This window comes from Geotrypetes seraphini, chromosome 13, assembly GCF_902459505.1.
Source record: "Geotrypetes seraphini chromosome 13, aGeoSer1.1, whole genome shotgun sequence".
In the NCBI taxonomy this organism is placed as follows: Eukaryota; Metazoa; Chordata; class Amphibia; order Gymnophiona; family Dermophiidae; genus Geotrypetes; species Geotrypetes seraphini.
Window position 1 is genome coordinate 48,125,139 of NC_047096.1, and position 72,089 is coordinate 48,197,227.

Sequence of the window (72,089 nt, forward strand, 5' to 3'; positions counted from 1 at the left end):
CATAAGAATAGTCTTACTGGGTCAGACCAATGGTCCATCAAGCCCAGTAGCTCATTTTCACGGTGGCCAATCCTAGTCCCTAGTACCTGGCCAAAACCCAAGGAGTAGCAACATTCCATGTTACTGATCCAGGGCAAGTAGTGGTTTCCCCCATGTCTTTTTCAATAGCAGACTATGGATTTTTCCTCCAGAAAATTGTCCAAACCTTTCTTAAAACCAGCTACTCTATCCATTCTTACCACAACATCTGGCAATGCGTTCCAGAGCTTAACTATTCTCTGAGTGAAAAAAAAATTTCCTTCTATTGATTTTAACATCATTGAGTGTCCCCCTACTCTTTGTAATTTTTGATGGTATAAAAAAATGATCCACTTGTATCTATTCTACACAACTCAAAGCAACCTCATCTACTCTTTATCTCCTCTAGAAATTACCAGATATCTTCCTGTAAAATGTTTTTTGTAATCTGCCTTGAACTGCAAGGCAATGGCGGAATAGAAATCTCTAATGTAATGTAATGTAACTCAGGATTTTGCAGATTTCAATCATATCTCCCCTCAGCTGTCTCTTTTCCAAGCTTTTTAATCTTTCCTCATACGAGAGGAGTTCCACCCCCTTTATCATCTTGGTCGCTCTTCTTTGAACCTTTTCTAGCACTCATATCTTTCTTGAGATAAGGAGACCAGAATTGAACACAATACTCAAGATGAAGTTGCATCATGGGGCATTATAACATTCTTAGTCTTGTTAACCATCCCTTTTTAAATAATTCCTAGCATCCTGTTTGCTTTTTTGGCTGCCGCCGCACATTGGGTAGAAGGTTTCATCATACTGTCTACGATGATACCCAGATCCTTTTCTTGGGCGCTAATCTCCAAGGTGGACCCTAGCATCCAGTAACTATGATTCGGGTTATTTTTCCCAATGTGTATCCCTGTGCATTTGTCCACATTAAATTTCATCTGCCACTTGGATGCCCAGTCTTCCAATTTCTTAAAGTCTGCCTACAGTTTTTCACAATCTGCATGCATTTTATCAGCTTTGAACAGTTTAGTGTCATCTGAAAATTTAATCACCTCACTCATTCCAATTTCTAGATCATAAATAAGTTAAATAGCACCAGTCCCAGTAGAGACCCCTGCGGCACTCCACTGTTTACTCTCCTCCATTGAGAAAATTACCATTTAACCCTACCCTCTGTTTTCTATCCGATAACCAGTTGCTAATCCACAACTGAACTGCCACCTATCCCATGACTCTTTAATTTTCTCAGGAGCCTCTCATGAGGAACTTTATCAAAAGCTTTCTGAAAATCTAGATACACTACATTAACCGACTCACCTTTATCCACAGGTTTACTCACACCTTCACAGATGTCAAGCAAATGGGTGAGGCAAGATCTCCCTCAGCTGAACCCTTGCTGACTCCGCCTCATTAAATCATGTTTGTCTACATGTTCCACCATTTTATTTTTTATAATTGTTTTCACAATTTTGCCCGGCACTGAAGTCAGGCTTACTGGTCTGTAATTTCACAGATCTCACACAGTCACCGAGGTGCAAAATCTATATATACCGTGTTTCAACAAGGGATCCAAGAGGAAAAAGAACAAGGAAATGGCGTGGCTCACTAAAGGAAGTGATCAGAGACAAGAAGACTTTGTTTAAAGAATGGAAAAGGTCAAAAACGGAAGAAAATTGGAAAAAGTACATACAATATCAAAGCAGGTGCCATAAGGCGGTAAGAGGGGCCAAAAGAGACTACGAGGAAAAAATAGCCATGGAGGCAAAAAACTTCAAACTGTTCTGTCGATATATTAAAGGGAAATGATCCGCAAAGGAAGCAGTGGGACCGTTGGATGACCATGGACTAAAGGGAGTGCTAAAGGAAGACAAAGCCATCGCTGACAAACTTAACACATTTTTTGCATCTGTATTTACCGAAGAGGATATACACAACATACTGGAAGCCAACAGGCTATACGCAGGAAACAAAGACTGGAAACTGACAGGGTTGACGGTCAGTCTATAAGATGTATGCAGGCAGATTGATAGACTTAAAAATGATAAATCTCCAGGACCGGATGGCATCCATCTAAGGGTAATCAAGGAACTGAAAGGGACTATAGCTGAACTGCTTCAAGTACCGTATTTTTCACGCCATAAGATGCACCTGACCATAAGACGCACCCTAGATTTAGAGGAGGAAAACAAGAAAAAAAATATTCTGAACCAAATTTTCCCTGCCAGGCTCTCTACCCTGGTCCCCCCTCCCCCTGGTGGTCTAGTGATATGCTGGGACAGGGCACAGAGCAGGAAGGCTTAGTGGCCGGCAGGCCAGCAGGCCCCATAACCCCCAAATGCCTCCCTAGTACCTCAAATCATCATCCAGTACCTTTTTTTAATCATACCCCATACCATTCTCCTTGGACCTTTTTAATCATATTCTCCCCCCTTGTACATAGTACCTAGGCTAGTCTCAGTTAGGGAACTGGTCTTTGACCTAAGGGCCACCGCATGAATGGACTGCTGGGCACGATGGACCACTGGTCTGACCCAGCAGCGGCAATTCTTATGTTCTTATGCTCTTATGTTCCCCTGGAACCCTTTTTAAAAATCGGCGTAACATTGGCCACCCTCCAATTTTCAAGTACTACAAACTATTTTAGGGACAGGTTATAAGATCACTAACAGCAGGTAAGCAATTTCATGTTTGAGTTCTTTTAGTTTCCCTTGGATGTATACCATCTGGTCAAGGCAACTTTTTAACTTGTCAATTTGGCTTAGTACATCTTCCAGATTCAACGAGGTTTCTTTCAGTTCCTCCGCATCATCACCCTTGAAAACCATTTCCGGCTCAAGTAGATCTCTTACATCTTCTTCTGTAAAGACTGAAGCAAAGAATTCATTCAGTTTTTCTGCTATGGCCTTATCTTTCCTGACTGCTCCTTTTGCACCTTGATCATCCAACAGTCCCATGGATTCCTTCACAGGTTTTCTGCTTCTGATGCACCTAAAAAATTGTTATGAGTTTTTGCTTCTTTTGCAAGTTTCTCTTCATATTCCTTCTTAGCTGTCTTTATCAATGCTTTGCATCTAACTTGCCAGTGCTTGTGTCTTATTATTTTCTTCATTCAGATCCTTAAGAATGGAAAAAGGATCTGAATGAAAAGCATTCAGCGTGCTGGCCTGTGCTGAAAACTGCTTTTGCGGTTTTGTAAAAGGAGGGGGGATATTTATTAATGGGGGGAGGGGAGAGGAAGAAACCAAGATTGTGATGAAGAAGGAAATACAATAATTGATTGGAAGGAGGGAGGGTGAATTTTAATTTCGACTTAGCTTCAAATTTTCAGTATCGCCCTGTTTTTTGCTTTTGACCATTAAATTTTTTTTTAGGTTCTCTTCCCCCTCCTCACGTTCTATCCTTATATATAATTCTTTACTAAAAATATTGTATTTCACCCTTTTTCCCAATGTTCCAGTGTGCCCATTAGTGTCTTTGTCCTTTTTATGTTTTAGATGATTACTTGTATTCTCCTCGTTTTAATTATACATCATTTAGGGCTGCGATAGCGTTTTTAGCGCATATAGGATTTTAGCGTGCGCTAAACCCACGCTCCACGGCTAGAACTAATGCCAGTTCAATGCTGGCGTTAAGGTCTAGCACATGCGGCAATTCAGCTAAAACCACTATCGCAGCTTAGTAAAAGGAGCCCTTAGAATTTTATGCAAAATTATTAATCAAATTTTAATAAACTTGAAACTTAATAAACTTGAAACTTGAAAGGGAAGGAGGGCAATGTCAAAACAGGTTGTTCTAAAGATACTGCAGGATTAAAGGCAGGGAGGGAAAGGGCTAATTAGATGCATCATCAAAGATAGATTTTCCCCTTCCCTCATGTCCATCTCTTGACATCATTCCCTCCTTTACATCTCTCCCTCCTTCCCTCATCTGAGTCCAATATCTCTTCCAGGGTCCAAAACACATTTCTTCTGCACTTGCAGCCTCAAAAATATCTCCTTCACTATGCTGGGCTGAACCCAGCCTTCCAGCATGTACCTGTGGCCCCAAAATTACCCCTTCTTCTGCTGCACCCAACATGACCACAAAAAGCATTTTGGACACCCAGCGACCATCATGCTGGGGTCTGGTTACCATTCCGGCACTATTCTGATCCTTCACCGGGCCTTTCTTTTCCTTTTTCTGCCCCTGAGAAGTCTTCAGCGCACTCCCGCGCCTTGCTGAGGCTTGCGACCTAGTTCAGGCCTTTTCTGCGCATGCACAGAAAGCCGCACATGCGCTGATGCGTCTGTCTCCATGTTCCCCAGTGGCTGGCCACCCACCGTGGGGAACACGTACTCGCCGCACTCTTTGGTCCTGCTTCTAAGGGCTGCTCTCTCCCAGTTCAGGCTGCCAGGAGAAACATGCACAAGGGATTACTTAAAAAGTGCAGTCAGCTGACTCAGCCCCAGCTCCCAGCCACGCAAGAAGTGGGGTTTTTCCCCCCTCACTGGATCGCCCACAGAATGGGCAATTTTGGGGGAGGCCATGGCCCCTGTGCTCCCCACCTCCGTTCCAACACCTATGGGTACCAATATACATTTCTTTGTAATCCATCAGTCAAGGGTAGGGGGGGTTAGGTGAAGAAGTATGTTTTTATTGATTTCCAAAAGTTGAGGGATCCTTCAAGGGATCTGATCTGTGGGGGTAGTCGATTCCAATGGCTCGGTCTGAAGTGGGAATAGGAACATCGCTTGGTGGTTTGCAGTTGTAGGGCACAACTAGGGGGTGTTTTGAGGCATATTTCTTCCAGGGAGTGGAGGGACTGGTTCAGCATGTATGGAGGAAGCTTAACCATCACATAGCCCTGCACCATGTCGTGCAAGGATTTGCATGGTAGCATCAAGCCCTTGAAGATACAGTGTTTGGCTATGGGCAGCCAGTGAGCTGACGCTAGAGCCTGAGAGATAGGGTCACAAGCACAGAGTTTAGAAGCCTGATTGCCGTGTTTTGAACACATTGGAGACGATGTACGTTCTTCACCGTGAGACTGTTGAATAGCACATTACAGTAATCCATGTGTGAGAGTACTAAGGCATAGAGTAGTTGGGAAAAGTCAGACTCTGAAAAGTAGGTAATTCCTTTTTTCGGAGCTGTCATAGGTAGTAAAATGAGGAAGACACCATCTGAGAGATATAGTTGGAAAGCGACAGGTTGCCATCAAGGTGTATTCCTAGGCTGCGAACTTGGCCTTTTGCAGTTACAGTAGTCAAGTCCCAGCACAGTGAGGGATGGGCTGACATAGCCAGTTCAGTCAATATTCATTGGCTGGCTGGTTGGCTAAATCATAGCAAGGGACTGCTTTTTACCACATCTTCTAGTAATGAGTTCTAGAGCGTAACTAGGTGTTGAAAACAATTTTTTAATCTGTTTTAAAAATTACTATATAACTTCATAGTATGTCCCTTAGTCCTTTTATGTTTTGAAAACAAACAAGCAATTTGCATTTACCCCTTCCACTCAGGATTTTGTACTTCTCTACAGGATTTTGTACTCCGGATTTTGTATTCCTCCTTCAGCTGTATCTTCTCAAAGCTGAAGAACTCTAACTTTTTTTTAGCCTTTCCTCATATGAAAGTCATTCCATTTCCCTAATAATTTTTGGCACCCTTCTTTAAACCATTTCTAATTCTGCTACTTCTTTTTTCAAGATGTCCAACCAGAATTGCACACAGTATTCAAGGTGAAGTGGTACCAAGGAGCAATACAAAGGCATTATAATCTGTCTGTCATAGGAGAAAATACCCTTCAAGGATTCAAGACTATGTTAGACAAGTTCCTGGTGAGAAAGAGTGTGCACTGGTAGGGCTGGTCTCGCTTGGGCCGCTGGTCTTTGACCAGAGGCCGCCGCGTGAGTGGACTGCTGGGCATGATGGACCACTGGTCTGACCCAGCAGCTGCAATTCTTATGTTACTTTTCTAATAATTCCTAACATTCTGTATGCTTTCATGGGCTGCCGCCACACACTGAGCAGAAGATTTCAACATTTTGGGCCCAATATTCAAACCACAGCAGTGGAGGTAGCCCAGCTACCTCCTGCAATCAGCAGTGAACCTGGAAATTCAATGCAGGAGCCACTAGCATTGAGCCAATATTAATCAGCTGGCTGACTAAATCATAGCGGCTGAAAAGAGACCTGCTTTTTAGGGGAGTATCTAGCTGCTAGACTTAGTTTAGCAGCCAGTGAATAGTGGCACTGACTAGCTTTCTCCCAGTGGCGTACCTAGGGTATGTGGCACCCGGGGCCCATCATTTTTTGACACCCCCCCCCCCCCCCCCATGTAAAAAAATTTTTTTTTTTTTTGCAATAACCATGAAATGGAATAAATGGTCAGAATAGAAACAGGCAGTGAAAATTTTCTTTTATTGAACCTCATATATGTAACCATTATTCCAAACATAACAAAACATAAATTATGTCTAAATTGTCATGACATTAGAAGTACATATGGAGTAGTTGCAGGCAGTGGCGTACTTAGGGTATGTGGCACCCAGGGCCCATCATTTTTTGACACCCCCCCATCTATATGAAAAATATGATTTTTAGTACCAATCTACATATCGCACCACAAGAGTGTACCTAGGAAAAGGCTGCATCTTAAACACTGCAGTGAGCACTAGAACACCAACACATACATTGTAAAACTAAACAAGCCAGATCCCGCACAGTCAATTGGTCCTGTAGTCAATGCCAACTGAAAACTATGTCTTTTTCATACACACAGAACAGAGATACACCCTCGCCCAAAATGGAATAATCACAAACTAAAAATAGAAATATGTAGACAAAAGTTAAACTGATCCGCCAAGAAACCAGACCCTGGATACAATGCAACACCACAAAAAACAGTAACACATGTCCTCTAATACAGTGCAAAATATAAAGACAGTAGATGTAAATTTGAAAAAACTGATACATAACAATCACCACTTTATAAATTAACAAATAAAAATAAAACAAATAATGAGATATAAAAAAATACAATTTTATTGGACTAATCCCCGTAAGCTCGGTCCCCATCCCCGCAAACCACCTGATTCCATCCACACAAGCCTTGAATTGTTTATATTAAAGTATAAAAAGAAACAATATTCTGTACAATTGTCAATTTATAAATCAACGTCTTCTCCCCACTCTCTTCCCCATTTCCCTTCAGCATCCTCAGCCCACTCTCTCTCCACTTTCCTTCAGCGCACGCACATAAAAACAAGCAAGTAATTTTATATCATTTTCATTCTATTCATTCATAGAAATTAAAGTCTAGATAATGCCAGTCACATAACAAAACATGATTTTACAAAAATAATTCCCTGCAGTCAAGCCTGCAAGGATTATTAGATGTCTTTCAGCAGTTCCCCTCCCTCCCTCCCCCTTACCTTTGTGGCCAAGTCAAAATGATCTACCAACAATAAAATTTTAAAAACACAAAGCACGCTGTACGCAGAGAAAATGTTAATTATCATTTATATTCCGCGGGTTTTCAAAGAGGTCAAGGCAGATGACTTTATGCAATGTCACCTCAGTAACAACTATACAAAAATAGACAAATATTCCCCCTCCCTTTTTACTAAACTGCGATAGCGGTTTTTAGCGTAGGGAGCTGCGCTGAATGCCCCACGCTGCTCTCGACGCTCATAGGCTCCCTGCGCTAAAAAACTCTATTGCGGTTTAGTAAAAGGGGGCCATAGTGCAAAATATAGACAGCAGATATAAATTTTCAAAACGGACACATTTTGATCACTAAGTTGAAAATAAAATCATTTTTCCTACTTTTTTGTCTGGTGATTTCATGAGTCTCTGGTCCTTCTTCTGATCCTTCTTCTTTCTCTCTCCCCCTGGCTCCCCTCTTTATTTCTGCCTTTCTTTCTCTCTCCTCCTGGCCCCCCTCTTTCTTTCTGCCTTTCTTTCTCTCCCCCTTGACCCCCCTCTTTCTTTCTGCCTTTCTTTCTCTCCCCTTGGTCCCCCTCTTTCTTTCTGCCTTTCTTTCTCTCTCCCCCTGGCCCTCCTCTTTCTTTCTGCCTTTCTTTCTCTCCCCCTTGACCCCCTCTTTATTTTTGCCTTTCTTTCTCTCCCCTTGGTCCCCCTCTTTATTTCTGCCTTTCTTTCTCTCCCCTTGGTCCCCCTCTTTCTTTCTGCCTTTCTTTCTCTCTCCCCCTGGCCCCCCCTCTTTATTTTTTCCTTTCTTTCTCTCTCCCCCTAGCCTGCACAAAGCCATCGTGCCGATTTCTCCACTTCCACGATTCTTTCCCTACCCTCACCCCCAAGCCAGCAGCCGATTTCTCCCTGCTCCTTCCCCGATGTCCTGATGTCCTGAACTTCATCGGGCAGCAGCAGCATTCACAATTCACTGATGTTGCCCGCTTCAGGCCTTCCTCTCTGTCGGGTCCTGTCTTCATGAAAACTGGAAGTAGGCAGGACCCGGCAGAGAACAAGGCCTGAAGCCGGCAACAGCAGCGAATTGTAAACGCTGCTGCTGCCCGAAGAAGGTAATGGAGCACCGAGGCAGTCCGCTTCTCCCCCCCTCCCAGCCGAACCCCCGCTGACCCTCCTATCTCCCCCCCCCCCGTGAACCTTTCCGACCTTCCCAGCGAGAGCAGCAAACCTCCTTCGCGGCTTTCTCCTCCCTCTGCCGCGTTACTGATGACGTCATCAGTGATGCGGCAGAGGGAGGATAAAGCCGACGCTACTGGAGGGAGGTTTGCTGCTTTCGCTGGGAGGGTCAGAAAGGTTCACTTGGGGGGGGGAGAGAGATAGGATGGTCAGCGGGGTTTCGGCTGGGAGGGGGGAGAAGCGGTCTGCCTTGGTGCTCCAAGGCCTGGCGCCATTACCTTTTTCGATAATGGCGCCGATGCTGCTTTCGCTGGGAGGGTAGGAGCGCGATAGGGACCGGGCCAGCTGTGCACCCCCCCCTAAGGCGGTACCCGGGATGGACCTCCCCCTCGCCCCCCTTGGTACGCTACTGCCCTGGGGAAACAGCCTGCAACAAGATCGCGCGATGCCAGAGATCTTTGCCTGCTTCGGCTGTTTCCTCCGCCGCGGTCCCGCCCCTCCTCTGACATCAGAGGAGGGGCAGGACCGTGGCGGAGGAAACAGTCAAAGCAGGCAAAGATCTCTGGCATCGCGATCTTGCTGCAGGCTGTTTCCAGACGCGACACCCGGCGCAGGGGGGGGGGTAACTGGACCGGACCGGGAGCACCCCCTCAGGGCTTGGTACCCGGGGCGGACCTCCCCCCCCCCGCCCCCCCCCCTTGGTACGCCACTGCTTTCTCCCACTGAATATTGGCAGTTAGCCAGCTTAGCATTATTTAGTTGGCCAGGAGCTGCTCCCAGCCAGCTAAATGCCACTGGATATTGGGCAGATTGTCTGCAATGACTCTTATCTGGATGATGACTTCTAATGTGGAACCTAACATCATATAACTCTATTTTGGATTATACTGCCCAATATGCATAACTTTGCACTTATCCACATTAAATTTCATCTTCCATTTGGATGATGACTCTTCTGGTCTCATTAGGTCCTCCTGCAATTTCCCATAGTCCACATGCAATTTAACAACTTTGAATAATTTTGTGTCATCTGAAAATCTGATAACCTCACTCATTGTTTCTATTTTCAGATCATTTATAAATATTCTAAAATGCACTGGTCGCAATACAGATCCCTTATAGACTTCACTCTCCTCCGTTGAGCCAATTGTCCATTTAACCCTGCTCTCTGTTTCTACGTTTTAACCGATTCTCAATCCACAACAGAATATAGCATCCTATCCCATGACTTTTTAATTTCCTCAGGAGTCTCTTATGAAGATCTTTGCCAAAAACTTTCTGAAATATAGATACAGTGGTGCCTCGCATAACGAACGCCTCGCACAGCGAACGCTGCGCACAACGAACTTCATGTCTTGCTTCCTACAACGAACTTCGTTTCACACAACGAAGTCGCCCGGCACAACGAACTTCATGTCTTGCTTCCTACAACGAACTTCGTTTCACACAACGAAGTCGCCCGAGCTGCATCCTTCCGCGCAGGCACTGCACTTAACTGCCCTCTCTCTGCCTGGCTCCCTGTGCAGTGACGGACCATCGGCTCACAGGGGCCCGGCGCCTACTGCTGATGCGTTGGGGGGGGCGGAGCTACTCTCGCCGCTTCCCCGATGCTAGAAAAAAAAAAAAAATGAACAGTTAAGTCCCAGTTTTTGCCGCTGAGACTCTGCCCTCTCTCACTGTAAAATTAGACTCTACTTAGTCTGTCTTTAAATTTAAAAAATGTGTGTTGTTTTAAAAAACAATTATGTTTTTAGATGTATCTAAATAAAAATAATAACAAAAAATTTATCTTTTTTTATGTCATCTTAGCATATTTTATGCTACAGAACGAATTATTTTTTTTAACATGTATTGTTATGGGAAAACGCGTTTCACATAACGAACTTTTCGCATAACAAACTTGCTCCTGGAACCAATTAAGTTCGTTGTGTGAGGCACCACTGTACACAATATCAGCTGGATCACTTTTATCCACATGTTTATTCAAGCCTTCATAAAATGTAGCACATTAGTGAAGCAAGAATTATATTGTCTAAATGTATGTTGACTTTATCCCATTATAATGCTTGTTAATGTGTTCAGTGATTTTATTCTGTATTATAGTTTCTACTATTTTGCTCAACACTGGCATCAGGTTTACAAGTTTGTAGTTTTTTAGATCACCTCTGGAGCACATTTTAAAAATTAATGTTATAATGGTCATTTTCCAGTCTTCAGGTATATGGATAATTTTAATAATAGGTTTACAGAATAGTAGTGGTGGATATGTCATTTTTTCAGACCCCCCCCCCCCCCCCAATGGTTTTCTTGGAATGATACGAGTGATTTGTCATTGCCTTCTCCTGAGTCATAGAGGTTCAACTGACTTGCCCAAGGCCACAAGTAGCCTCTGTGGAATTTGAATTTGGGCCTTTCTGCTCGGAGCCCACTATTATAACCATTAGGTTACTCTTCTGTTCCCCAGGTGATTTACTGCTCTTTACACAGACCATAGAAACATGATGGCAGATAAAGGCTAAATGGCCCATCTAGTCTGCCCATCAGCAGTGACCATTATCTCTTTCTCTCTCAGAGATCCCAAGTGCCTATCTCAGGCCCTTTTGAATTCAGACACAGTCTCTGTCTCCACCACCTCTTCTGGGAGACTGTTCCATGCATCTACCACCTTTCTGTAAAAAAGTATTTCCTTAGATTACTCTGGAGCCTATCACCTCTTAACTTTATCTTATGCCCTCTCATTGCAGAGTTTCCTTTCAAATTAAAGAGACTCGACTCATGCGCATTTAAACGTCTCTATCATATCTCTCCTCTCTCGCCTTTCCTCCAAAGTATACAGATTGAGATCTTCAAGTCTGTCCCCATACGCCTTATGATGAAGACCACATACCATTTTAGTAGCCTTCATCTAGACCGACTCCATCCTTTATATATCTTTTTGAAGGTGCAGCCTCCAGAATTGTACACCATATTCTAAATGAGGTCTCACCAAAGTCTTAAACAGGGACATCAATTACTCCTTTTTTGTAATAGCCACACCTCTCCCTATGCAACCTAGCATCCTTCTAACTTTCGCCGTCACCTTTACAACCTGTTTGACCACCGTAAGATCATGTACCAATATATCTAAATTCTGTCTGACACAACACCCTTCTTATGTGATACTAATAGGGAGTAAATTCTTTCCTTTAATATTTTCTTCTTAGGGAAGGATCACCTCACGTGCTCATAGTTGTTTAACTTTAGAACATGTCTTGTCAATACAACCAATTCATGAGCTATCATAGGTCTTATAGAATCCCATTTTATTAATTATAAATTTATTGTAATATAACTTAACTTTCTTAGTTAATTATTTCTTACTTCTTTGTAATAAACTTCTTAATATAAGTATTAATAGCAGTAGATGAAGAACGGCCAAGCCATAGAAACCAGCACGGAAATTTGCTACTCCTATACTATGGACTTTTGAAAGAAAAGAATCTATAAAGAAGCCAAAAGTTGGTCGATAGACCGAGCTAACAAGTTTAATAGTGGTTAAAGAAGTGCAAAAGATTATCTCCTGAAGAAGCTCCAAAGGGAGTGAAATGGGGACGCTCCATTGAGCAATGAATAACGTCATTAACAGCTTTTTGCAGCTTAACAGCTGAGAGTAAACATCACCGGCAACCTGATACAGATAAAAGCTAAGTATCAGGCAAATGAAATATACATCTACTGCTATTAATACTTATATTAAGAAGTTTATTACAAAGAAGTAAGAAATAATTAACTAAGAAGGTTAAGTTATATTAAAATAAATTTATAATTAATAAAATGGGATTCTGAGACCTATGATAGCTAATGAATTGGTTGTATTGACAAGACATGTTCTAAAATCAAACAACTATGAGCACTTGAGGTCATCATTTCCAAAGAAGAAAATATTAAAGGAAAGAATTTACTCCCTATTAGTAGCACCTTAAGATCATCACATACAATCACACCCAAGTCCCGCTCTTCTGTCAGGCAATTAAGTTCTTCACCCCCTAAACTGTACCGTTCTTTCGGGTTTTTGCAGCCCAAATGCATGACCTTGCATTTCTTAGCATTAAATTTTAGCTGCCAAATTTCAGACCATTGTTCAAGCTTCGCCAGGTCTTTCTTCATGCTATTCACACCATCCGGCGTGTCTAGTCCATTGCAGATTTTGGCATCATCCGCAAAGAGGCAAATCTTGCCCGACAACTCTTCGGCAATATCGTTTATAAAAATGTTAAAAAGAACTTGCCAGTTTGGTTTATTGCATTTTCCAGATTCAACAAGATTTGTTTAAGTTCTTTCATATCATCAATTTTAAATACCATTTTTGGCAGAAGTAGCTCCCTTACATCATCCTCAGTAAAGACGAAAGCAAGGAATTAATTTTGTTTTTCTGCTCCCTGAATGACTGTTTTACTCCTTGATGTTCCAATGATCCAGCTGACTGCCTCATAGGCTTCCTGCTTCCAGTGCACCTGAAAATGTTTTTACTATGAGTTTTTGTCTCTATGGCAAGCTTCTTTTCAAATTCTCTTTCAGTCTTCCTTTTCAGGGCTGTAAATTTAACTTGGCAATGTTTGTGCTACATCCTGTTTTCTTCGTTTGGATGCTCTTGGCTCTAATAGTTCTTTTACCCATAACTACTCTCATTTGGCCTTCCTCCTATCTTATTAAATATTACATTACATTACATTGGTGACTTATTTTGCCATTACCTTGCGGTTCAAGGCGGATTACATAAGTGGTTATCTGGACATTTCCAGAAGAGTTACAGAGTTTAGTGAGTTACTTCAGGGAATTGAAATGCTTCCTGCGGTGTTAGTTTGTCTTGATGGATTTCTTGACTAGCAAGATTTTTATTTCTTTTCTGATAGTTTTGTAGTCTGGTGTTGTGATCAGTAGATTGGATAGTTGGTGGTCTAGTTTCGCTGTCTGCATGGCCAGTAGGCCATCGTGGAATGCATCTGCTCTAGATTCCAATAAGGTATTTTTAAACAATAAAGAAATCCACAAGGGAACACACCATAAATTACTCAAGCATAAATCAAGTGTGTTATGCAGTGGCATACCAAGGGGGGGGCATGGGGGGCGGTCCGCCCCGGGTGCCAAGCCCTGAGGGGGTGCTCCCGGTCCGGTCCGGTTCCCCCCCTCTGCGCCGGGTGTCGCATCTGGAAACAGCCTGCAGCAAGATCGCGATGCCAGCGATCTTTGCCTGCTTCGGCTGTTTCCTCCGCCACGGTCCCGCCCCTCCTCTGATGTCAGAGGAGGGGCGGGACCGTGGCGGAGGAAACAGCCGAAGCAAGCAAAGATCGCTGGCATCGCACGATCTTGCTGTAGGCTGTTTCCCCAGGGAAATGAAGCGGGGAGGCCGGGGGAATGAGCAATGCTTCATGGTAGTGGTGGTGGTGGTGGTGGTGGGGCCGAGCGGTCCTTCGAGGTAGTGGGGGGGGGCAGCAGGCTTTCAGGGTGTGGCGGGCAGGCAGACCTTGTGGAGGGCGGGGAGACAGGCCTTCAGGAGGACAGACCTTCATGGAGAACAGGCAGGCAAGCCTTCAAAAGGGGGGACAAGCCTTTGGGGGGGTGCAGGCCTTCGGGGAGGGGGACAGGCCTTCAAGGGGGCCAGGCAGGCCTTCGGGGGGGAGGGTGACAGGCTGTCGGGGGGGTGCAGGCCTTCGGGGGGGACAGGCCTTCAAGGGGGACAGGACTTCAAGGGGGGGACAGGCAGGCAGGCCTTCAAGGGGAGACAGGCCTTCAAGGGGGTGCAGGCCTTCGGGGGGGAACAGGCCTTCAAGGGGGACAGGCCTTCAAGGGATGGCACAGGCCTTCAAGGGGGGGACAGGCAGGCAGGCCTTCAAGGGGGGACAGGCCTTTGAGGGGGGTGCAGGCCTTCGGGGGGGTGCAGGCCTTCAAGGGGGGGACAGGCCTTCAGGGGGGCAGGCCTTCAAGGGGAATAGGCAGGCAAGCCTTCAAGGGGGGGACAGGCCTTTGAGGTGGTGTAGGCCTTCGGGGGGATGCAGGCCCTCGAGGGGGTGATGGCCTTCGGGGGGGTGCAGGCCTTCAAGGGGGGGACAGGCCTTCGGGGAGGCAGGCCTTCAAGGGGAACAGGAAGGCAGGCCTTCAAGGGGGGGGACAGGCCTTCGTGGGGTGCAGGCCTTCAGGGGGGTTGCAGGCCTTCAAGGGGAGACAGGCCTTCAGGGGGGGCAGGCCTTCAAGGGGAGCAGGCAGGCAGGCCTTCAAGGGGGGGGCAGGCCTTCAGGGGTGGGATGCAGACCTTTAAGGGGGGGACAGGCCTTCAGGGGAGGGGGGGCCCTGGTGTAGAAGTACACGGAGGAAAGGGGGAGGGGTTCAAAGAGACGTACATATGCCGGACTTTGGGTGGGAAGAAATAATGGGTCTGAAAATAGAGGAGAGAGAGAGAGATGATGGACCTGGGTTTTAGGGAGGGAAGGAACAGAAAGGGAGAGAAGTTGGACACAAGGGATGGTGTGGAGGGGGGGATAGAGATACTGGTTAGGAGGGTAGTTTGGAAAAGAAAGTGAGAGATGGTGGACCCTGGGGTGGTGGGGAAGGAGGGAGAGATGCTGGATGAAAGGGTAGTTAAGAAAAGGTGGATATGTGGAGGGAGACAAAAAAAGGAAAGATGCCAGACCTCCGGGGGAGAGAAGGGAAACGGAAGGGGAGGACAGAGATGGCAGATGGATGGTTAGCATGCAGAAAGAAGGAAGAAGGAGACCCTGGCAAGTAAGTTATTAGAAGACAACCAGAGCCTTGGACCAACAAGATTTGAAAAATAACCAGACAACAAAAGGTAGAAAAACTAATTTTATTTTCTGTTTTGTGATTACAATATGTCAGATTTGAAATGTGTATCCTGCCAGAGCTGGTGTTAGACCGCAAACGTGAGCTAGGATTTAACAGAGAGAGGAAAAGTCCTTTTTGTTTCTTTATTTTATTTACACCACAGCACCAGTGTGGTTAGGAGAAGCCAAAGGGGGGTGAAAAAGCTATAAAATAAATCCACCAGGATGTTTGAAAAAAACACCCAATTGGATAGGAAAATCGAATCGATAAACCAATTCAATAGGCTGAATCGAATCAAAATTTTTTTTCCTGAATCTGGCAGCACTAGTTTGCGCTACTGTCTTAGATTTTAGGACCTGGGATTGGGGATAGATGGCATCCTCAGTATTTTATAATGAAAGTGAAATGAGGATTTGGTCAGATTTTTGAAGGGTCTGTACTCTGCAGAAGAAAAATATTGTATTGGCCGGGGACATGAGACAGCAGGAAATGGGAACTTTTCTTCCTTCTATTTTTCTGAATGGAAAGGCTGAGGATGTCAGAGAGTTCAGTTAAAATATATGCTTTATAAGAAAATATAATAATGTGTTTTATAAAGTTTATAGCATTGCTGGCCTACCCGGTGAGGTGTTCATAGTGGTGGTGGCGGCAGCGTGTCAATGTGTTGAGAGGAAGAGGTGATCTGGGAAATTCTGCTGAGCAAACTCCGGGCCCATTTCCACCCCCCAGTTAGTCCACTCCACTCAACTGGTTCATACACTGAATGGGTCTTTGGGTGTTGTTCCTGGGTAGTTGTTTTGGGATCTCTTCCAGTGGTTTGTTAGTATCTCCTTCTGGTCCAAGGAAGGAAACTTTGTTAACCTTAGCACTGACCTACAGAATATGTTTGTAACAGCGCTGCTTGTGTGGCATTAGTCTATGTAGTGATCGAAAGAAAAAACCAGACCTTTGCACATTTTTGCACTATATGGTGGGTGTATGAGGAGATTCACATTTCCTGCCCAGCTAAGTCCATGTGAAGTTACCTTGTGCTGTATTTGACATCTAGCAAAGTCTCTGTTTGGAAGGAAAGATCTCAGCTTAAAAATGAAGTGGCCAGAAGTTATGGTAAAAGCAGATAGCGTAGTTGGTTTTAAGAAAGGTTTGGACAAATTCCTGTAGGAAAAGTCCATAGTCTGTTATTAAGGCATGGGGGAAACATCTGCTTGCCCTGGATCAGTTGCATGGAATGTTGCTACTTTTTGGGTTTTGACCAGGTACTAGTGACCTGGATTGGCTTCCATGAGAATGGGTTACTGGGCATGATGGACCATTGGTCTTACCCAGTTAGGCTATTCTTATGTTATGTTCTCATCTGTAGGGGCCTTTGTTTTCACTTCTTATTTTAATGTATTTTTTTTCTGAGAACTTATCAGTGTTTTTTATAATGGGAACACAAATGGAAGAGAATTAATGTGTGTGGAATGGGGAGGGGGTAACTAATTTCTTCAGCTAAATAATTCAATCCACCTCAACCAGACATACGCACCATTCACACACCCTCCAACCAAAAATGTCAAAAGAAAAAAATAGTTCGACAACCTCCTAGCCATTCGAGCTGCAACACTCGACCCCCAACTCTACAACCTATTGACCTCGACCACAAACTACAAAACCTTCAAAAAAGAAATAAAAACCCTTCTATTCAAAAAACACATAAAACTGAACTAACACAATCAGAACTGTCCCAAGCATCAACTGCAAATACTCCATATGAAATTCTGATGTCATGACAATTAAGACATAATTTATGTTATGTTATGGTATGTTTGGAATAATGGTTACATATATGAGGTTCAATAAAAGAAAATTTTCACTGCCTATTTCTATTATGACCATTTATTCAGTTTCATGGTTATTACAAAAAATATTTTTTTATATGGGGGGGTGTCAAAAAATTATGGGCCCCGGGTGCCACGTACCCTAGGTACGCCACTGGTGTTATGGTTTAGTCTACCCTGGGCCGAAAGAGAGCCTGTATTCACACCACTAATTAAACAACATTAAAAACATAGAAACATAGAAAGATGACGGCAGAAAAGGGCTATAGCCCATCAAGTCTGCCCACTCTACTGTCCCACCCACATCCCAGTCAGATCGGGCCAGCGTGGGAGCCCTGCTCCGCCCCCCCCGATCCAGCCGGAGGACAACATATTTAAAAAAGAACCAGCGCACCGCACCAGCACAACCCAGCCAGATCGGGCCGGCGTGGGAGCCCTGCTCCACCCCCCCGATCCAGCCGGAGGACAACATATTTTAAAAAGAACCAGCGCACCGCACCAGCACAACCCAGCCAGATCGGGCCGGCGTGGGAGCCCTGCTCCGCCCCCCCCGATCCAGCCGGAGGACAACATATTTAAAAAAGAACCAGCGCACCGCACCAGCACAACCCAGCCAGATCGGGCCGGCGTGGGAGCCCTGCTCCGCCCCCCCAGATCCAGTCGGAGGACACCATACTTAAAAATGACCCAGCGCCGCTCGGCGCGCCAACGAAGGTGCACGACAAAGGCGCCTGCACCTCAATGAGCGCCTTCGAGGAGCACCTGAGGGGAACACTAGATCATTGCAGACCTCCAACACAAGGTAAGGAGCGTGGGACCCCCGCTCCTCCCCCCCCAGCACGAGAAAAACATCGCTGACTGCCACCCCACACAAACCCCTCCACAGTCCTACAATAATTTACAAGTGTACTATTGACAAAGACAGAAAACCTGCGTGGACAGAAAACCAATATAAATCGACACCAGAAGGTTTTCAAAAATCAGCAAACATGAAGATCTTATTAATCCTACTAATATATCTGCTATGCAACAACGTTAAAAATGTTATATCACTCTACCCAAAGCTTCACTCCGTTCACGAACCTAATACACCCATTAGGCTCCTAACTAACCAACAGGAAGAAAGAGTAAATCACATTAAAACAATCACAAGTAATAATAGACCTCACCGTACTCTCAAAAAAAGACCAAGGGAGATAAAATTCATCAAAACCAATACACTCACCATACCCATCACAACTACCTCCATTCCCTGCGCCTATCTCAACACTAGATCAGTAAGGAACAAAGCTTTCTTAATCAAAGACTGGATCGTCTGCAAGAAGCTAGCCTGCCTCTTTCTTACAGAAACGTGGTTACTGTCAGAAGAGGATCCAATACTAAATGACCTAATACCAGAAAACTACAAAATCCACATGCTAAACCGTGAAGACCGCAGAGGGGGAGGACTAGCAGTCATTCACAAGGAAGAACTCGAACTTGAATTAATAGACACCAAGATAACCAACCAATTAGAAACGCTAGCATGCAAAATTAGCAATAAGGACCTAGAAGAGTACCTCTCCTGTATACTATTTTATGTTCCGCCAAAATGCTGGTCAAAGGCCAGAGAAGACTTCTATGAATTCATCCTACACAACTCAATCACTCCGTCTTACAATATTATAGCAGGAGACGTGAACCTACATTTAGAGAACAAGGACAATCCCGAAACAAAAGATTTCAAAAACTTCCTATCCTCACTCAACTTCATCCTCCCTTCATCCACACAAACCCATGAAAAAGGCCACCAGCTAGATTTGGTAGCTATGTCCTCAAAAGAAATCCTAAATCCCACTATTTCCATGTCGAACGGCATCTGGAACCACGACATCTGGTCCGATCATTTTACCTACTACTTTAATTTAATCTGGAACCAACCAAAAGAAAAAACTCACCCAAAGATAAAAAAAGAACATCTCACAAGGGGCCACATCAACCCAGAGGAATACTGGGCCCAATACAAAGCGCGAGAGGAGACAAACGAAGAGGGTGAATTCTGGGAACAGTGGTCAAAAACAAGCACAACCATCTTAGACAAAATAGCTCCTAAACGAAACAGAACAAACCGCTCAAACAAATATAACAACTGGTTCGACTCCGAACTACTAAAAATGAAACAATCAATACGACGACTAGAAAGGATCTGGAACAAATCAGGTGAAACATCTGACAGGAACAATTGGAGATCAAATATAAAGGAATACAAACAACTGATAAAAGAAAAAAGGAAAACATTCTACTCATCCAAAATATATATATCCAACACAAGTTCAAAAGGAATCAACACTCATGAATTGTTCAATCTTGTTAAAAATTTATTCGACACCACACGCCACAGTCAATCCACCCACGACATAAAACTTCCAACAGCAGACGATCTAGCACAACACTTTGACTCAAAAATTGGGAACCTAAGGAACAACTGCCCAACAAACAACACAGATGAACAGCAAATAGCCAACACACATGAAAATGAAACACCAGTGGACATGTTTTGGAACTCCTTTCAGGAACTAGAATGGAACAACTTCATAAAACTCTACAACAAATATACTAAATCAAACTGCATCCTAGATCCCTGTCCCCCCAACATAATGAAAACAGCCCCATTAGACTTTAAAATAACACTATGGAATCATATGTCCAATAATCTCAAAAACGGAAAATTCCTATCAAAAAATGGTCACATTATAATCACCCCAATTCCAAAAAATCGTAAACTACCCCTAACATCAGCAACCAACTATAGACCAGTAGCATCCATCCCATTTTTCGTAAAAATAATGGAAGGTCTGGTACAAACTCAATTGACGGACTACCTAGATCAGTTCTCGCTGCTACATGAAACCCAGTCTGGCTTCAGACCTCTGTTTAGTACCGAGACAGTGATTGCAGCGATCTTAGAATACCTACGTAACTTATTCAGCAAGGGCCATAAAGCCTTAGTCATGCAATTCGACTTGAGCTCGGCCTTCGACTTGGTGGATCACGAAAAATTACTACAATGCTTAGACGCAAATCGGCATTGGAGGCGAGGTGCTGAACTGGTTCCGAGGATTCCTCACAACCCGCACCTATCAAGTTCGCTTCAATTGCAATCTCTCTAAAATATGGAGAAACCCATCAGGCGTCCCACAGGGGTCCCCACTATCCCCACTACTCTTCAACGTCTATATAGTTTCACTAGGTAAGCAGCTGACCCAGCGAGGCATAAAAGTATTTAGTTATGCCGACGACTTCACAATCATTATCCCGTTTACTGCATCTCCCTCTGAAATCACCCCCACAGCATCAGAAGCGCTGAACATGATGGAACAATGGACCAAAGATTTCAAACTGAAGCTCAATTCAGATAAAACTAAATTCTTTATAGCCTCGCCACACGCAAATAACACGACAAAATCATTACACATTAACAATCTCAACTACCCCAATCAATCAACAATGAAGGTCCTAGAAGTAATATTAGACCAAGGCCTAACAATGAAAGACCATATAGACTCCCTAATCAAAAGAGGATTTTTCACTCTCTGGAAACTTAGGTCCATTAAGGCGTACTTCCACACCTCGGCTTTCAGAATTCTAGTACAATCCCTAATACTAAGCCACCTGGATTATTGCAACATCACCCACCTGACAATCCCCCAGAAGCAAATACAAAGACTACAACTGATACAAAACGCAGCAGTCAGGATGATCTTCGGGCTGAAGAAGTCCGACCACATAACCCCTTCCTACCGACTCCTACACTGGCTGCCGATGGGGGCACGCACGAAATTCAAGCTAGGATGTCTCTGCTTCAAGGTATTAAATGGTCTAGCCCCTAAATACATTACAGACCTCTTCTCATTCCCAACCAACAGAAATGAAAGAAAAACACACCTGAAATTTGTCTCCCCACCGACTAGAGGGTGCAAATATAAGAGATACCACCAACAACTGCTATCATATCAAGCAGCCTTATGGGGTAAAGACTTAGAAAAACTAATTGCACACACAAACAACTATGAAGAATTTAGGAAACACCTAAAAACTTACCTGTTCTCGAAATACCTAGGAAACGAACCAGGACATCAGCCCCTCCCGTAACTCCATCACATACCCGAACTTGTAAACTGTTAACCTAACTCCTAATCACTAACTATGAATACTCCATTCAATTCATGGAACATTTCTAATTCTTTGTAAGCAGCACGGCACTTCTTGGTCTGGCAGCATACAAACTGTTGTTACTATTATTAATGCCGGTATTATCTGATGTACACTGCTATACTCTTTAATTCGTCATATGTACAGTCTCTCTTTATTGTATTTACAGTTACCCTTTATTGTAAACCGCCTAGAAGTCGCAAGATTACTGGCGGTATATAAAAATAAAGTTATTATTATTGTTATTATTATTAAGTCAGAGTGCTGCTCGACCCACGTAGAGATCCCACGTGGATGTCCCATTTATTCTTAAAGTCGAGCACGCTGGTGGCCTTGATCACTTGCACTGGTAGTTTGTTCCAGTGATCCACCACCCTTTCTGTAAAGAAATACTTCCCGGTGTCACCACCAAATCTCCCTCCTCTGAGTTTGAGCGGGTGCCCCCTTGTGACTGAAGGTCCCTTAGGAAAGAATATGTCGTTTTCCACCTCGACACGACCTGTGACGTACTTAAATGTCTCAATCATGTCACCCCTCTCCCTGCGCTCCTCTAGAGAGTAGAGCTGCAACTTGCCCAGTCTTTCCACGTATGAGAGACCCTTGAGTCCGGAGACCATCCTAGTGGCCATTCGCTGGACTGACTCAGCTCGAAGTACATCTTTACGGTAATGTGGCCTCCAGAATTGCACATAGTACTCCAGATGAGGTCTCACCATGGTTCTGTACAGTGGCATTATGACTTCAGGTTTAAGGCTGATGAAGCTTCTATTGATACATCCCAACATCCGCCTTGTCTTGGATGAGGCCTTCTCTACTTGTTTGGCAGCCTTCATGTTTGCACTGATAATTACTCCCAAGTCCCGTTCTTCTGAGGTCGTAGCTAGTGTTTCTCCATTCAAGGTGTATGTTCTGCATGGATTTCTGCTGTCGAGACCTTACACTTCTTTGCGTTGAAACCCAGCTGCCATGTTGAAGACCAGTTTTCCAACTTGATCAGATCCTGCGCCATACCATCCGTGAGATCGCTTTCACCTACTATATTACACAGTTTGGCATCATCGGCAAACAGCCCTGAAGCCCTCGGGTCAAGTCCCTTATGAATATGTTAAAAAGGGATGGTCCCAGGACTGAGCCCTGCGGCACTCCGCTAGTCACCTTCGATGTCTTAGAGAGGGTGCCATTGACCACCACCCTCTGAAGTCTTCCACTCAGCCAATCATTGACCCATGCCGTTAGTTTCTCACCTAACTCCATCGATTTCATCTTGTTTAATAGTCTACGGTGTGGGACACTGTCAAACGCTTTATTGAAATCCAAGTAAAGAAACTCTCCCAAGTCTAGCTTTCCTGTCACCCAGTCAAAGAAGCTGATAAGATTGGATTGGCATGACCTGCCCCTAGTGAATCCATGTTGACAGGGATCCCTCAGATTCCCCTCATCCAATATCGTGTCTAATTTTCCTTTAAGTAGAGTTTCCATGAGTTTACACACTATTGATGTGAGACTTACTGGTCTGTAATTCGCAGCCTCCGCTCTGCAATCCTTTTTGTGCAGAAGAACAACATTGGCAGTTTTCCAGTCCAGGGGGACTCTCCCCGTACTTAGGGAGAGATTGAAGAGCATGGCTAACGGTTCCGCCAAAACATCGCATAGCTCTCTGAGCACTCTTGGGTGCAGATTGTCCGGTCCCATGGCTTTGTTCACCTTGAGTCTTGACAGTTCTCTGTAAACATCAGCTGGTGTGAACTCAAACTTCTGAAATCGGTCATCCATGCTTTGCTTTGCATCCAGCCGAGGCCCGTGCCCTGGTGCCTCGCAGGTAAAGACTGAACAGAAGTAATCATTCAGTAGTAGCCTCAAAGGCTCAACAAGCATAGACTCTAGCACAACAGGTTAATTAAACTATGCTATTCTGGACAGGATTTTATCATCAGCTTGTAACTCTAGAAATAAAGAAGCAGCCTGGCAAAAAAAACCTACTTAAAAAACTGTTAGTAGGAAAAAGCTGTCTGTTTCCAAATACACCAGAGTTACTATACAACAGAAAACCCTCTCCCAGCACAAGAAAGACAAAAACAAAAATCAAAAATGAAAGATGAGCTCAAAAACACAACATCCATACTTAACTAAACGAAGGCAAAATTATATAGATCTGATAGTTTCTAATAATTACTTTTTACTGCTCTACTCTTAAGGCTCTACCTATTCAATTCAAACTAATTGGAAAAGTATGTTAATACTACTTAAACAGATTTACAACTAATGTTTGGTTTTTTTTAAAATAAAATTAGAACAAATTTTATCAATAAATCTAAAATTTTTCTTCTATCCCAAGCTTTATAACACCAAACCACTCATAAATTACAGCATCAAAATCCACTTCTATGCTGATGACCTGCAACTATTGCTCCCGCTAGGTGAGAACCAAGCTGCCCAACTCAATAATCTCAACCTCTGCCTCTCTGAAATGAAGAATTGGATGAAAGCTCACAAACTCCAGTTGAACACCACTAAAACAGAACTCCTCTGGATCAGAAAGAAAAGCACCAGTTTCACCCGCCCATAGTTAACCTGGGAATCCACCCACCTAATCACAAAGGATCAGGTGTGCAGCCTTGGAGTGACTCTGGATGGCCACCTGTCCCTCTCCACCCACATCTCACAAGTGGTCTCCACTTCCTTCTACTATCTGCGCCAACTTCGAAGAATCAAGCCATACTTCTCCAAACCAAACCTAACTCAGCTCATCTACACCTATTTACTCTCTAGAATGGACTACTGTAACTCCGTATTTAATGGAATAACCGCAAAAGAACTCAAACGCCTTCAGCAAGCCCAAAATTCATCGATCTACCTACTATAGTCCTTGACTACCATGACCCCCATCTCATCAGCGCTCCAAGCACAACTCTGGCTGCCTGTCAACAAATGCTGCATATTCAAAGCCCTTGTAATAGCTCACAAAAGATTCCACAACATAACCCCTACCTACATTACATCCAAGCTACACCAGTACACAGGGCCGCCATCAGGGCAGTACTACCAGTCCTGCATTCAGGGGCCCGGAGCTGACAGGGGGCCCGGGCTCCCCAAGGGTCGCAAGCATAGTCTCCTCTCCTTCTCCTTACCTGCCCTGCCACAGCACACAGCCAAACAGAAGTCTTCCCGATGTCAGCGCTGACGTCGGAGGGAGGGCTTAAGCAAAGCCCTCCTTTCCTCCGACGTCAGCGCTAACATCGGGAAGACTTCCGGTCGGCTGCTTGCGGCAGGGCAGGTAGGGAAAAGGCAGTCGTGTACCGAAGGGGGGGGGGGGGCGGTCCGCCCCGGGTGTAGCCATGGGGGGGAGTGTGCACAGCCGGTCAGGTCCCCTTAGCCTTGTGGCGCTTCCCCCGACTGACCGACAACAGGCCCGGCCAACAAACCTCCCTGCCTTGTAGCAGCGAATCTAAATTACCTTCTTACAGCAGCTTCAATACTCCAGCTGCTGTAAGACGGTAATTTAGATTCGCGGCTACAGGAAAGGAAGGTTTGTCCGACCGGGCCTGTTCTGTTGTTGGTCAGGTGGGGAAGCGCCACAACGGTAAGGGGCAGGGAGGGAGAAAGGGAGGAAAGGTGGAGTGGAGAAGAAAAAACGCTTAAGGGAAATGGGTAAAACTGAGGGGGAGAAGGCCACTGAAAGCACTGGGGAAGACAAAGGGATGGAGAAAGATGCTGAAAGGACATGGGGAAGACGGGAGGGGGGGAGAAGGACCCTGAAAGGATATGGGGAAGACGGACCCTGAAAGGACATGGGGAAGACAAAGGGGTGGAGAAGGACGCTGAAAGGACATGGGAAGATGGGGGGAGAATGATGCTGAAAGGGCATGGGGAAGACAGGGGGGGAGAAGGATGCTGAAAGCACATGGGGAAGACAAAGGGGTGGAGAAGGACGCTGAAAGCACATGGGGAAGACAGAGGGGGAAGAAGGACGCTGAAAGAACATGGGGAAGACAGGGGGGAGAAGGACACTGAAAGCAAATGTGGAAGACAGAGGGGGGAGAAGGATGCTGACAGGACATGGGGAAGATGGGGGGGATAAGGACGCTGAAAGGAAATGGGGAAGAGAGAGTGGGGAGAAGACACTGGCAGGGAAGAAGACAGAGATGCCAGACTATGGGGGGAGCAGAGGGAAGAAGATGGGTGCCAGACCAATTTGGGAGGGGGGAGAAAGGGAGAGGCACAGTAACAGAGCAAATGGAAGACGCAGAAAGAAGAGAGACAGTGGATGGAAGGAATTAAATGAGAACATGAGGAAAGCAGAAACCAGGCAACAAAGGTAGGAAAAAAATTCTTTTTTTTTTTTTTGCTTCAGGATAAAGTAGTATATTAGTTGTATTGATAAAAATTTATAAACATTAGAGGCTCTGGTAGAAACCCGTTTACAAAGTATGTATACTTCCCAATTAATATTTCCAAATTAATAGTCTTTTTGCTTATTTTTAAATGGGTTTCTACCAGAGCCTTTAATTCAGTAGCATAATTAAATGAAATAACTATTTCTGTAGTTTATAGGGACGGGCGGGGACTGAGGGGATTCCTCTTGGGGACGGGCGGGGACGGAGGGGATTCCTCGCAGGGACGGGTGGGACTTTGGCGGGGACGGGTGGGATTTCTGTCCCCGCGCAACTCTCTAGGTCCTAGGCCACCATAGCACAAATTCCTGTATTATGCTTCTGCTGTGCACAACAATAAACAATAAACACTGCTGTCATACTTTTTTTTGTCCCCTGTCCATTTCCTGATAGCACCCCCCCCGGACAAAAGTGGATCCGTCTACCTGGCCCGCGGCCGCAGCCGGCGATATACTAGGTGCGTGCCTCTCGTCTCCTGACTCCTTCACCAAGGCCCGCCCTGTCTCCACTCCGATTGGCTTGGGCTTAGGGTGCCTAGCCAATCAGGAGACACATCACTTGCCTGCCACTGAATCTGCAAGAGCGGGTCGGCCGGATGATGTTACCACGTCTCTAGGAGGACAGGACGAGAGGAGCAGCACGAGGAGCTGCAGAACTAGTAAGGCAGTGATCAATTTAAACATGCACCTTTCTTCCTCCATCCCATGCACCTTTCTTCCTCCATCCCATAACACATACAGCCTGGTGGTGATGATTATCAGATTGATTCATGAATATATAATGATGTTATGAGTGTGCACCTCTTCCTTCCCATCCTCCTTAGCATGTCACATACAGCATGTTACATTATACAAAGTCTGTGTAATGTAACATGCTGTATGTGACATGCTGAGGAGGATGGGAAGGAAGAGGTGCACACTCATAACATCATTATATATTCATCCATAGCTGCATGTTAATGATATGCTCATATGCACTTATTTATCATCATAACATATACATCATCATTAACATGCAGCTGTGGATGTGTAAGGACAGGCTGAGGAGGATGGATGGGAAGGAAGGAAGGTGCACATATCAACATATCGTACATTTTTAACATGCATGATGCAGCTATAGGCAAGCTGAGGAGGATGGGATCATACAGATGTGTATGTTCAGATATGCGCTCAGATGTGTAGTTTTTTCTGATATATTTATTAAGCTTACAGTATTTATAAAAACACATTTAATACTTGTTACAAAAAATATTGTGCAATTGTGATCTACTTCTGGCCTACAAAGGTCAAAAGAAATCCTTAACTGAGATTTTACATTCAAAAGTGAATTATAGCTACTAGCACTATTATTTATTAGTTATTTATTATGCAGATGTTTGTTAGTTTGTTATTAGTTCAGTATTAGACATATGTTAGTTTAGAATAGATAGGTATAGATTAGTTTAGTTTAGGTTAGGTTAGGTTAGGGCCCTATCTTGATGTGGTTGCAGGCTTACAAATCTTTTGGTCAAAGAGTGCGGCGACAGAGAAAAGTATGTGTGTATTCGGCCCATGGAAGAAGGGGGGGGGTCGGGGGGAAGGGGTGCGTGGGGGGCCCAATAGGATTGCTCAGTAAGGGGCCCAGAAATTTCTGATTGCGGCCCTGCCAATACACCCCAACTGCCCCCTCCGTTCAGAAGCAGAAAAATGACTATGCATCCCCCTCGGGAGGATCTTTCCAGATGGAAATGGCTTGTAAACACTCCTACAATCACTTTATCCCTTGGCTATGGAACCAGCTGCCTACACAGACAAGTGCGCTGACCTCACTGATGGCATTCCAGAGAGCAGTGAAGACCTTCCTCTTCAGCTGAATAGACACTAACATTCAGACTCCCCTTTATAGCGTTCCTCTTAAATACAGCATGTTTGTAACCAGTCCTGCCATTAAGCTACTGTGTATGTTCTTTGTTGTAACCCGTTCTGAGCTCCCAGGAGAACAGGATAGAAATCGAAATAAGTAAATAGACATAGTAATATTCACTTACCTAGTAAGGCTTCCTCTTTTCTTAGAACTTCCTCGGAATTAGAATTCACTATTTTGTTTTTCTGATAGTTCCGGTAGGCACACAAATAGAATCACTTTCTCTTTTACCTCTCTCTACAGTGGGAGAACAACACTTTATACCTCATTAAAATTTGAGGTAAAGTGACCAGGTTGTATGGTACAGCTGTTTTATATATAACCAGCATATTACATTTGATAGTCTTCAGTTCCCCTTGAATTTAGTACTTTGACAGCTATGATTTGTGTTACACTTTTATAAATGAGTTTACACAAAGGGATAAAGTTGAACATAGTCATTTTGTCCTTTTTCCCTTTTCTTTTTTTGGCTGGTTATTAAATATGTGCTTGACTTTTGTTTGACCCCAACAGCCATACCTCAGAGAAAATTTCAGGTTGTCTGATGTGACAGGTGAGATGACTCTAGGCTGTTTCCGTTTTCACAGCACATAACTTTCTTTCTATGAGAGAAAAGTTAAAAAAAGAAGAAGAAGCAGCTGTAAGTTGCTTGTTATGATTGAGTGGTTAACAGCTTTTTCTGACCCTCTTGCCCCAGTACTGCATTCTGATAATACAATACAATCTTTATTTGTATACCGCCAAAAACCTCCATGAAGTTCACAGCAGTTTACATAAGTAATTATGGTGATACAAATTAAAAACGAGTGTTACAATATTTAGGAATTGTTAGTAACAAATTCATGAACTAGATAGGTCTTTAGGTCTTTTCTTGAAACATTTAAAATTAGATTGCTGGTTAATATTAGTTGGTAATGCTTTCCACAGTTTTGCTGCTTGATATGCCTATGTGGAGTGGACTAGAACTACTGCAGGTGGAATGTGTTTATATAATCATTATTTATTTCCATTTATGGTGGCTAAGCCAAGGCATTAAAAGAAACCATGCACAGATAAATGTAATCATGTTGTATCTGTATTACAGTGTGTAGAGACCCTCTAGAATGCCCCTGAGATACTTTTGAGTTCAGTACATGAAGCCCTTCCAGGCTTGGGAGGGCTCATTCAGAATGATGCAATAGTCAGGGAGGTGTTACCCATTCCTCAGGTTGGAGTCCTTGAATCATTGTTGACCAAAGGAAGCAATAGGGGGAGCAGTCAAGGGGGCCATGCACTCAATTGTTCCAAAGGAGGTTCTTTCCTTCCAGTTGGAGAGAGGGTATCGCTATACTTGGAGTGAATTAGTAGGAGACTCAATTCAGTGGTATCCAAGAGGGTGGCATCCCTATGTCTGAAGGATAAGATCCTGGTCCTGGGACATTGTTCTTTTTCAGTGAATGCTCAAGACGTTTGAGTTTAGTTAGTCAGTAGATTCTGTGCAGTCAACATTCAGCAGAAAGGCCATCATTTAGCTTTAAAATGTAACTTAGACACATAGAAGACAAATTTATGTAGCATTTTCTGCTTGTGAAAACCTGTTTTACACATGAGGAAGGCTTTTATAAATTGCATAATCAAATATTCATGTGTAAGTACAATATATGCACCAACAGATCATTCATACTTGTATGTACACTATGCCAATGTTTCTCAACTCAGTCCTGGAGTACCCCCTTGCCAGTCAGGTTTTCAGGATATCCACAATGAATTTGCATAAACTTGATTTGCATATACTGCCTCCATTAAATGCAAATTTCTTTCATGCATATTCATTGTAGATATCCTGAAAACCTGACTGGCAAGGGGGTACTTCAGGACCGAGCTGAGAAACACTGCACTATGCAACAAGCTTTGGGCAGAGACACATATAACTTACAATATTCTGTAAGATAAATACATAACTGGGAGCTCTATCAATGTCCCACTCATGCTCTGCCCTTGAAGCTACATGCTACATGCTCTTATAGAATACTATAGCTCTTAGGATGCTTAGGCACAATTATCTATGCATTAATACATGTAGGGAGTATGCAACCACAAGTGATTCATTAGAGAAAAGATATCTACATGTTTTCATGTCTTTTACATATCTGCCAGTTTTCATGCAATTAACTGAATCAGATGCATAAAACTATCTTCCACATCAAGACAGAGCATATTTGTACACGACCCACATTTTTTAATCAATCCTTTTCAAATACATGCGTGTGCACATGCTTTACATGCTAATATTTGCATCTGTCCCATAATCCTGTAAACTTACTTGCCCACTTAGGGTCTGGATCTTTCTGCTCCCTTTGACTTAGTTATTACCCCTTACTACTATCTCATTTGTCCACCATGAGTCTATGTGGCACTGTCCTTTCTTGGTTTTCTTTTCTCTCCAGCCATTTATTTACAGTTGTTACTGCCTCACCTATAGCCTTACCACAGTAGTTAACCTGCAGGGTCCCCCAAGACTCAATTCTATCCCACTTCTTTTTAATCTGTTCATCTTGCAGTATTGATCCCATCTAACCAGTATCTCTTCTTATTTCGACACTGATGACATTTTACTTTTTCCTACCAACCCTTTCAATCCCTCCTTCAAGAATGTTTGGAACTTGTCTCCACCTGGCTTTCTGAGCACAAATTAGTTCTAAACTAAGATAAACTATTGTCTGCTGGTTTACTGGTGGCCTATCACTTCCAATCATCTCTTTAAGCTTCTTTGGCACAACTATTCAACCAGCACCCTCTGAGTGTCATCCTGGATTTGCAGCTCACATTTTCATTGCATATACTGTATCAACTGTTTGTAAAGCAGGTTTTTACATTCTCCAACAACTTCACTCTGTCCAGAAGTACTTTGAGCATGACATATTTGATTCTCTCTTTAATAAGCACTAAGTTGGACTATTACAATATTATTTACTTAGGGTGCACTTGTTCTAATCTCAAAAAACTACAGTCTCTACAAGTTTTAAAAAAGGTTTGAATAATTTTCTAAAAGAGAAGTCAATAGGCTATTGTTAAGATGGGGAAATCCACTGCTTATTCCTAGGATAAGCAGCATAGAATCTGTTTTGATACTTGGGATCTAGCTAGGTGCTTGAGATCTGGGTTGGCCACTGTTGGAAACAGAATGCTGGGCTCGATGGACCTTCAGTCTAGCCCAGTATGGCAATTCTTATGCCATTAAACTGCTTTGCCATGCCCAGAGATATGACCAAGATTCCCCTTTGCTAAAAAAAAAAAAATATATACCAGTGGCTTCCCATCAGCCAGCACCTTATCTTTAAACTATTAGTTCTTACATTCAAGGCCCACAGGGTAGGTCTTCCACAATATCTATCTTCCTTCACAATTCCTTGCTCACCAGTACACCTTCTTCAGTCTATATATCACCACTACTCGGTACACCCCGATCTCAAATTTGCAGTTAGAATTGACTGCACAATTTTTGGGAACCCCCTTCCCCTTTCTATCATAAAGAACAATCATTCATGATGTTATGAAGAAGTGCCGAGTGAGGATCTGCTAAAGAGAAGAAAAACTCCATTGGAATATCTTTCATGCTGGCACTCAAACTTGGGAAAGGTGCATGGTCTTTTTAACATTTTTGTAAGCGATGTTGCTGAAGGGCTATCCTCTTTGCGGATGATACCAAAATCTGCAATAGAGTAGACATGTCTGGTGGTGTGAAGAATGGTCTGAAATTTGGCAGCAAAGATTTAATGCTAAGAAATGTAAAATCATGCATTTGAACTGCAAAAGCCTGAGGAAATGGTACACTTTAGGGGGATGAAGAATTTTTGTGCATGAAAGAGGAGCAGGACTTGGATGTGATAGTATGTGATGATATTGTGATGCAGTTACTAGCTGATGTTCAGACTGGTGTCAGCATAAACGGCCAGATAAAGTTAGCTGTCCTAATTTTATCTAACACTTACTTGGTTAGCACATTGAAAATTGTTGCTAATCAGGTAAATCTCAGCTCCTCCCTGACTCTGCCTCTGGAACCTCTCCAGCATTAACTGATTTTCAGGCAGGAAGAACACCCTTTCTTGTTCTGAAAACTGAGATCCAAATCAAAAGAAGCACTAAATGTTTCTGCTGAATTATTTCTAGAAGGCAGAGCTAGTAAGAACATAAGAATAGCCTTATTGAGTCAGACCAATGGTCCATCTAGCCCAGAATTCCGTCTTCACGGTGGCCAATTCAGGACACAAATACCTGGCAAAACCTCAAATAGTAGTAACCTTCCATGCTATTGATCCATGGCAAGCAGTGGTTTCCCTTATGTCTGTCTCAATAGCAGACTATGAACTTTTCCACCAGGAAATTGTCCAAACATTTCTTGAACCCAGCTATGTCAACTGCTCTTATCACATCCTCTGACAATTTGTTCCAGAGCTTAACTATTCTCTGAGTGAAAAAATACTTCCTCCTATCGGTTTTAAAAGTATCTCCCTGTAACTTATTTGAGTGTCCCCTAGTCATTGTAATTTTTGATGGTGTAAAAAAATGATCCATTTGTACCCGTTCTACACCACTCAGGATTTTGTAGACTTTAGTCATATCTCCCCTAATCTATCTGTTTTCCAAGCTGAAGAGCCCTAACCTCATACGAGAGGAGTTCCATTCCCTTTATCATTTTGGTCGCTCTTCTTTGAACCTTTTCTAGTTCCGCTATATCATTGAGATAAGGCAAACAGAACTGAATACAGTCCTGAAGGTGAGGTCACTCCATTAAGTCAGATACAAACTTACGATCAATATTCAAACGCATTTATCCAGATAATAGCATTTATTATGTAGATAAATGTTGTTCAGAAGCATTATCCAGATATTTCCTCTGAATTTCCATATAGACTGATTTTCTCTAGGTAGATGGAGTCAGGTTCAAAATGGTGCTGGCCACCCCCTTGCAGTGGTCTTGTAGTACTATCACTAGGGGTAAAGCTGTTATATAAGAGCAAAAGGTTAGAGCTCATCATTGCCATTTTGAACCCAGTGCTAGCAGGGGTAAAAGCAACTGGGGATCATTCCTGTCCTGTACACAATAGATTCCAGGGATTTGTAAAGGTAGGCCAATAGGGCCCTATGGGATGGTGGGGGTGCTTTGGAGAAGGGCAGGTCCTTTGGTAGTGATGTAAATTGGAGTTGATTGAGATGGGGGTATATGTCTTCCAGGAGGATATTAGGAGTAGGGAGAGAAAACTAATTTCCAGCTCCTTTAAGAAGAGGTCCTAGAGCATCAAGCTGCAGCTTATTGGGCAAATGCTTCAGGCCAGAAAAAATAATACAAGCTTTTAGCTGGCCTTTTTTCCCCCAGGAATAATACAGCATGTGGTGCTCTCTGCAAGTTATGTTATATAATTACATAGTAAAGAGGTTGTATGTCATTGCTATGTATCTCACTATAACTTAAATTAGCATGTATTATGGCCATAAAATACCACAATAGATAACCCCCTATGTGATCTAATCTTTGTTATGAATGGATTATTCTAAAATTGTCATTCTATTGTAACCATTTCTCATTCAGAGTAAGACCTTCTGAAGAAAAGCTTTGGGGACCTTTTACTTATCTGCATTAAGCAGCCAGCCCAGGTTTTACTAAGTGTGGAAGAGGAATGGGAAGAGGAAGGGGTGGGAAGAGGGAATTGGAACAAAGGGAAGTGGGACAGCTAGAAAAGGGAAGGGATTTGGTGAGAAGCAAGGAAAGGAGAAGGGGAAGAAGAAGGAGAGAGAAAGCAAGGTAAAAGAGAGAAGAGGAGGGAAAGGGGAAAGAAGGGAGGTGGAAAGGGGAAAAATAGAAGAAAAGGGCCAAGATAGAAAGGGAAGGAGAAAAAGAGGTAAGAAAGAATAAGGGGAATGATAAAAAGGGGAAAAGGAAAGAGATCAACAGCCCTCAAGGGGAGGATTCCGTGTCCACTGCCTCCAAGTTGGAACAGACCTTCAACGCCCGCTGCCATAGATCACAGTAGCAGCGGTGAGTCAGAGTCCCAGACCTAGGGACGCATTGAAGCTCATACCGCCCTCCTCAACCAAACGATCCCTCCATTGTGGAAAGGAAGCCACAGAATCGCCCACCCAATGATGCAACAAGAGCTTTTATATCACCAAGACAGCCATGTAGAGAACCCTGCACTGGGGAAGCGTGAGCCCCCCCTCAATCAATTCACGTTGATCTCCCAAGAGCAGAAAGTAGCGACATTTCTGTGGGTGCGGGAGTGCGCATTTGGGTGTATGGCTGTTTAGAGGTGTGAGTGCGGAGTGCTTGTTGTGGCTTGTGGTGTGGGCGCGAGGTTTGTGTGTGTTTGATTGGAGGGGTTTGCTATTTCAAAATGCCAATTGTGATGGGCAACCATCCATGGGGTTTTTGTACTGTGGGTCTTTGTTGTCATTATCTTCCATTCTGTTTTCGAATGCTCTGTTTTCTGCTTGTTCTGCTCCGGATTGTTTGTTCCTTTGCAATTGTTAATAAAGATAATTAAAAAAAAAAAAAAAAAAAAAGGGTGGGGAAAGGAAAAAGGTGATAAGGGAGGGGAAGGAAAGGGAATGGAAAAAGAAGAGGGAAAGAAGGAAAAATTAGAAGAAGGAAAGGGAAAAAAAGGAAAGGAGTAAAGGGGTAAGGGAGGGAGAGGAAGAGGAAGGGAAGAGGGAAGAAGAAGAGGGATGGAGCGAAAGGGTAAAAAAAAGGGGAAGATGGAAACAAGGACAGGAAGGGGGAAGGGTCAAAAGGATAAAGGAGAAAAAGGAAAGGGGTAGGAAGGAGAAAAAAGGAGGGTAAAAAAAGAAAATGGTGAAGGTGAAAAGGAAGACCTAAACAATCCCCAAAACACAGAACTGAAACAGTACAAAAATATTGTATAAAATAAGGTCTCAAATCTAATTCCTGGTTTAAACCCTTAGGATTGACAATATCTAGTACATAAAGTGCAGCTCTTTATGGAGAAGAATAGAGTCAACATCACCACCTTTTCATGTCATACTGATTGTGTTAATTTATTTATTTAAAAAGTTTCTATACCGCCTGGAATGCCCTCCCGAGGGAAGTGGTGGAGAGGAAAACGGTGGTGGTGGAGAGGAAAATGGTGATGGAATTCAAAAAAAGCGTGGGATAAAAATAGAGGATCTCTAATTAGAAAATGAAGGATGCCAATTAAAGAACTAAGGCTGGTATTGGACAGACCTGCATTGTCTGTGTTCCATATATGGTGATTCGGTTAGGATGGGCTGGGGTGGGCATCAATGTGAAATCCACTAATATGGAACAGGAGGATGTTACTGGCCAGACTTTACGGTAGATGTCGTGCAAACAACGGGATGGTTGGATAGGCTGGAGTGAGCTTGGAAGGCAACTTCAGCATTTGGAACCTAGGACAATACCAGACTTTACAGTCTATGGCCCAGAAATATCAAAGAAGAGACAAGTTATGGGTATAACTTATGGGCAGACTGGATGGACCGTTCAGGTTGTTATCTGCCGTCATTTACTATGTTACTATGTTTTATAGCCTAAGTGGCTTACAATATTCACATACACAATCCAGGATAAACACAAAATACATCATACAAAAAATAAAACATGATACATCATTACAAGGACTCAGAAACATCAAGTAAGGGATACATCCTATAATCTAAAAGCATGCTTTAACAAATTGTTTTCAAAGATTTTTTGAAGGACTTCAAATCTTTACATCGCTTCAAAGAGCCACGCAAAGCCCAGCCACAGAGGTTGCTGCCATCCACATTTTCTTATGGTATATTGGGCTGCCCAAGTCTGGTCCTTGAGATCTACTGGCAGGCCAGGTTTCCTGAATATCCACAATGAACATGCATGAGAAAGATTTGCATACCAAGAAGGCAGAGCAGTCAAATCTCTCTCATGCATATTCATTGCGGATTTCCTGAAAACCTGCCCTGCCAGTAGATCTCGAGAACCGGACTTGGGCAGCCTTGGCAGCATGTGGATGCTCAAGCGATAGCTTCATTGTTGATTGTGAACGCAAGGAATGAGTTGGTAAATACTTCTTTAAAGCTTGCATTAAATACTATGATGCTTCTCCATGTATTGCATGATATATTACTGTCAAAAAAATAAAAATTATCAATAGTGTGACTGGCCTCTATACAGAATAAAAGACAAGGGTGTTGAGTGACATAAAACATTACATCATTTTGCAATCTGTTTAATTTTAAATGTTTGCTTTGTAACTGGATGCACGAATGTCAATAATGTCACAAAATGGAGGCATATAGTGCAAATACCACATTTTCCTGTAGCTCGGTTTACCACACAAGTCACTACTAAGCTATAGTACCTCAGTACTGCAAGTTAGTAAATTGCAGTCACTTTTTTTTTTTTTTTTTGCATTGCTGCATTTCTAGTAGCAGCAACACAAAGATGTTGGTCCCTTTCAGAGGGGTCAGTGAAATAGTTATATATTTTCCAATTCTGAACCCCTCCAAACAAATTTCCCACTTAAACAAATGCCGTCCTTGGTTTGTTATAAGGCAGGGGTGTCCAATGTCGGTCCTCGAGGGCCGCAATCCAGTCGGGTTTTCAGGATTTCCCCAATGAATATGCATGAGATCTATTAGCATACAATGAAAGCAGTGCATGCAAATAGACCTCATGTATATTCATTGGGGAAATCCTGAAAATCCGACTGGACTGCGGCCCTCGAGGACCGACATTGGACACCCCTGTTATAAGGTGCTATTTTTAACTGCATAAAATAAAATATTTGGTATAATAAGCATTGCCTGCATCTCATACCTAGGAGTCTGCAGTTTGGTTTTTGTTTTGGCTGGCGATACTGCAGTTTTCGTTGGATTCCTTGTGTTGTCCATTACATATGCCCCAAATCTAGTCCCCCTCCCCCCCCCCCGAAGAGATTTCCACATAACCCTCCCCCCCCCCAGCCAAGCCTTATTTAGCAACTTTAGCCTACAAAAGGAGCAATTTCAAAGATATTTCCATAGGTAAATAGGTGTTGTCTCATAGGAAACCTCTTTTGGAAATGTCCTTTCCTCTTGAAGGAGAAACAAGGCAGAGCCAGGCATTAGAGGTGGGGTGGGGAAGTCAACTGAGGTATGTGCAAGGATCCCTTTTGAGATCTACTTGTGTTGTTTAATCTACATATTTTGCACCCTAAATTATAACAAAAAAAAAAATCCTGGCATATCAGTCATTACAGATTTTCAGTTGGAGTCTTCCTTTGAATATCAGATTGCTGCTGCACATGAGCTTGCAAACTACATGGTTTGTTTGTTTTTTTTGGGGGGAGGGAACGACACTGAAAATAATTACTATCATCTATGAAATCTCACTCCTATTGTTGCTTGGAGTACTCCAAGAATTCATTACAACTAATTAAACAGAATTATGGTCTTATGTTTTGTCAGCCCAAGCATGATGAACTTTGCTGAGCATCAAGTCATTTTGTAACCTTTTTGAAATTCAATGATTCATTCCAGTCAGGGATTAGAGATGATCCCAACATTATCCTGCTTCATTACTGTCTGATTCATGACCTATTGTTGAAAGTAATTGTTACTAGTTTGGTCATGTAAAGTGCCCAATAAATACTACTAAGCTAAGCTTAAAAACTAAAAAACAATTCTGGAGCTGCATGACTGTTTGCTTAGATTTCTGATCATGGGAGGGTACAGGGCTGTTACATCATGAAAAACCAAAAGCACACTGAGCAATCCAAGTCTTAAAATTGACCCAAATGATATCTTTTAATAAACACAAATTCAATATTTTTTCATGCTTAGGGGAAAAGAACTCAGAGACATTAAGTAAGGAGAATGTCCTCAAACAGATAGACAGGTTAAAATGCGGCAAATCACCGGGCCCGGACGGGATCCACCCAAGGGTTCTGAAGGAATTAAGACAAGAAATAGCGGGCACAATCCAGCATGTTTGCAACCTATCCTTGAAAACTGGAGAGGTACCAGAGGACTGGAAATTGGCGTATGTCACACCTATCTTCAAGAAGGGATCGAGGGGTGACCCCGGGAACTACAGGCCGGTGAGCCTGACTTCAATTATAGGGAAGATGGTGGAAGCTATGATCAAGGACGGCATTTGCGAACACATCGAGAGGAATGGCCTACTGAGAACTAGCCAGCACGGATTCTGTAAGGGAAGGTCGTGCCTAACGAACCTTCTGTACTTCTTTGAGGGAATAAGCAGTCGGGTGGACAATGGGGAACCCATAGACATCATTTACCTCGATTTTCAAAAGGCTTTCGACAAGGTGCCACATGAAAGGCTGCTTAGGAAGCTGTGGAACCACGGGGTGGGAGGGGATGTGCACAGATGGATCAAGCACTGGTTGTCGGGTAGACTGCAGGGGGTCGGAGTAAAGGGCCAATATTCTGACTGGTGGGGAGTCACGAGCGGTGTGCCATAGGGATCGGTGCTGGGGCCGTTACTCTTCAACATATTTATCAATGACCTGGAAAAGGAGGCAAAGTGCGAGGTTATAAAATTTGCAGACGATACCAAACTGTGCGGCAGAGTGTGAGGGAAGAGTGTGAGGACCTGCAAAGGGACCTGGACAAGCTGGAAGACTGGGCAAACAAATGGCAAATGCGCTTTAACGTGGAAAAATGCAAGGTCATGCATATAGGGAAAAAGAACCCGTTGTTCAACTACAAATTGGGGGGGGGGCATTGTTGGGAGATAGCAGACTTGAGAGAGACTTGGGTGTGCTGGTGGATGCATCACTGAAGCCATCTGCACAGTGCGCAGCAGCATCAAAAAAAGCCAACAGGATGCTGGGCATCATAAAGAGGGGCATAACAACCAGGACGCGGGAAGTCATCATGCCATTGTATCGAGCGATGGTGCGTCCACATCTGGAATACTGCGTTCAGTATTGGTCGCCGCACCTCAAGAAAGACATGGCGGTACTTGAGAGAGTCCAAAGGAGAGCAACGAAACTGGTAAAAGGGCTGGAACACTGCCCATACGCCGAGAGGTTGGATAGGCTGGGGCTCTTCTCTCTGGAAAAAAGGAGGCTCAGGGGAGATATGATAGAGACCTTCAAGATCATGAGGGGCATAGAGAGGGTGGATAGGGACAGATTCTTCAGACTGAGGGGGACAACAGGTACGAGGGGGCATTCGGAGAAACTAAAGGGAGATAGGTTCAAAACAAATGCAAGGAAGTTTTTCTTCACCCAAAGGGTCGTGGACACTTGGAATGCGCTACCGGAGGAAGTGATCAGGCAGAGTATGGTACAGGGATTCAAACAGGGATTGGACGGATTCCTGAGGGATAAAGGGATCGTGGGATACTGAGAGAGGTGCTGGGATGTAACACAAGTATAGAAAGCTGACCAGGTAATAAGTATAGAAAGCCAACCAGGTCGTGCATGGGCAAGACCGGAGGGTGAGGACTTTGATGGGAAGATAGGACTTTAATGAGAAACCAAGGTGGCAAGGGGCCCCTTCTGGTGATTCAGACAGGTCGTGACCTGTTTGGGCCGCCGCGGGAGCGGACTGCTGGGCAGGATGGACCTATGGTCTGACCCGGCGGAGGCACTGCTTATGTTCTTATGTTCTTATTAGATTATCCTGCTTCATTTCTGTCTTATTGACCTTGCAAAGGGTAAGGGTTATTTATTATTATTATTATTTTTTTTTTTAAAGGGCCTGTTAAAGAGGACAGATGCCCATGCCTGCTCAGATGCTCATGTTTATATATAAAATACCAGCATAAGCAGCAGAAATCAAACCTACCTTGCAGGTACAGAGACGTATTCCTGTTCACGATCATTCAAGTATGCACATAGATTTGTATATTTTATGATTTATGTTATCTTTCCTATTACAAATTATAGTTCGTGCCCTCTTTTTACTATCATCAAGTCTTTCTTCTACACACTATTCCTATGCTTATATGATTGTACTGTATATCCCACAGTCAAAAGTTAGACATTGGAAAATCATTAAGCATCAATATATGTTATTCAATGTCATTTAACCTCTTTAATTTCTCATTATATTCTGTCCAGGCTTCAAACATGCCATTTGGTCACCAAAACACTTTTCATGGTTGCCAAATATATTCTATGGCTATGGCTTCTTCACCAGCCCCGTTATATTCCTTTTTTCTTCATGCGTTTTATATACTTCTCCTTTAAGCCATTAAAGTGCTATGTGCAACATCAATAACTTAATATTAAAAACTTATCTTAATTTTGTCTTTTTCTTTTATTCTTTTATCTCATCGGGAAGGGACCTGTCATTTCGACATGTTTCGCCGTTAGGCTGCTTCAAGAAAAGTCCCCCATTTCCAAACTTGTCTGCACCATCCCGATCCCCATAACTTTTTTTGAGATAAAGTGCAGACAAGTTTGGAAAGGGGGGACTTTTCTTGAAGCAGCCTAACGGTGAAACATGTTGAAATGACAGGTCCCTTCCCGATGAGATAAAAGAAAAAGACAAAATTAAGATAAGTTTTTAATATTAAGTTATTGATGTTGCACATAGCACTTTAATGGTTTAAAGGAGAAGTATATAAAATGCATGAAGAAAAAAGGAATATAACGGGGCTGGTGAAGAAGCCATAGCCATAGAATATATTTGGCAACCATGAAAAGTGTTTTGGTGACCAAATGGCATGTCTGAAGCCCGGATAGAATATAATGAGAAATTAAAGAGGTTAAAGAAAAACGACGGGACCTGCGGTGCTTATACGCAAATGCAAGAAGCCTCATGGCCAAGATGGGTGAACTAGAAGTCATGGCCAAGGGGGAGGACTTGGATATAATTGGAATTGTAGAAACCTGGTGGACAGAGGAAAATCAATGGGATGTAGCGCTGCCAGGGTACAAGCTCTATAGGAAGGACAGGACCCACAAAAAAGGGGGAGGCATAGCACTATATATAAAGGACTCCATCCACTCAGTCGGGATGGATATGGAAACGAAGGCAGAGGAGCTGGAATCGATGTGGGTCAAATTACTGGGAAACAAGGGTGCGGGCATAAAACTGGGGCTGTACTATCGACCACCTGGTACGCCAGAGGGAGTCGGACACGACTTGGAAGCGGAATTGAGACAGGAGTGCAGGACTGGAAATGTAACAGTGATGGGGGACTTCAACTACCCAGGGATAGACTGGAGTACGGGTCACTCCAACTGCACTAGGGAGATAGGATTTGTAGAAGCTGTGAAGGACTGCTTCATGGAGCAACTAGTCAAAGAACCGACGCGAGGGGGTACTACTCTTGACCTCATCCTAAATGGATTAGGGGGGCCTGCAAGAGGGGTAGAAGTGGGAGGACCACTAGGCAACAGTGATCACAACACGATCAGATTCACATTAGAAAGAGGGACACCCATAGTTAGGAGGACCGCAACAACTGCGCTGAACTTCAAGAAAGGGAACTACGTTGCTATGAGGGAAATGGTGGGGAGGAAGCTCAGAAACATCTTTAGGATGGAGACTGTGGGAAGCGCCTGGACCCTATTCAGGGACACCCTGCAGGAAGCACAGAGAATGTACGTCCCCAATTTCAGGAAAGGCTGCAAGAACAAGCGATCAAAGGACCCGGTTTGGATGTCAATAGAAGTAAAGAGGGCGATAAATGACAAAAAAGTATCTTTCCGGAGATGGAAAAAGGACCCAACAGAGGAAAACCACCAGGCGCATAGGAAATGCCAAAAGGAATGCCACCAAGAGGTTAGAAAAGCAAAAGGAAAATACGAAGAGGGGCTGGCCAAGGAGGCGAAAAACTTCAAGGCATTCTTCAGTTACGTTAAGGGGAAGCGACCAGTGAGAGAGGAGGTAGGGCTGTTGGATGATGGGGACAGGAAGGGAGTGATTAAGGAGGATAAAGAGGTAGCTGAGAGGTTGAACACGTTCTTCTCGTCGGTTTTCACGAGCGAAGACAAATCTAATATACCAGACTCAGAGGAGCTCATGAGTGGGGAACAGGCTGAAAAATTAGAGCACATAGAGGTAAGTAGGGAGGATGTCCTCAAACAGATAGACAGGTTAAAATGCGGCAAATCACCGGGCCCGGACGGGATCCATTCAAGGGTTCTGAAGGAACTAAGACAGGAAATAGCGGGCGCAATACAACATGTTTGCAACCTATCCTTGAAAACTGGTGAGGTGCCAGAGGACTGGAAATTGGCAAATATCACACCCATCTTCAAGAAGGGATCGAGGGGTGACCCCGGGAACTACAGGCCGGTGAGCCTGACTTCAATTATAGGGAAGATTGTGGAAGCTATGATCAAGGACGGCATTTGCGAACACATCGAGAGGAATGGCCTACTGAGAACAAGCCAGCACGGATTCTGTAAGGGAAGGTCGTGCCTAACGAACCTGCTGTACTTCTTTGAGGGAATAAGCAGTCGGGTGGACAATGGGGAGCCCATAGACATCATTTACCTCGACTTTCAAAAGGCTTTCGACAAGGTGCCACATGAAAGGCTACTTAAGAAGCTGTGGAACCACGGGGTGGGAGGGGATGTGCACAGATGGATCAAGCACTGGTTGTCGGAAAGACTGCAGAGGGTTGGAGTAAAGGGTCAATATTCTGACTGGCGGGGAGTCACGAGCGGTGTGCCACAGGGATCGATGCTGGGACCCTTACTCTTTAACATATTCATCAATGACCTGGAAAAGGATGCAAAGTGTGAGGTTATAAAATTCGCAGACGATACCAAACTGTGCGGCAGAGTTACGACCAGGGAGGAGTGTGAGGACCTACAAAGGGACCTGGATAAGCTGGAAGACTGGGCAAACAAATGGCAAATGCGCTTCAACGTGGACAAATGCAAGGTCATGCATATAGGGAAAAAGAACCCGTTGTTCAGCTACAAATTAGGGGGGGTATTGTTGGGAGACAGCAGACTCGAGAGAGACTTGGGTGTGCTGGTGGATGCATCACTGAAGCCATCTGCACAGTGCGCAGCAGCCTCGAAAAAAGCCAACAGGATGCTGGGCATCATAAAGAAGGGCATAGCAACCAGAACACAGGAAGTCATCATGCCATTGTATCGAGCGATGGTGCGTCCACATCTGGAATACTGCGTTCAGTATTGGTCGCCGCACCTCAAGAAGGACATGGCGGTACTTGAGAGAGTCCAAAGGAGAGCAACGAAATTGGTAAGAGGGCTGGAACACTGCTCATACGCCGAGAGGCTGGATAGGCTGGGGCTCTTCTCTCTGGAGAAAAGGAGGCTCAGGGGAGATATGATAGAGACCTTCAAGATCATGAGGGGCATAGAGAAGGTGGATAGGGACAGATTCTTCAGACTGAAGGGGACAGCAAATACGAGGGGGCATTCTGAGAAACTGAAGGGAGACAGGTTCAAAACAAATGCAAGGAAGTTTTTTTTCACCCAGAGGGTCGTGGACACTTGGAATGTGCTACCGGAGGAAGTGATCAGGCAGAATACGGTACAAGGATTCAAACAGGGATTGGATGGATTCCTGAGGGATAAAGGGATCGTGGGATACTGAGGGAAGAGCTGGGATATAACACAAGTATAGGAAGTAAATCAGGTAATGAGTATAAACTAACCTGGTCGTGCATGTGCAAGACCGGAGGGCTAGGACTTCGATAGGAAGGCAGGACTTAAATGGGAAACCAAGGTGGCAAGGGAGCCCCTTCTGATGATTCAGACAGGTCTTGACCTGTTTTGGGCTGCCGCGGGAGCAGACTGCTGGGCAGGATGGACCTGTGGTCTGACCCGGCGGAGGCACTGCTTATGTTCTTATGTTCTTATGTTCTAAATGACATTGATATATGATTGTACTAGCATTGTAAATTGCTCAGACATTTTTCTTCATGAACAAACAAATAAATCTGGAAACTCATTGGCAGGAATGCACCGTGATGTCATGGTACATACCTTGAGCTGGTCAGTATTTTATGAGGCCATATTTGCCTGTATGTGACCACATATGGGTGAAAATTGCTGTTTAAAATTTCTCCTAATGGAACAAAAGCATCAATTTTTAGGTGCTTATTATGTGTGAAAATTTTTAGAATAATTGCATTTACACATTGTGTAGCTGTCAAATTTGAACCATAGCACAATTCTGTAAATTGCTAAGTACTATTCCCACTTAACTTGTAAAGAAGTGTACACTTGGGCAGAGCTTGGGTAAGACTCAAACTTATGTAACATACATAACATAAGAACACCCATACTAGGTCAGACTAGGTCCATCTAGCCCAGTGTCTTGTTTCCACAGTAGCCAATCTAAGTCACAAGTACCTGGCAGAAACCCAAACAATAGCAGCATTCCATGCTATCAATCCCAAGGCAAGAAGTTGCTTCCACCATGTCTGTCTAACTAGCAATAATAATGATACTAGTGGACGCAATGAGGGAAAAAGACCCGGAATTTTTGCAAAGACACATTAAGGGGATACAGGTTCTTATCATGGGTCAAAAAACCTCATTGTGACACCAGAATGTGGCTAAATATATATATATATATATATATATATAAACATTCTGCTACCCATATTAATGAGATTTCACAAAATATCAGAGTCACAGTGATCTTGCTGTAATGAGTGGCTTAAAAAACTTCAGTGCTATATTCCCAATATAAACAAAAAGCAGTCAAGAGACAAAAGAAACTGCTCTGGAAAGAAGCATGCTTATCTTTAATGGCCCGATGGTGGCCTAGCCATTTCTTTCGAAGCTTTCTCAAGGATTTTGTCTTCCGACTCAGCCAGAAGAAGAACATAAGCAGCAAGTCACTTGTAAATTTTCAAACAGCCTATAGTTGTATCACTGTGATCTACAAACCAGAAGTATCAAAAGATTTTAAAAAATAACAGGCTAGGTCAAACGTATAGTAACAAAGTTGCAAACATGTAGCAACAAAACCTTATTGTTTATGGCAAAGCCTATTACAAATAATATAGGCAGTCTTAATAATAATAATTTCTTTAAGGTTACCACAGTTGATCACTTCACACACAAGTACCTTAAGTATTCCACCTTACAGACACAACTTAAGCACACAGTTCAAATACCACCAAGATCGTCATTGGTCTTTTTTTCTTTCTTGGTAATTTTTATATAATATAGCTTTTAATATTCTTAAATAGTATTTTAAATAATCGTTTTTAGATACTCATCTCTTTAGGAGCATAGCATAGGGGTTATTTGTCCAACATAGACTATGTTTCGTTCAAAGGGGCTGTATCAAGGTATTTCCCCTAAGTTGTCCAACATGTCGGACGAATAACCCCTATGCTATGCTCCTAAATAGATGAGTATCTAAAAACGATATGTGTAACAAATATTGTCAAAAAGGTTCAAAAATTGTCTAGTTTGCAACATAACCAGGTAGCTAATGAACTTTCCGCATTTATAGTGTCCCTTCAACTCATGAATGGAATATGTTTGCCTATTGGATAAGTCTGAAGGACTTAAGATATCTTTTAAATTTCTCCTTCGTGTAGATGTTGTACTTAATCTGGTATTCTTGAAAACTTCATGGGTCTGAACGATGTTCCTATGTCCCTTAATGACTTTGTCAGTGATAGTGCTGCCATGTGTGTACTGGGTTATGAAGTTATGTATATCAGAATCATGGGAAGCTCTTGACCTGTCTTGTAAAAGATGCTCATGGTGGTTATATTTTGCCCTTGTGTAGCATTTCTTCAGTGTTGTCATGATAGCCCCTATCTGATAAATCATTGTATAGCTTTGATTGTTTTTTGAAAGACGTGTCCTCACTTGAAGCATGTAATCCTATCCATATATTTTTTTATAAACTTCTGTAGAAAAATGAAATTCATACTGATGAATCTGGATGTCCAAAAAGGAAATGTCTCCATGGAACAATGAAAAGAAAATTGGATATTGACATCGCAGGTGTTAAGCCATTGTACGAAACTGTCAAGTCCAGGCAACATCCCAGTCCAGTCAATGTAACAATGCCATGAATATATGCAAGCAGAGAAAGGAGAACATGAAATCCACTGACGTTCAAACTGGTTCATGTAGAGGCATGCAATGGATGGAGCAAAAATTGCTACACTGGATGTTTGTACATATTAGTTGTTAAAGAAAAAAAAAATTCTCCATCGCTATTATGCTCAATGAGCAAATGAACTCCATTGGCACTTTATGTGGTCTGGGTCTTGTATCTAGTGCAGCTTTGATGACAATCAGAGCTTTATCTTGTGGTATGGATGTATATGATGATTTGACATCTAAAATGACCATGACAAAGGGTTTGACACCAAATTGTGTTCTGTTTAGAAAATGAGATGAGTCATGAATATAGGTAGAATGTTGAGGTACTAATTCTCTCCAAAAAAGATCTGAAAAAAATTGAAAGTGGTTACAAAAGTGAGCCCTTTGATGAAATAATGGGTCTACCAGGAGGCTTATTAGGATCTTTGTGAATCTTAGGCAATGTGTAAAAAACACAGGTACCATGGGATGTTTGTGGCTCAGAAAATTAAATTCACGCTGTTAAAAAAAACCACTTGATAATCCTTCCTTGGTGATCTTAAAAATTTGAGAACGTAGTCATGGAGAAGGATCCATGGTTATTCTTTTATAAGCAAAGGCATCGTTTAATTGAGAGAGACATTCTCCAATGTAATCATGTTTGTTAATGGTGACAACTGTGCCATCCTTATCTGCTTGTCTGACAATGATATTGAAGGTTTTTTTGAGATAATACGTGGCTTGGCATTGTTCCTTGTACAGATTATGCAGATGAAACATCATTTCTAGTCCACTCACTTCATGGTAAACCAGCTCTTTAAAGACTTGTAAGACCGGATCAAGTGGACCCAGAGGGCACCACGATGACTTGTTGTAAACATGAGAACCATCATTAAATGATTTATTTTTAAAATCTTTATGGAACTGAAAGCTGTCAAAATGAGAAGAAGCTACAAACGAGAGTCCACGTGATAGAACCTGTTCTTCATGTGTGGTCAAAGTATGAGTGGAAATGTTATGAACTACAACATTAGTTGCTATTTCCTTGTTTGAAATCTCTGTTGTCTGTTTCCTCAATTGGTTCTTCCTCCCCTGGTTCGTCTATAATTTTGTTTGCATGTGGCTAAAAAAAACCATCAGAGGAGTCGCTATGTACAGATGAACTTTGGGAAGAGGCATAGCTGATGACAGAGCCAGCACCTTGACTTTGTTTTGGACCAGCTTGTTGGTTAAAAATCCAAGTATAAACCTGGTTTGATGAATAATCTTTCTTATCATGAGAACATTTTTTAAATTTTTGCCTTCATACTTAGTCTCTATGTTTGTCTACCTCAGAGTGGATCTCTTTTATTTTAATGTTGAATGCTTCTTCTCCCAATGTGGTCTTTAATTTCTGACATTCTTGATCCAACAGTGCTTTCTCATCATTTATAGCTTTCTGGCTCCACTCGATGATATGCAACATCAGATCGAGTGAACATTTATTAAGTATCCGATTCCATGTTTCAATGAAATCCTTTTCACCTTTAAACATCTGGAGAGCTAGGTTGACCCTAAGACCTCGGGGAATATGTTACTTTTTGCAATATTCAACCATGGCAGATCCATACAGTCCAAACCGGTTAATGTATTTAAATTTGTACAAAAGAGCACTAATGTCCATTGTTTCACTAGAGCTGCTGATAGTGCTAAGAGAATCAAATGAGCTCAACAAATTCTTTATCTAATCATTGTTAAAACTAATACCAGTGTCAGGCCTTATCATTAGCCTCCATAATACGTGTACACAAAGTGATTTTTAAAAAATGGAGAAATACTGTGTAATCACAGATCTTAAGTCCTTCAGACTTATCCAATAGGTAAACACATTCCACTTATAAGTTGAAGGGACATTCTTCATCTGAACTTTCGGCACATTGTGCTGCAGATGTGGAAGGAGGAATTGGAACTGGATTCTCTGAGTCATGAGTAACGGGTTTAATTACTGATGGGCAATCAGGATACACAATTTTTTTATTTATTCCTCTTTGTGAATCCAGCAATTGTTGTCATCCTCTATAATAAAACCTAAGCGCGCATGCGCACTTAGAACTCCATAATCCCTGCCTCTGCGATTTGTGCCTCTGTGGCCATTCCATTTGCAGCATGTGCAACGGCTTGTGGCACGTGTAGCAGCTTACGGCACGTGAGGCAGTTTCAGCGGCGTTTTGTCTCCTGATAGCTGACGGCTAGAGCAACGCAGGAGGGTGTCCTTCGGCCTGGACGAGTCGGACATGGTATGGGTGCTGCGAGGCGTCCCATGCTGGTAAAAATTCTGCTACTGTAGTAGGGTTAAAACTATAGGAGAATGTGAAGAACTGCAAAGAGACCTGACAACATTGGAGGAGTGGGCGAATAAATGGCAGATGAACTTCAATATAGAGAAATGCAAGGTCATGCATATAGGGAAAAAGAACCTGATGTTCAGCTACAAAATGGGGGGGGGGGGGGGTTGGCTCTGGGGGAAAGTAACCTCGAAAAGGACTTGGGAGTGTTGGTGGATCCAACAATGAAACCAACGGCGCAATGCGCGGCAGCCTCAAAGAAAGCGAACAGAATGTTGGGTACTATCAAGAAGGGTATTACAACAAGAACGAAAGAAGTCATCCTGCCGTTGTATCGGGCAATGGTGCGCCCGCACCTAGAGTACTGTGTCCAGTATTGGTCGCCGTACCTTAAGAAGGATATGGCAATACTTCAGAGGGTCCAGAGGAGAGCGACACGAATGATTAAGGCATGGAAAACCTTTCATACACTGAAAGGCTGGAGAGACTGGGGCTCTTCTCCCTGGAAAATCGGAGACTCAGGGGAGACATGATAGAGACCTACAAGATCATGAAGGGCATAGAGAGAGTAGAGAGAGGCAGATTTTTCAAACTCTCAAAACATAAAAGAACAAGAGGGCATTCGGAAAAGTTGAAAGGGGACAGATTCAGAACAAATGCTAGGAAGTTTTTCTTTACCCAGTGTGTGGTGGACACCTGGAGTGCGCTTCCAGAGGGCGTAATAGGGCAGAGTACGGTACTGGGGGTTCAAGAAAGGATTGGACAATTTCCTGCTGGAAAAAGGGATAGAGGGGTATAGATAAAGGATTACTGCACAGGTCCTGGACCTGTTGGTTCACCGCGTGAGCGGACTGCTGGGCGCAATGGACCTCGGGTCTGACCCAGTGGAGGCATTGCTTATGTTCTTATGTTCTTATGTACATGTGCAGTTATAGAATAAGGGGGATCTCTGCCTAACTAGCCTTACTTGGTCAGACCAATGGTCCATCTAGCCCAGTGTCCCGTCTTCACAGAGATCAATTCAAGTCACATGTACCTGGCAAAAATCCAAATAATCACAACAGTCCATGCCACCAATCCAGGTCAAGTAGTGTCCCATGTCTGTCTCAACAGCAGACTATGGACTTTTCCTCTAGGGACTTGTCCAAACCTTTTTTAAAACCAGCTACTATTTTTAAAACCAACTACCTACTTTACACGCAAGGATTTCAGTTGGTGCAAATGGCCATGCCCTAAAGTTAGGTGTGGTTCCCAGGTGTAAGCATTATTCTATAAACTACACCTAACTTTAAGCACTATTTCTATTGTGATAGGGAAACCCGTGTTACTGGCTTAAAACCTGCTTTAAACCCTGCCACTAAAGAAAATGTGCCTATTCCTAAGCAAATGAAGCTGACCATTAACTCTGTTACCAGTGCTACGATCAGACAGGCAGGGCAGAACAGAGAAGGGATGGCACAAAATAACACAATACCTGTTCCAAGCCACTATAATCCTTTATATAAACCATCTGTTAATTCTCCAGTTAAACCTCTGATCAGATAATCTGACACAGCAAGGGTTAAGGAAAGGGGTGGAGCTGACAGGTAGAATGTGGTTAGAGCACCAGTGAAAGTTCCACAGCAGGATAAATCAAGGCCAGCTGAGAACAGAGGGAGGCAATCAGGAACCTGGAGGGAAGGACATTCCTCACAGAACAGGGAACTGAAGGCTAGAAGCTATGTCTTACTGCCTTCTGCTAATAAACCTCCTGTCCCACAGCACTGCCATGCTGACAAAGCTTTGCTTTCCAAGCAGAGGTCAATTGGAAGGGAAAAGCTCCATGAGCAGGGCTGGCCAAATGCTGCTCCAGAGGATAGCTTGTACCCAGCTTCAGAGAGTGAGGAGTCTCTTATGGAAGTAGAGGACTATGTCTCTGAGAGGGAGGAAATGGAAGCCCTAGACCCTAGACTATATGTCTGAATGCAGCATGAGCCAGTAAGCTACTGGGGGGGAGGGGATGAAAGCTTGTTCTATAACAATGGTCTAAAGTACTTAAAGAAACATTTCTGTCCTTCTGGGGACTACATAATGAATGAGTATTTGATGTGTGAGTGTGAGGATTGGTTAGCAACAGAAATTAAACCAGAATCCCTGTATGCAAGCAAAGCATAGCGAGTGGGGGATGGGTAATGCTAACTAGCCTTAAAAGGAGAAATAAAGCCAAGAGTGGATTCAGTGACCTGACATTGCACATCCCTGATAGTGGGAACTTTTGGGAGGGGAATCTTAGACCATTAAAACAAGGGTGGATGGTTCCCAGCCCACTGCCCAGAAATAACAAGGGTTAGTGGGGTATTCATACTTAAGGCAGTCAAGTGGGGAGAACTTCCTGAAGAAACAGTGGGCTCAATAAAATAATTGTGCCAATCCTAAAAATAGTGGAGCTAAATTCTTGTATATAAGTTCTTGAAACCAGAATGCTGCCCAGAACTGTGCAAAGCATGGCAGCAGAACTGTGAGAAAGAAATCCAGTTTAAAGGAAAATATTTTTGATTTCAAATATTTTTATTGTTTTTACATAGAACAAAAGAAAAAAAAAACAATCACTATGTAAAAATCATGAAGTAACAAAGATAGCAAGTACACGTGCTAACATGTCAAGACAGGATCCAACCAGGATAGCATAAAACAGGCAAATATAATATAACAAGAGAAATCTTGTGTGAGGTATCACAAGATCCTAACAGGGTGTAAACAAAACCCTGGAGAGGAGGAAAGAAGAGAAAAGAGAAGAAGGAAAGATAGAGGAAAAGGAAAAAAGCAGATAGGAAAGAGGAGGATAGATAGGGCAGGCATCCACATCTGAATGAGGTCAGAAAACAAATATCAGGAGAGGGAAAGATATAACTAAAGGACAAGAAAGTCAACGATCAAAGGGGAAAAATGTTGTATAGGTTCCCATATACGAGAGACTATAAGAGCCCTGTATGAAAATTCTGCCGCTTTAATCTCATATAAATGAATCATAAGAACAGTATTCCACCAAAAAACAATATTCAGTAGATCTGAAGATTTCCAGTTATGAAGAATCATTTGAATTGTTAGAGCAATCAAGATGTTAAGAAGAGATTGTTGATCCGGAGTAAGGGGATCTGGAACCGCCAGAGCTCTAAAAAGAAGGATGTCAAAGGAGAAGTCTGATGTAATAGGTAGTATTCATTGAATGAGGAGCCAGATCTTGGACCAGAAAGACGATAGAAAAGAGCAGTCAAAAATCATATGATAGAGATTGCCCAACGCCGCCGAGCAATGCCAACAAAGATTAGTGTCTCTAAGACCGGCCCTAAACATCCTGGTAGGAGTCCAAAAAACTTGGTAAGTTAAGAAGTAGAGAGATTGAGAGAGACTAGAAGAAGCTGTGGGACGAACGATTTTCTTGAAGTAATGGTTCCAGTCAATGTCAGAGCCACGCCATGTAGTGTAAGTAGCCCAAATATCTGTAGTCCTTTTAGATCTGGGGAAATGATGAGATCGAAGTTCTTTATAGAAAAGAGACGTTGTGTGACCAATAAAAAGCCCCATATGTGAAAAGGTCAGGAAGGCAGAAACTGGAAAGAAAGTAAAGATGGAGGGAGAGCATCTCTTCAAGCAGTGGGATAATTGAATCCAATGAAAGCATTCCGAGGGATGGAGACCAAATTTTTCCATGAGTTGTGAAAAGGAGAGGAAATTACACTCATCTATGATTTGATTCACAGTCCAGATTCCTTTATCGATCCACGAGCACCAATGAATGAGGTGATCATCAATACGGAACAGGGAGTTATACCAAATAGGAGCTTCCAGTGTATGTTTCCTATTAGTCTGGGTAATATCATCAAATAATTGAATCGCTTGGAGAGTTGCCCCAATAGTAGCAGATTTGCAAGGTAGAGATGAGGGGGATATATACGGTAAACAAGATAAGGGAATGGGTCACAAGATGTTGTTCAATATGCATCCAAGCTGCTCGAGGTACATTTGGAGCAAGGTTCTGAATCCAAAAAGAGCTGTATCTGAGTAATGCGGCATTATGATATAGGAAGAAATCTGGGAATCCCATATCCCCATCCTCCTTGGATGATTTGAGAATTTGCAAAGAAATACGAGGAGGTTTTTTGCCCCAGAGATATGCCGTAAGTTTACTCTCGATGGATTTATAGAAGGCTTTCGGGGCAAGTCTGGGAAGCATGGAAAGATAGTAATTGATGATCGGTGATACAGTCATTTTGATGGCTTCAAGACGCCCCCACCAGGATAATGAAAGGGGAGACCATCGTTTCAATAATAGGTCTATTTTGGAAGTAATAGCAGAAAGGTTAAGGGACATCATAGTGTCCGTGTCCTGATGAAAGAGAGTACCAAGATACTTCAACGAGGAGTCGGCCCAACGAAAAGAGATCGGGCCACAATCGGATAAAGAAGTAGCTTCATTAAGAGGCATGATTTTGGATTTGTCCCAATTGATATGGTAACCAGAACTCAGAGAGAAATCAGAAACCAGTTCGAGGAGGACGGGTATGGACGAGACAGGTTTAGAGAGGAAGATAAGCAGATCATCGGCATAGGCCAAGGATCTGTGTAGATCCCACCGGGATGCCGGTAAGATGTGGATGCTGTCGGATCGCTAATAATAAAGGTTCAAGAGCCAAGTTGAAGAGAAGAGGGGATAGAGGACAACCCTGGCGAGTGCCTTTGTGAAGACGGATTGAGGCAGAGAGAAAGTCATTAATCCGTAACCTAGAGAAAGATCTGGTATAGAGGATCTGAACCCATTTCACGAAATCCGAGCTGCATCCAAACCAGGCGAGGGCAGAGAACAGATGACTCCATTCCACCATATCGAACGCCTTCTCAGCATCTAAGGAGATCGCAATCAAGGGGTCAGGAGATGAGTGAGCAACATCCAGCACAGCATGAAACGTGCGAGCATTGTCCCCAATATATTGGTTCCTCATAAATCCTATTTGATCTGGGTGAATAAGAGAACCAAGAATTTTATCCAATCGGGAAGCAAGTATTTTCGCCAGAATTTTGCAATCCGTATTAAGTAAGGAAATGGGTCTATAGTTAGCCACGTTAGTATGGTCCCGTCCTTCTTTGGGGAGTACTATGATATGTGCTTCCGTGAATCCACCCTGAACTTCCGGGTAGGAAAAGAGATAATCATATAACCTTTTCAGCAGAGGGACCAGCTCAGTAGAAAATGTTTTATAAAATTCAATGGGGTAGCCATCAGGTCCTGGTGATTTATGAGAGGAAAGGGATTTGATAGCAGTCAGAATCTCAGGTTCCGAGATGGGGGCCCCCAAAGTAGAGGCCTGAGATTGCGACAATGAAGGATGAGTGAGATTATGAAGAAAGGGAGCAGTAGGCGTGGTAGAGGTAGTTAATGAGGAGTAAAGTTTTTCTTAGAAAGAGGTAAAAAGTTGAGAAATAGAAGTATCGTCGGTGACGGAAGAGCCATCATCTTTCACCAAGGCAGCAATCCTAGAACGTTGTTTACGGTTAGCCAAGTAACAAGCAAGAGAGCGTCCGGCTTTGTTGGCCGAGACATAAGTACCTGTTTTGGAAATTAGGAAATCCTGTTGGGCTTTCAGTCTAGAAAGTATATTATATTCAATTCGTTTCTGGATCAAAATAGGTGAGACATGGGTCAACCCATCACAGATCTGTTGATTTTCTAAAACAGAAATGTCTTTTTCCACCTCATCACGTTTAGCAGAATCAGATTTCCATTTCCATGCTGAATAGCTAATCACCTCACCCCTAAGACTCGCTTTGAAAGCTTCCCTTCGACTTCTTCTGGCAAACCCAGCAGACAGATGTTATTTCATCTGGCATTTTCCAGCTCCTTGGAAAGTCATGCTATAATTTTGTGGTCAGCCCGGCATTGATTAAGAGTCTCTTCGGCACCCGATACACGCTGTTCTAAATAATCTGTACAGGCATTACAAACTATTTGTTGTGTTAAGTTAGAGATTTCCATTTGAACAATGCTGAATTTTGTAGTATTTTCCTGGATCATCTCTTTGATTGTGCACAGGTCTATTACTTGATCAAGCAGCTCAGCTGAATCTTTTGGCAATGGAACTTTTGACCGTGTGGGAGGATCTGGCTTAGGCCTCTTGGCGGTTCCTGCTGCCACAAATGCTGTATCCAGCCGGGTTTGCCTTCCTGAAGACATAATTAATCTTCAGACATGGTCTTCTTTTGAAATCTGAAGAACAAAAGCCACTCAGGACTTCTTCAAAATAATCTATAATGCAAGGCAGGGGAGAGCAGCAAATGCTACGCTGCCAAGCTCTGCCCCCCAGTTATTTAGAATCTGAAAAAGAACTGAGTGAGTGACTGAATCATGTAATAATAATAATAATAAATTTATTTTTCTATACCGCCATTACCCAAGAGTTCTAGGCGGTTTACATCATAAGAAACTGAACAGTCAGCGAAACATACATTTAACGAGGTAAAAACAGAGTAAAAGATTACAAAATTACAATCTTAAAACAATCTAGTTAAGTGTGCATCTCTAATAAACAGTATGAAAGTAAAAGAATTGTTAGACGTTGCACAGTTACGCAGTCCTCAAGAGTTCTAGAATGCAAAATATCCTTATGTATTTGACAAAAGAGAAAGTGTTTTGAAGGTTGTAACTGAGTATAAAAAGGTTACATGAAGGCCTGCATTGGTTTTCCTTTCAACCAGTCTCTAACTTCTGGAAGGTCACCCTTGTCTGCTGTAACTTCATATGCAGTAGGTCCGTGTGACTTGCCCAAGAGATGTTCGCTCTGACTGCTGCATTCCGCTATCTCTATTTATAAAAGTGAGATTTTTTTTTGCATGCAAAGAGCTACGAGTAGATTGTGTGCACATTTTGCCAAGATGGGATTAAAGCTAAGTTGACTAACTACATTTCAGCAATTATAAACATTGCCAACTGAGAATATATCCGTGTTGGCTCTGCTAGGGGTGAAATAACAGCCACCAGTTGCCCTTTGGCATAACAGATGTGGCAGCTTTTTGTAGTGCTAAAATCTTTACAATATGGAACACGTTGCAAGCTGTATGAAAGTCTAGTTTATTCAAAGACTGTTTGCAAGATTTGCAGTCTATATTTATTTATTATTGTCTGGCAGCAGAGAGAAATTATACTTGAAAGCAATGGGATATGTGAGGAAAAAAAATATGATCTAATGCAAGGTAATCTCTATTTATAAAACTGGGATTAAAGTAAGATCCAAATTCTATTTTCAGTTATATTACAAAAGAAGTATAAGGACATCTGAGGGACCAGACAATAAAGTCAGCATATTAAAATGTGGTACATTTTTGCACTAACTATGATTTAACAGCAACAACTAGTAACTCACAATAAGTACAAAGGCTATGCTCTGTCGGAAGTGTGCCCAGCATAACCCCTGCACACAGACATTCTTTACTCCACGTTTGTTTGTTTTGTGTTTTTTTTTTTAATTAGCACAGCCACATATATCCCTGGATTTTGGATTTGGGTGCATATGTAATATTCTATGGTGTGGAGGCACCTTGAATAATGTATGCAATTCTGGTCACCGCATCTCAAAAAAGATATAGCGGAAATAGAAAAGGTACAGGGAAGGGCAATGAAAATGATAAAAAGGATAGGACAACTTCCCTATGAGGAAAGGCTAAAGTGGCTGTAAATACTGGGGTCCAAGTTAGGTGTAGTTAGACAATATAGTTTCAATTTTTATTAAAATTTGATAAAAACACTTATAAGAAATTTCTAAGCGATTTACCGTACAATGTAAAAATAGGCATCTTGAAACACATAAATGACAGATCGTACACATGTCAAACTTGTTAGGGGAGGATAAAAAGAAGAATTAGAATTTTCTTAGAAAAGCACATTAGGGAAGGGATTAAGAGCAGTCTAAAATATGACTGTATTTGTTCATGGCAGGACCAAAATTGTGAGGAGGTGGACTGATCAATCAAACTATTCTTGTTATTTTTCAAAAGCATCTATAAAGAGAAAGCTTTTTAGGGAGCCAATGTGGCTTTTTCTCTAAGGTAAAGTGGCAAATAATTCCATGTTTGGGGAGCGGTAATCGAAAAAATTTCAGTATGGGAATAGATAGAAGATGTTGGTTTGTGGATCTGAATGTCCTCGGAATTGCATGAGGGCTATTTTATAAGTGATTCTGTATGAAATTGGTAACCAGTGAACATTTTTGAGAAGTGGAGTGACATGGTCAAATTTCCTTGAGTTTGTAATTATTTTTATTGCAGTATTGTGGATTATTTATAAGCATCTTATTTCTTTCTGTGATATGCCTTTGTGAATTAGGACATTTAGGCCTAGATTCTGTAAGGTGCGTCTAACTTTAGGCGTGGTTTAGACGTCCTCGAAGCGCAAGTGCCAATCAGCATACACTTAGGCACTACTTAGGCATCGTATAGACGTCTGTTCTGCGTCTAGCGTGTATTAGACACGGGTTCCTAAAACCTTATATAGACGTCCCCATATAGACGCCCTCATATAGACGTCCCTATGATGTGATATATAAAAAGGTATTTTTTACTGATCTTACTGATCATTATTTCAGGACTGTAAGCTTTAACACAATTAACCCAAAGTATACCATCATTAAAAGGATAATATAAACACAGTATACCATGTTTAAAAGGATATTTATAATATATTAGTTTCAGTGGGAGTTGATCTGGGAACATCAGCATGGAAGGGGGGGAAACTTCACTCCTGTGCTACACAGAAACTTGTATAGCAATATAAGCTCCTATAAGAAGTGTAAAAGTTAGGACTTTGAGCTCCATATAGGCTTCAGATAGATGTGGTTTAAGCTCCAGAAAGGCTTAATCAGGATACATGCTATTTAGGTCATCCAATGAGCTTTCTCTGGGCATCCCACAGACGTTATTTGAGAGAGGTTTTTAGAAGCGATTCCTTGCTCTAAATAACACTTTCTTTGTCATGAAACATTGCTACAATCAGCTCATTCCTCAAAGCAAACAGAAAGCCCATAACTTCAATTGGCCAAGCTTAAAAACAGAATAAAACACAGAACAGACCTTCATTGGAAATGAAGGTATGCTGCTGCACAATGATGACCTCATTGTGACATCATCAATGTGCACCAGCAAAGTAGAATGCTACAAGTAACAGACAGGCCAGGAGTTGAACTCACAACCTCTGTAAGATTAGTACAGTGCTTTTACTCATTGAGCTACAGCACCTTCCACTCCAGTTTCTCTGACTCCCCTGTTATATTTCGCTTACTGATCTGCTAAGGTAAAATCTGCTTAGCTATCATCTCATAGTTAGCTGCGACAAAAGACTAGTAGCTCAATGGCTTAAAGCATTGCTTTCATTATCCCAAAAGCCATAATCTCAAGACAGGTTCAATAAATGTGACATGGATTCAAATACTGCTGTTTTTATTAAATGCAAACTGAACTTTTGGAATAGATTGTTTCTAGTATTGTTAATGTTGTGCTGTTTGAGATGAAAATTAGATGTGATTGGTGTGTAGCTTGTCATTTTTATTAAAATGAGTATTTTGTCAGCTGAAAGACATGAGGGAGTCAAACCCAGGCCAGGCTGACATCCCAAACTTCATTGTAACCGCTATGCTACAGAATCAGCCATAAAATCATAGCAATTCTAATTGGATTATATTGTGCTGTTTAGGCGTCCTTTGGGCAGTTGTATTGGCGTGCTTGCGGCTCCTTAATGGAGCATGCCACATGGGCTGCAGTTTAGCATATCTCAAGCTGTCAGGGTAGAAACTGACTAAAAGAAGCCACCCAAGTTAAGGCACCTAGTTCATCCTCTCCACCTCTCATCTAATCTCATGTTCTCAAATATTATGCTGGTTGCAGGCTGTGAGGCAGGAGACATTCCAGCTACCCTGTTTGCCACCCCCACCCCCCTTGCAGACTGGGCCTCATAGAACACTAGATAAGACAAAGGTCAATGTGACCAAGTAGCTGAAGTGGTGCTTATTAAGTAAGCACTAATGCCCAGCTGCTACTCAATATAAATAAGCACAAGGTATAATATTTTTATTGCACAGTCCAGGAAAGCAGCATGCAAGTATAATATCAGGCAACTGCAGTTTGATGAGATGGATGACAAGTATGCAGAGTAAAACACTCCTAGGTCCAAGTTGTTACTGTGGTAAAATTGTTAAGGTCCCAGAATCTGCTCCTAGTAGGAGAAGGCAGGCTGAAGAAAAATAAAGATGGTTTGAGACAAATTAAGAGTTGATTGGTGAGTTTTAGGCTGTCTTTTACAAAGGTGTACTAAATCCACGCATGTGCTAACTACTAACGCGTGCATAAGATAACATGCATGCTAACGGTGCCTAAACGGTACAGCTTCAGCGCGCGGTAAAAATTAACGTGTGCATGTTATCCTATGCATGCGTTAGTAGTTAGCGCATGCGTGGATTTAGCACCTTTGTAAAAAAACTCACCAATTGATTGTTTTCTCTGAAAATCTTCTATAAGTACACTCTTCTGAAGGAAAAAAAGTGTGAAACATGTTAGTATTCTGAAAATGTAGATAATTCATCACAAGGGCAAAGAAATGTTGCAGTACATCATTCTCACCTATTCTTTCTGTTTTGGGATTTGAGCTTTGTCCAGGTGCAAGCTGTGTTGAACCCTGTTTGAAACACAAGGGGAGTCATTAGCCACTCTGGGAGCCTGAAATCAGGATATAAAGGCAGAAAAAGTTAAGACAGACACATCTGTGGCAAAAATAAGAAGTTGCCTCCGCTGAGGCAGACCAGAGGTCCATCTCGCCCAGCGGTCTGCTCCCGCGGCGGCCCATCAGGCCTATTGCCTGAGCAGTGGTCCCTGACTATTTCTATAACCGACCTCTACTCCTATCCCTATAACCTACCTCTACTCCTATCTGTACCCCTCAATCCCTTTGTCCTCTAGGAACCTATCCAAACCTTCTTTGAAGCCCTGTAATGTGCTCCTGCCTACCACAGCCTCCAGAAGCGCGTTCCATGTATCCACCACCCTCTGGGTGAAAAAGAACTTCCTAGCGTTTGTTCTAAACCTGTCCCCTTTCAATTTCTCCGAGTGCCCCCTTGTACTTGTGGTTCCCCATAATTTGAAAAATCTGTCCCTGTCTACTTTTTCTATGCCCTTCAGGATCTTGAAGGTTTCTATCATGTCTCCTCTAAGTCTCCGCTTCTCCAGGGAGAATAGCCCCAACTTTTTTAGTCTGTCAGTATATGAGAGATTTTCCATACCCTTTATAGCTTAGTTGCTCTTCTCTGGACTCCCTCAAGTACTGCCATGTCCTTCTTGAGGTACGGCGACCAGTACTGGACACAGTATTCCAAATGCGGGCGCACCATTGCACGATACAGTGACAGGATGACTTCCTTCGTCCTGGTCGTGATACCCTTTTTAATGATACCCAACATTTTGTTTGCTTTCCTTGAGGCTGTGGCGCACTATGCCGACGCCTTCAATGTTGTGTCTACCATCACTCCTAGGTCTCTTTCAAGGTTACTTACCCCTAGCAGTGATCCCCCAATTTTGTAAGTGAACATCGGGTTCTTTTTCCTACATGCATGACCTTGCATTTCCCTATGTTGAAGCTCATTTGCCACTTTTTGGCCCACTCTTCCAGTGTCATCAGATCCTTTTGGAGATCTTCGCAGTCTGCCGTGGTTTTAACCCTGCTGTATAGTTTGGTGTCATCCACAAATTTAATGTCCTCACATTTTGTTCCCACCTCCAGTTAATGAATATATTGAACAGGATCGGTCCCAGCACCAACCCCTGCGGAACTCCACTCGTGACCCATTGCCAGTCTGAGTAATGGCCCTTTATTCCAACCCTCTGTTTCTTGTCTGCCAGCCAGTTTTTGATCCATCGGTGGACCTCCCCTTGCACCCCTTGGTTCCATAGCTTCTTAAGCAGTCTTTCGTGTGGTACCTTGTCGAAGGCTTTTTGGAAGTCAAGGTAAATGATGTCTATGGATTCCCCTTTATCCACCTGGCTGTTTACCCCCTCAAAGAAGTACAATAAGTTTGTGAGGCATGACCTACCCTTGCAGAAGCCATGCTGACTCGACTTTAGCTGTCCATTGTTTTCGATGTGTTCACAAATGCTGTCCTTAATCAGCGCTTCCATCATCTTTTCCGGGACCGAGGTCAAGCAGACCGGCCTGTAGTTTCATGGGTCACCCCTTGAACCTTTCTTGAAGATGGGCGTGACATTTGCTATTTTCCAGTCCTCCGGGATCTCTCCAGTTTTTAACGATAGGTTGCATATTTGTCAAAGTGGCTCTGCTATTTCGTTCCTTAGTTCCTTGAGTACCCTTGGGTGAATGCCGTCCGGACCTGGCAATTTGTCGCTCTTTAGCCTGTCTATCTGCCTGAGGACATTCTCTTGGCTTACCTCTAGTTGGACCAGCTTATCATTCTGATCTCCATTTACGATCTCTTTGGGTTCCGGAATGTTGGTTGTGTCTTCCCTCGTGAAGACTGACGTGAAGAACTCATTTAACTTGTCAGCTATCTCTTTTTCCTCTTTTACCACTCCCTTTCTGTCTCCATCATCCAAGGGTCCCTCTTCCTCCCTTGCTGGTTGCTTCCCCTTAACGTACCTGAAGAATGATTTGAAGTTTGTTGCTTCCCCCGCCAGTTTCTCTTCATATTCTCTTTTTGCTTTCCTAACCACTCGGTGACACTCCCTTTGGTGTTCTTTGTGCTCCTTTTGGTTGTCCTTTGTTTGGTCCTTTTTCCATTTTTTGAACGATGCTTTCTTGTCACTTATCGCCTTTTTCACTGCATTTGTTATCCACACTGGGTTTTTTGTTCTATTTTTTTTGCACCCTTTCCTGAACTTGGGGACGCACAGGTTCTGTGCTTCGTGCACAGTGCCCTTGAGTAGGGTCCAGGCTTTTTCTACGGACTCCATCTTCCTTGTGTTGCCGTTGAGTTTCTTTCCCACATTTTCCTCATGGCATCATAATTCCCTTTTTTGAAGTTGAGTGCCGTCGTTGTGGTTCTGTTCACCTTTGATGATCCAATTTCTAGCCCGCACTGGATCGTGTTGTGATCGCTGTTTCCTAGTGGGGCTAGTACCGCCACCTCCTTTGCGGGTCCCCCTAGTCCGTTGAAGATTAGGTCAAGAGTGGCATCTCCCCGTGTTGGTTCCATGACCAGCTGTTCCATGAAACAGTCCCTCGTGACCTCCAGGAATTTGGTCTCCCTCATGCAGTTTGAGTGCTCGATATCCCAGGGTAGTTGAAGTCCCCCATCACCACCACACTTCCGCTTTTGCATACCTGCCTCAGTTCAGCCTCCAGGTCCTGGTCTATTTCTTCCGGTTGTCCAGGTGGGCGATAGTACAGACCCAATTTTATGTCTGTTCCAGTTCCTCCCGGTAGCTTAACCCATAGTGATTCCAAGCCATCCACCCTGTTGTTTCCATCCTGGTTGAGGGTATGGAGTATTTTATATATAGCGCTATTCCTCCACCCTTTTTGTGTGTCCTGTCTCTCCTGTAGAGTTTGTACCCTGGTATGGCCACATCCCATTTATTGTCATCAGTCCACCACGTTTCTGTGACTCCAATTATGTCTAGGTCCTTCTTGCTGGCTATGACTTCCAGCTCTTCCATTTTGGCCCTTAGGCTCCTAGCATTAGTGTATAGGCAATGTAAGTCCCAGTTGTTTGCCCTCTCTGCTGGTTTTCCTCATGGTTTGGCACTCCTGCCGACCCCCTCATGGGTTGCCAGTCCCCGAGCCTCGTCTCGGTCATCCTCCTCCTGCGGTGTGTCAGTTTCGTCCTCAGCCTGTTTCCCCATTTTTGGTTGCCCCTCTGGCTCCCGTTGTTCTGTGTTGATCCTGCTTGCTAGTTTCATTTGTGCCTTGGGCCCCTGCATTGCGTCCTTAGGTCCTTTTTCCAAAAATTCCCACTCAGTCCTTAGCCCATTTTTACAATGTCCTTGCCCCTCTGGCTCTCGTTGTTCTCTGTTGATCCTGCTTGCTAGTTTCATTTGTGCCCTGGGCCCCTGCATTGCATCCTTAGGTCCTTTTTCCAAAAATTCCCACTCAGTCCCGAGCCCTCTTTTACAATGTCCTTGCTCAGTATCCTTATTTGATACTATTGTCCGATGTGTCGAGGTCAGATCGACTATCGGCTTTCCCCTTCTCCTCAGTTTAAAGCCAAGTCTATGATGCTCTGGACGTTGCATGCCAGCATCCTCATCCCAGCCGTGCTCAGGTGCAGTCCGTCTCTCCTGTAGAGCCTGTTCTTCCCCAAGAAAGTTGTCCAGTTCCGAACAAAGTGGAAACCCTCCTCTTCGTACCATCTCCTCAGCCAACCGTTTATTGCTTGTAGTTCGCTCTGCCTCCTTGCTCTCGGTACTGGCAGGATCTCTGAGAAGGCTATCTTCCTTGTCCTCAGTTTCAGTTTCCTCCCCAGGATCCTGAACTGGTCAGTTAGTGTAGTCCTGTTGTAGTTCCTCCTGCTATTATAGCACAAAAACTCGGATATGGTGAATATCACTAATAATCACAAAAAACACTTTCACCAAAAGGAAAATTTGAAGGTATAGTAAACAAAAGACACAAGCAGAGACCAGTCTTAACGGAGGAAAAAGCCTCAGACAGGGGCCCGCCCACCTCCACAATGGTGGAATAACGGTGTTCAGGCGATCACTTCACTGGCGTAAAACCTCCTACTATAATGGTCATAGCAATGTGTCAAAAAATTGCTTTCAGAATTGAGTGATATAGAAGAAGATAATAATAACTTAACTTTCTCCTTAAGGATCGGAACACCAACGATGGCCAGCGTTTCACTGTCAAGCTGCCTCAGGGTGTAAACCAGTCCGATCACACTCTCAACGATGGCCAGCGTGTAAACCAGTCCGATCACACTGTAAATATAGATATGAAACACTCAAATCAGAATAAATTTTGAAAAAAAACGGTGTGTATTGTAACTACATATATCAAAAAAACCGGCTACATACCTCTCATACGGACGCCACTCGCGTCTCAAAAGATCCTAAGATGGCGGCATGGTTAGCGAACCAGATTAAATCATACCGGTGTTATGACGTATACTTGCGTCAGCACCGGAAGTGACAAGCCGGCTTTTTCAAGCCGGTATAAGATTGTTTCATGCTTGTCAATTCCATTAAAATGATACAGGAAAGGCGATGAGAACTTATTTGGTATTTCAGAAGAATGTTATGTTTGTTCTATCTTATCAAACTACTACTTCTATTGTTTTATTCATTTTCAAATTTTTATTTTTTATTTTGTATTCTTGATTTATTTATTTTTTTGTATTTTTAAATTATTTTATAAATTTTTATATTTTATTTGTTTATTTATTTTCATATACTTGTAATCTTTTATTATCTTATGCTTCTGCTTGTATGTATGATTGTAAAAAACATATGTGTGGAGACATTAGAAAAAATAAGAAAAAATATGAAAAATAAGAAAAATAGCTATAAAGCAACATTCCAATCAGATCTAACATTCAGTCCAGCAGGTTCCTCACTGTTGAGCGTATGGATCCAAAATTGCTCAGCTCGTAATAGACATTGAGGTCTAGAGGTCAAGTTGTCTGCAATGTGGTCAATAGCGCAACAGCGCAATTCAGAAAATGTGTGGCTATGTTCTAGGCAGTGTGTCACCATAGGAGCCTGTAACCTATTGTTGCGAAGACAACTCTTATGTTCAATGACACGAGTTTTGAATGGACGTGTAGTTTGTCCTACATAAAGTTTCGGACACGGACAAATGAACATATATACAACAAAGGAAGAGGTGCAGGTAGTCAAATGTCTTAATTTAAAAATTTGCCCTGTGCATGGATGTATTAACACTTCATTCAGTTCCAGGGTGACCTGACAAATAGAACATTTGTCACATTTATAATGACCTGTTGGAGACTCCCAAGGATTCACACTTCTAGTTAGGTCTGACGGACTTAAAAGTTCTTTAAAATTTCTTTGTCTCGTAAATGCTATTCGAAAATGAGTGTCAGTAAAAGTAGATTGTAGTGCCATGATTTCCCAATGTCGCCTAAGTATTCTGGTGACTTCATTAATGCCTGGTGAGTATTGTAAAATACGTCACTAAATTGTCATCATTACTCTTGTTTCTTGGAGCAAACAATAAGTCCCTATTTAGGAACTTGGCTCTTTTATAAGCCTTCCTCAGTATTTGTGTAGGATAGCCCCTTCTTTTCAATCTCCCATACAGTTGTTTACTCTTTGATTTATAATCATGCATGTCAGAGCATAAACGGCGATATCGAAAAAATTGAGAAGTAGGCAAACTCCGCTTTAAAGGACCAGGGTGATTACTTGAAAAATCAAGGAATGTATTTCTATCCGTGGCCTTCCTAAACACTGTCGTGCTGATGGTGTTATCATCTCTAGTGACCAAAACATCCAAAAAAGAAATTTGATGTGGATGACATGTCAAGCTAAATTCAACAGTGGGATGTCTTGAGTTTAGCCATGAATGAAAAATGTCTAATTCTTCCTTAGTGCCTTTCCAAATGACAAAAATGTCATCAATAAATCGTAGCCACAGAAGAATTGAAGTGGAATGGGGATTGTTCTTAATCCAAAGATTTTCAAATTTTTGCATGAATAAGTTGGCCACTGAGGGGGCCATAGTTGCCCCCATGGCCACTCCTGAGATTTGCTGAAAAAATCTGTTCAAAAATCGAAAATAATTCCTACGCATGGCGAAAGATAACAGAGCTATCACCAAATCAATAGGAATCCTGTTGTGTTGCATGTTTTCTTGAAGAAACTCCTTAATGATGTCAATAACTTCATCCTGAGGAATGATCGTGTACAATGATTTAACATCAAGCGTAACAAAGTAAGAAATATTCGTGACATCAGTAATCTCAGATAATTTGGATAAAAAATGAGAGGAATCTCTTAAATAAGAGAAACCTTTGGTCACAACAGGACATAGGAATGTATCCACAAAAGAGGACAGGGGCTCCAAAAGAGAGCCCCTGCTTGATACAATCGGGCGTCCTGGAGGGTTACTCAAATCTTTGTGGATCTTAGGTAAAATATAGAACATTGGAATTTTTGGATCCAAGTTGTTCAAATATTCAAATTCTTTTTTGGTCAGCTGACCCGATTCCAAAGCTGAAGAGGTTACATCGTAAATCTCCTGAGCTAATTGAGAAGTGGGGTCTGTCTCAAGTTCACAGTAATCTGTTGGAACATTTAATAACCGGAACACCTCTGTTTTATATTTTTCTATATCAAGAACTACCACTCCTCCACCTTTATCAGCCCTACAAATACGTATTTGATGGTTATTTTTAAGCTTAGTTAAAGCAAAAAATTCCTCTTTTGAAAGGTTATATGGTTGGTATCGCTTTTTCTTTTTGTGGATGAATTTTCTAACATCTCTAATCACCAATTCTTTGTATAATGTCAAATGAGGACTAGGAGATGTAGGAGGAGACCATGTGGATGGCTTCCGAATAACAGAGTCATCCATACTGTCAAAAGAATGCTCAGCAAAATATTCTTTAAGATGGAGCTTTCTAAAGAATTTTTCAACATCGGATCTAAGTTTAAATGTTTGCAAAGGTTGGACAGGAACAAAAGTAAGTCCACGAGACAGAATGGATATTTCAGTTTGACTTAGTTCATATGAAGACAGATTAAAGACTATTTGTTCCTGGTCTTGCTGGAGGTGTTCTTTGATTTGTTGCGCTGCGCCCGGGTTACTGGGCGCGTGATATTGCGCCCCCTTTGTTTGCCTTGATTTTTGTTCTGTCCTGGACCTGCAGGGTTGTCTCGATCTAAAAAATCATCTTCTGAGTTAGATGCTGAGCCTCCTTCTGAAGGATCTGAAGAGTCAAAATCTCTACGTTTTGATTTTGAGGGATTATTTAACCACGGATAAACCGTTTTCTTGCTGTAATCATCCTCGTCTCTCCTAAATTTCTTAATCTTATTTTTTTGTAAATTTGATCGAAAAGAATCAATTTTCTTCTGTGTCTCCGCCAGTTCCTTATCAAATGTGTCTGTATCTAGACTGCTTTTAAGTTCCCCTAATTTGGTATCCAGATCAAATTGTAGTGTTTCCGTTGTGACCCTTGTTTTTTCAATGATAAGTACCATCAAATCAAGTGAACACTTGTTTAGGATACCAGCCCACTGTGCTAGAAAAGTGGAATCTTCTGTAAATAAGGTGGGAGGTTTAACAATCCTAAGTCCTCTGGGAATGAACTCCTTCTTGCAGTACTCCAATAAAGTAGCCCCATGCAAGGTGGCTCTCACAAATTTCTTTGCCAAATTCATGTAGTCCACCCAGGTAACATTAACATTCAAAGTATCGGGGAGCTGAAAAACAGAAGGTCTTTGCAATAATTCAGATACAAAATCGGTGGTGAAACCAAATCCAGTCTGCCAGCCATGGGACGTCATCACTTCCCCTTTCCTAAAATTATAGCACAAAAACTCGGATATGGTGAATATCACTAATAATCACAAAAAACACTTTCACCAAAAGGAAAATTTGAAGGTATAGTAAACAAAAGACACAAGCAGAGACCAGTCTTAACGGAGGAAAAAGCCTCAGACAGGGGCCCGCCCACCTCCACAATGGTGGAATAACGGTGTTCAGGCGATCAATTCACTGGCGTAAAACCTCCTACTACGGTATGATTTAATCTGGTTCGCTAACCATGCTGCCATCTTAGAATCTTTTGAGACGCGAGTGGCGTCCGTATGAGAGGTATGTAGCCGTTTTTTTTGATATATGTAGTTACAATACACACCGGTTTTTTTCAAAATTTATTCTGATTTGAGTGTTTCATATCTATATTTACAGTGTGATCGGACTGGTTTACACGCTGGCCATCGTTGAGAGTGTGATCGGACTGGTTTACACCCTGAGGCAGCTTGACAGTGAAACGCTGGCCATCGTTGGTGTTTCGATCCTTAAGGAGAAAGTTAAGTTATTATTATCTTCTTCTATATCACTCAATTCTGAAAGCAATTTTTTGACACATTGCTATGACCATTATAGTAGGAGGTTTTACGCCAGTGAAGTGATCGCCTGAACACCGTTATTCCACCATTGTGGAGGTGGGCGGGCCCCTGTCTGAGGCTTTTTCCTCCGTTAAGACTGGTCTCTGCTTGTGTCTTTTGTTTACTATACCTCCAAGTAGTTCCTCCTGCTGACATCATTAGTTCCAATGTGGATTACTATTGCTGTCTCCTCCATCTCGGCTCCCTCCAGGATCCTCTCAATTCTGTCGATGACGTCCTTCGTTCTTGCCCCCGGGAGACATGTCACTAGTCGGTCCTCTCTCCCTCCGGCTATGTGACTGTCCACTTCTCTCAGGATTGAGTCTCCCACTACGATAGCAGATCTCCCCTTCCTCAACTGTCTCTCTGGTCTCAGGTCTGTGTCAGTGGCGCAGTCCGCTAGTCCTTCCTCGGGCTCTGTTGGGTCTCCACCTCATCTGTCTGTCCAGATCCTCCGCAAGGTCCTACTCCCATGGCGTCTGGTGGATTCTGTCATCCAACTGTTGGTTCTCTCTTGGTGTGCTGGTGGTCCTGTGCCTCCACCATCCTGCAGGCCTCCTGGATGAACTTCTCGAGCTCTCTAACTTGTTCCGTGATGTGGCTCTCCCTGGTGATGTCTTCAGTTGCCCAGCACTGTTCCCATATGGTGCAGAGTCTCTCCAGCTCCTGGACTCTAACCTGCAGTCTCCTGACCTCCTTCTTCAGGCTATCCAGTTCCTGGCATCGAACGCATATGTACGCCTGCCTCCCAGAGGGGAGGTAGTCATACATATGACACTCGGTGCAGTATACTGGAAAGCTCCGCTGGGTTCCTGCTGCTTCCATTTCTCTTTTCTCGTTCCTATAGTCCCTCGGTGTGTGGGAGTGGTGCCCGGCGTGCAGCTAGCTGAAAGAGTAGAGAGAGAAGAGATGAATGAGAAGAGAAGATATTTTTCAGAAGTTAGAATTTGCTGCTGAGCTGCCTGGGCTCCTAGCTCCTTCTCAAGGCTCCTTCACAAAGGCGCTCTCACTAAGGCGAGCGCCTTTGCCGCTCGCCTTCGACGTGCGCCAAACGGCTGAGCGCCGTTAGCCCCTCCCCTTTTAAGGGGGAGCTCCAGGTCTTCTTCCGGTGATATCAGGGGGTGGGCGGAGCTAACTCTCACCTCAGCCCCTCACCCTCTGGCTCTCTCCTGCTCCTTCCCTTCTGTCTCCACACCACAGTCTCAGAATAACAGCTAGAATAAACAGAAGCAAAAAAACCACACTGTTCCTTTTTTATAATAAGGATACCTAACAATTAGGACTCTTAAAAGATTTACCTTTAGCTCTATGACGAAAAGCACTGCTATGGGTTCCACATATTCATGTAACTTGCATATCTTTTTTGCTGGCACCAAAGTTTCAAACAGCATGGGGGTGTTTTTTCAGCCAAGACTCCTGGAACCAAATTTTATTATCACATTCTCAGACCTCCTAATGACCCTGTGGAATGGCAGATATCAGGGGAAGAAAAAGTTAATGAAGAATCACCAAAAGCAGAATGGGAGTCCAAAAGAACAAATCAGTTCTGCCTGAGCTTTTATCTAATAAAGACACCTAAGTAGCTAGCAATATATCATTCTCACCTAGATTTGTTCCTGGAAAGATGAAAATGATTAGACAAACATCAAAATTGCAAATTACTATAGTTGCTAATGGTCCTATGAAATGGAGAGTTGTGGCAGATATAGGAATGAAAAGGTTAAAAGATAATCAAGAAAAGTCAAGTCTCAGCAATAAGCATTAACACAGAATACATGTCCTAAAAAAGAAAACACTGCTCTGATGGACCTTCTTATACTAAGGATGCCTAAGTAGCGTCTGATGTCATAGGCACCATTTGGAATTCCCGCCAGAAAACTTTCAAATCTGATTGGGCGTGCTTTAGGTGTGGTTTGGGCAAACACACCTGTACTGACTTTTAACCAATTCCTTCACTTCTCAAAGCTTTTACTAGAAGCCATTTGTCAAAGTTCCCTCTATAGCTCTATGCCTCTATGCTGCTTTTATCTTCCATACGTCAGGGGTTCAAGTCTTGAGTGCGATTAGCAAATATTTGATATTAATTTTTCTACCAGAAAACCTTCAAACTCTTTGGCCATTCCTTTGCTTAAACATATTTGAGTTCATCTTTAAAATGAGCTGCAGAAATTCTCAGATGTCTAAAGCAGCCTGTTCTCTCTCATCCTAAACCCCCTCCCCCAACCCCAACACACACTCCTGCAGCTTGAAACCACAACCAGCCAAGCTGAATATACCAACAGGAATGTCTCTAGGGTACATCTCAAAAACATATACCTTCCTTCAATACCTGTCCAAGCCCTCTGAAGTTTTAGTAAACTCTTCTATCTGTTGTACTGTGCGGATATTGCATAGAAGGAAATATATCCCTACCACAATGGCTTGTAGCAGAGAGAAGATTAACTGTGCCTGCAAACTGCAGCATGCTGATGAAAAATAGCAAAGTCCACAACTTATGAGAGCTGTTAGGATGCTGTTAAAATGAATGAAGGTGAGGGTGGGATTTGAATCGGGGAGCTTGAACAGATGGACAAGGCACATTAACCTGGTACACTACTAATGGTTTCTTTCAGAGTGGGGAGAGGTTTCCTCCCGTTACAGCTTAGGATATGTTAGCCATGGCAGGATGTAAATAAAAGTGCCCACAAACTGCAGAATGCTGTTGAAAATAGCAAAGTCCACCAAATATGCTCCTTTGAGAGCTAAAAGGAAGCTTTTAGGATGCTGAGGGTGGGATTTGAACTGGGGAGCTTGAGAAGATGGCATTAACCTGGTACGCTTGAGAAGGCGCATTAACCTGGTACGGAGGAGGAGGAGGAGAAGTTTCCTCCCATGACAGCTTAGGATGTCCTAGCCATGGGATGGAGAAAATAAGTTTGCCTGGAAAGGGAAATGTGCTGATAAAAATGGCAAAGTCCACCATCTAGATCAGTGGTTCCCTAGGGCAGTGAGATTCACCTGAGTAGAAGCTGATGTAGCTTAAAGTCCTGTGCTGTCGTGCAGAGGTTATGAGTTCAACACCCAGCGCATCTTTTAATTGTGGCATACTACCTTGAAGGTGCAGCTTGATGATCTCACAATGAGGTCAGCTTTGTGAAGCTGAAGAGCTCCATTTTGGAATGAGGGAAAATGCATGTTAAGGTCTGTATCTGGTTTTTCTCTTTTTAAGTCCTAAGAAATGAAGTAATGTGTGCAATAATGATATGTTTTTCATGTTCTTTCTTTGCTCTCAAGAAAGAGCTGATTGCAGCACTGTTGAGAAAAAAGGGGGGTTCTTTTTAAGCAGGAAAGCCAAAGGTGGTGTAATGAGTAAATCATATTACTGTTTGGGAAGAAAAGTACTATGTTTTGCATGCAATATGTTTATATTGATGTGCTCTATTGATATGGTGGCTTATTAAATCTGTTAGGAGGGAGAAAGAAGAAAAAAAAACATATTCAAACTCACTATAAGAAATATCATTGCCAAAGTAGAAAGCACGCCTAACTTGCATCTATAGGAAACCAAATCTGAAACTGCATTGAAATGAAGCAAAAACTACACTTAGACCAGCTTTTCCTACGCCTACATTTTCAACACTGTTTAGACGTGGTCTGCCACCTAACTAGCATCTATCTGGTGCCTATCCTTAACCACGCCCACGTCTACAAACTCCCATCTATCGCGCGTCTATGTTCTATGAGCGCCTATCTGACACCTACCTCCGTCTAAGTCCCAATTAATGCTTGTTAAAACACTTAAATGGCTCATCAGACGTCTAAAGCACGCCTAAAGTTAGGCGCAGTTTATAGAATTTAGGCCTTAGAGCTGATGGTTGTAAGACCTTTGAAAGTGACCTAATCATCCGTAGCTTAAGGAAACAATTTCTGACAACTGAACTAATTTGATCATGATAACAGTTTTTGATCTATCACTACTCCTAAGATTCTAATGTTTACCATTTCGAGAGCAGGATTGTTTAGTTTTATCGGTGTTGTGAAAGAGAGACCATCTTTCCATGGAAATAATATTGTTTTTGTTTTGGAGATATTTAAAAATAGCATGTTTTTGGTCAACCACTGACTAATCTGTTCAAGTTTAGAAGTTATTATTGTGATGTCATTTGGATTTCCAGTATCTAGAAGATGTAGAAGCTGTATGTCGTCTGCATAGGCATACATTGTGAAGCCTATTGGCTGATCGAGTGTCATTAAAGGTTCCAAGAAGATATTGAAAGGAGAGGGGAAAGGATCGAACCTTGAGGAATTCCAAAAGTATTTGAATAAGAGGTAGAGGATGAGTTATTGAACTTCTCTTTGGATGAACAGTCTGTGAAGTATGAATCCCGTAATTCTGCACTGAACTTTTCAGAATGCCCAACACACTCATGGCCATATTCCTTTTTGAGATATGCACCCTGGAAGTTAGGTGGCATGCCTTATAGAATAGCACACATCCAGATGCACAGGAAAATTTTAATGAGTGCCAATTAATATCAATAATAGGTTGTTAGCACCCAATTATTGATGATTCAGAGATCATTATCCAATTTATTTGCATGCACACCCCAGAAGCATACACAAAGTTGGTCATGCAACTTTGGGTGCCATTTGCAGAATCTGGACAAGAGACAGTGTGTGGTAATTACCATGCACTAACTGCAATGTGCAGTTCACACCCATTCTTCACCGATAACCCACCTAGTTCCTGCCACTAATGTACTTTGTGGTTTGTGCTGGATTTTTAGCATGGCGGCTATTATTAGCACATGATAGCTATTACTGCAAGCCCATGTGCTAAATCTTGTGCTCATTTTTGTAATTCGTCCCCAATATGCTTCTTATAGCAGAAATGACTCTCAACTGAAAAAAAATGCTTAATCAATGTGTCTCAAAGGGGAAGTGGTTTAAAATT